This window comes from Ciconia boyciana, chromosome 1, assembly GCF_034638445.1.
Source record: "Ciconia boyciana chromosome 1, ASM3463844v1, whole genome shotgun sequence".
NCBI lineage: Eukaryota > Metazoa > Chordata > Aves > Ciconiiformes > Ciconiidae > Ciconia > Ciconia boyciana.
Window position 1 is genome coordinate 166,883,519 of NC_132934.1, and position 72,089 is coordinate 166,955,607.

Genomic DNA, 72,089 nt, shown 5'->3' on the forward strand with positions numbered 1-72,089 from the left:
ATCACTCACTGTAACCCTCCTTTTGGGTCTTTCCCTTTACAAAACTTGAACAGTGTTAAAGTACCCTGCAAGCAGGATATACACAATTTAAAAGCACAAAGGACTAGGAATCAGACCACCTAGGACTAACCAGATGCTATGCAAAGCTTTACTATGTTCACCATGCAGATGATGCTTCTAATACGTCTTTACTGACCAAAGTTTTCAATCAGCGGTGTGAGCATCAGCCTCCATTACTGCTTGAATTGGTCTGATCCTCATTGTTCCTTAGTTGCTACCTTCTGATTTTCTGTTCTAATGTAATTTTTTCTCCTTAGGGTTTTACACCTTTCTATGGCAGTGATTTTTATCTTGAATACTGGAGCTGCTATTACTACCCGAAAAGTTTTACTTCTGTTTGTGTTTTTACTTATCCTGAAATGCTTTAGTTCATTTATGCTCCCACATATTAACAACTAATTTTCTTATTAAAATTAGCCATGGTCAGACAGCTGTGCTGCATCAGATGAGCCTATGAATCACAGGTGGATGAAACTCCTTGGCTGAGAGTTAAATGATGGAGCTCATTGTAGTTGCCAAAATATAGCTATCTAGTGTCATTTGAAGATGTGTAAATTTAGATGCATGCCTGGCCTCTGTCTGCTACTCCAGAAATTAGAGGTGTCTCATAAATCATGTGTCACATCTGGTAGTGACATGTGGATGTCTAGGATGCCTTAGACTGTTTTAAGTGGCCCTAGGCACCTGTGTTTAAACAACTGATTTGTGTCCACGGTGTCAGATGTTTGCTGTAGGATTTGACCAATCCAATGTTAGGAGGTCACAGTGAGCTGGCTCTTGTAAGTAGAGGTAGCTACTCATGGAATGTAAATTTTGCTTTATAGAAAGTTTTATAAACACATACTTAGTGTTGTAGCCACCTAGTTTAGGGCCCTGGATTGCATGCCTTTCACAGAAAACAGATTACAGGCCAAGGAAACTTAACTCCGAAAACATTTTTGTCTCATGTTCCTCCAGGAATTTTAGCATATGATGGCCCATATTTGAAGCCCTCTATTGGAAGCTCAGTAAGCTTACCGTGTCTTAGGAATGCATTCTTTTAGCAAGAGTATCTGTGGCAGTCTTGTGGCAATTTTGGACTCCTACTAGGCAGTAGGAAATCGTTGGGTGTGGGGAAGTCCACTAGAGGCATACTGGATCTGGAGGGTAATTCCTCAGTTCTGGGAGGACATTTATTTGGTTGGCACTGAATGTAGCAACTTCCATGGGTTTATGGTTTCGTTGCTTGGAAGGGACTCAATCTTTTATAATGTTAGACTTTGTAAAATTATTGGGACAGAAGCAACTGAGGTTATTATGGCCTAAATTTCAGTTTGCTCTCTCCCATGAGACTAGGCTGATACTGGGAACAAAATGGGAGATTGTCCTTCTGTCAGAATCTTCAAGACATCAGCATCCAGAATCTCCAGGATGAGAGTGTCTGTATGTACCCTATGTTTCTCTTACATACACACTTAAGTGGGTGAGTATCACACGTGTTTTTCAAATAGACCCTAAACTTTTGCAAGGTTAAAGTTGAGTGCTAATTTCAGCCAGCCTGTTGAACAGAATGAACTCCAAAACTAAGATGATGGCAACAGTTACCATGTTTCACTTAACAGGAACAGTTTGTTTGATGAAGCTAACTTGCTATTCTACCCAAACCAGTTTCAGCAAAGCAGGATTATTCAGCTCCTAAACACCAGGTCCCAGCCTCCTACCATTGTGATTAACAGCTCCAGAGAGGGACCTAAGTGCATAAGTGTTAGCAGTCATTTAGTTCAAGGCGAGCAATAACAGAGCATGACACACAACATCTGGGTCCTCATGGTCAGAGAATGAGGTCTCTGAATGACAAGAAGCATACCTAGATATTGATAAACCCCCTTTTTACACTCTCCACCACGTAAACAAAGCAGAAATACTAACCAAGCCCTTTCTAAGTTCTGCTAACAGAAATTAACCCCTTCCATACACAATAAAGCAAGTACACTCAATCCCTTCTCCACATACATATAAATTAGACATTTGGCTTTGTTTCTGCAGTTCCATTAACCTTTGTGAGTGTATTTTCCTTCACCAATTAATTCAAGAATGTAGTGGTTTGACCCTGGCTGGCAGCTAAGCCCTACACAGCCACTCACTAACTCCCCCTGCTCCCAGCAGGATGGGGGGAGAGAATAGGAAGAGCGAAAGATCCCAAAACTTGTGGGTCAAGATAAAAATAGTTTACCAAGTGAAGGAAAGAGGAAGAGGAAAGAAAGGAGAAAACCAAACAAGTGATGCAAAGGCAATCGCCACTTCCCATGGTAGACCGATGCCCAGCCAGTCCCTGAGCAATGGCTAGCTATGCAAAGCCCCCCTCCCCTCCTTTTTTTATAGCTGAGATTACTCTATATGGCATGGAATATCCCTTTGGTGATTTTGGGTCAGTTGTCCTGGTTATGTCCCCTCCCCACTTCTTGTGCACCCCCAGCCTACTTGCTGGAGGCGCAGCATGAGAAGCAGAGAAGGCCTTGACTCTGTGTAAGCACTTCTCAGCAATAGCTAAAACATCCCTGTGTTATCAACACTGTTGTGATCACATATCCAAAACATTGCACCATAACAGGCTACTATGAAGAAAATTAACTCCAGCCAGACCCAGCACAAAGAAGAAAAGGTAGATGTGGCCTTCTTTGTACAACTGGCAGAAGCCTCATGTTCACACGTCCTGGTCCTCATGGATGATGATCCCAGTGTCTGCTGGAAGGTGAACACAGCAGGCTGTAAGTAAAGCAGGGTGTTTGTGGAGCACGTTGTTGACAACTTGTTCTTGACACAAGGGATAAAGGAGCTGACAAAGGGAGATGCTCTGCTGGAATTGGTTCTTACAAACAAATAATTGGTCAGGAAAGTGAAGATTGGAGGCAGCTTTGGCTAAAGCGACCATGGAATGGTGGAGTTCAGGATCCTGAGAGGAGGAAACAGAGCAAATAGCAGAATTGCAACCCTGGACTTCAGGAGAGTAGATTTTGGCCTGTTTAGGGGCCTGTTTGGAAGAATCCTAGGGTAGAGGGTCCTGGAGAGAAGAGGGGTCCAGGAGGGCTGGTTGATTTTCAAGGATCACCTTCTCCAAGCCCAAGAACAGTCCATCCCAATGAGCAGGAAAGCAAGCATCTGTTCAACATTTTCATTAATGATCTGGATGAACAGGCAGTATGCACCCTCAGCAGGTCTGCAGATGATACAAAACTAGGTGGAGTGACTGATAGACCAAATGATTGTTCTGCCCTTCAAAAGGACATCAACAAGCTTGAGAAATGGGCCAAGAGGAACCCCAGGAAATTCAACAATTGCAAGTGTGAAGTCTTGGCCCTGGAAAAGAATAAAACCATCCACCAGTACAAGTTGAGGGCTGACTGTCTGGAAAGCAGCTTTGAGAAAAGGACCTGGGGTTATGGTGGACAGCAAGTTGAACATGAGCCAGCAATGGGCCTTTGCAGCAAAGAAGAGCAACAGCCCATCTTCCTTGGCTGCACCAGAAGGAGTGCAGCAGGTTGAGGAAGGTGATTCTTCCTCTCTGCTCAGCCCTGATGAGACACATTTGGAGTACTGTGTCCAGTTCTGGGCTCCCCAGTACATGACAGACATGGAAATGCTTGAGCAAGTTCAGCAAAGGACAACAAAGATGATAAAAAGATTGGAGCATCTGTCATATGAGGCTGAGAGAAGTGGGACTGTTCAGCCTGGAGAAGAGAAGAATCAGGGGGAACTAAATCACTGTGTATAAATGCCTGATGGGGTGGAGTAAAGAAGACAAAGTCAGACACTTCTCAGAGGTATCCAATGACAGGACAAGAGGCAAGAGACACAAACTGGTCTACAGGAAAGTCTATTTAAATGTAAAAGGAAAAAAATCACAACTAGGTTAGTCAAACCCCGGAACAGGTTGCTCAGAGAGGTGATGGAATCTCCATCCCTGGAGCCAGTCGAAACCTGTCTGGACATGGATGGTGTCCAGCAACCTGAGCAACCTGCCCTAGCTAACCCTTCTCTGACCAGGGTAGTTGGACTAGATGATCTCCAGAGGTCCGTTCCAACCTCAGTAATTTTATGACTCTAAGTAGTTTACCACAGAGTCAGGTATGTACAGTGGAAGGCTACTCTTAAGCCTAAGAACCAACTTTCCCTGAAATAAATTATAATTTTCTTGCATCTGCTGTCTTCCTACACCTTCTTCAGATTTCTGCTTCTTTAGACTTGAGCGCTTTCAGGCAGCTTTTAGTCTTTGGCCATCTAACCTGAGAAGATGACTCATACTTCTCCCCAGGGGATGGAAAAGAGTGCAAAGGGACCCATGAATACCTACAGAGAAAAGGAAGTATACTACTTAAAATATAAATATAAATATTTCTTTATACAAAACACACACAAAAATACAGGCCAGTATTGCTTCCCTCTCCCTAAAAGACTTGGTCTAAAGGATAAAAACACACTGAGACAAAGTGAGTGGGATTTATCCATAGATTCTAACAGCCAAATTTAGGCAAGTTTAGGGTATCTGCCAAAGTAAGAGTCCACACGTTGAGTCAGGTGCCTAAACTTCTAGAAGCCAGCACAGCTCAGATAAGTATGTGAATGTATGCTGAGATGCATCAGAACAACACATTTCATTGTGAGCCTTCATATGCCCCACTTAGGGACTTTTTAAAGTTAAATAAGCATTTTTTTGCCACTGGCTTCTGTCTGTGATCCAAGAACATAAAAGTGATCCACCTTCTTTTCTCAGAGTCCTAGTCATGTCTCTGGGCCTTTCAGTTATTATCACAGTTTCATAGATGTTAACAACAGGCCAACAAACTAACCAACTAGCTGAATAATAAGTAGGATGCTCTGCAGCCTGCAGGAATAGCATTTTTACAGAATGCATACAGACACATTCACAGATACGGTGTATGAGGTGTGTTCATGGGGGTGTTGTATGAAAGAAGTGTCCTGTGATGCCTTATACTGTTGGAAGTGAAATAGTTTGGAAGATTGGGTGGGAAGTGTGAAACTAGCTCTTTCACTGTCCATATTGTTTGTAGGGAGAAAACAATTTTCATAATTGCTTTTTGATTTTCTCCTGAAGGAAGCTTTCTGTTTTACTAAAAATGAACGTACAAGAACAAACTAGCACAAGCCCAGCGCAAAGGGCCTAGGGACCAGAGCTCCAGGGTGAAACACAAAATGACCAGATTAACAGTATAAACACACCTAAAATCTGTTGTCAGTCATTTCATTACTCTCTTTTAATGAATAAAGTCCATTGAAAAGAATGCATGACTACAGTAGTAGCTTTTGTATCTCTCCTCATACTATCCGCTGACTGAACATACTGGAAAGCAAAGACATTATTACAAAGAAAAAATATATTGCACAGATGTCATGGCAACAACCGAAGGAAACTAGAGAATAGGCCCCTCAGGGCAATTTTCACTTACACAGATGAGCAAACAAGGGAACAGGGATGAGGGAAAAACAATACACGAATATACATGAAAGAAAAGCTACTTGCTACCTGTTTAGGAGATGGATAATTCTTGTTAGTTCCTTTTCTTGTAAAACACTGTCTTACTTTTACTATATGCGCAAGCATTTTCAAGCTAAGTGTAACTGTCACCCAAGTCCTGCTGGCCCCCATCAAACCTCTCCTGACTGCGAGGAGGAAAAGGGCTGTTGTGGAGGTACCCACGTACTGCACCATTGTGGAATGGTCCACATAGCAGCAGCTGTCAAACATGTGAGTATAACCAGGGGGGTGTGCACGCATGGGACACACAAAACTGTCTGAGAGGGTTTGTGCCTGCAACGATCATGTTAGAGAGGAAGACGACCATCAGCAGGATTAGACAGCAACCAGGAAATCACAGACACTTCTGAAGAGGTCAGTCTTAAAAGAAGTATGAAGGAAACACGGACATTTGTGACATAGGGAGAGACAGTGGAGAGGAAGCAGCAGCTGTCACAGAGGGTCTGTCCCTGCCGGCAGTGTCCCCAGGGTACTTTGACCCCTGCCCGGGCTGGGCAGCACAGCCCCCTCGTGGGGTGCTGGGAGCAGCCAGCACCCACCAGTGGGCAGGCAGTGTGAGGGCAGCACACAGGGACCCCACCTCAGGGCACAGGGACATCTCCCAAGATGCCTCTTCACCATCAGGTGCATCAGGAGTGGCAGAGGGCATGCAAAAGTAGGGAAGGGATGATGGCAACCCCTACATCCAGGGGGGGTATGTGTGTATGTGTGCACACACCAGGGCTAGACCTTCATAGGATTAACTCTACAGGGGTGTTTATAAATTTGTAGGTGTTTATTAGCATCTCCTAATTTATCTATAATTGTGATTTATCTGTTGTATTAAGGATGTTGATTCTGAATATATGGTTCATGGATTGCCAGTTAGTTACATGTCATTAATAAATCAATAAACTACTTCAATCCTGATTTCATTTAAACCACATGAGTTGAGCAGTTTTTCCTTGTGACAGGATAGTAAAAATAATTATCCACAGTCTCAAAAGGACATGCATGTTTAGATGCCCTCTGATAAAAAGAGCAACTTGCTGGTGCCACTTGCAAACTGCATCAATAAAATGTGTGGTAGAACGCTTTGCTTTTAAAGCCTCTCAATGAAGCTTTATAGCCTTATTGTCTTCAAATCCTTAACTCAGAATTCACCAAAGACTTAAAGTAATTTAATTTTTATCAGGTTTCCTTGCAGTTTTTGGAGCTTGGTGAGCATCTAGAAATTATGAGTTCTCAGAAATAATCTCTGCTCAGTTTAACACTGCTTAAAAAAAAAAAATCTGCTTTGGTTTTAGCTTCCTAGCTTTCCACCCTTCATCCCAGAATATGGAACTACAGTAGAAGGTACATGTCTACCTTCCACCTGTTCCCTTGTTTTCCCTGTCCTCCCCAAGCAAATCACTGTGATATACTCCTTTTGGACATACTTTGTATAGAGCAATATGTGCATTATAGCAAATTATATGCACCCCAAATACAGTTGCAGGCTCAAAGGTTGTTTTCCACCTTGAGCTCTGTAAGCTCTGCAAGCTCTGCAACACTTCCAACACCAGAAAAATCATTGTTTGCTGGGAAGGAAAGTATTCAAAAGAGGCAATAAAAGTGGAGATGACATTCAGAATAACAAGATTTGGGACAACAGTATCTGGCTCCTGAAATTCTCAGGCTGTTAAAAAATACACTTTTCCCTATACACAATCTTTGTATTGTGATTGCCCATATTCTAGTATACAGGGTTCTTTTTACAGTGTGATTGGATAAATGACAGTACAATAATTGATTTACAGCATGACACAGTCTTTGTGTAATGCAAATTGGTACTTGAATTATGGTATCTATGTTTGTATCTCGTGCAGTGACTTTTAGGTGTATCATACTTACTATCTTTATACAGTATTTCCACTGTATTCACCTGCTATATAACACTTTCAATTACACAGGGAAAAAAATAGCAAGGTGTCTTGTCCCACTTGGTGGGTTGCGAGATGGGTGAATCTTTTTGATTCCCTGACGGTTTGTGTACCGACAAGGGCCGATCTCTGCTCGGTAGAGCCGTGTGGTCAGTAGAGTCACAACAGTGACTCAGAGGAACAGTCTGGCCAGCAACTTTATTAACTGGCGAATTCCACAAACGGACAAATTTAACGAACTGGCAAGCTCAACGAACGAACAGAGGCGATTTGGCAATGGAGCTATTTTCCGGGCAACCCATCCCAATTTATCCAAAACTTGCATATATTGGAAGAGTAGAGGAAGAGAGAAGCGAGAAAAGGAAACAAGAGAGAGGAAGATAGAGAAAGAAAAAGTATCACCACCCTTGGATCCCGCAATGACGATGACAGACGTGGCAATCCTCCGGTGATGGGCGCGCACGTGGTTCCCTGGGGGGGCATATCTTTTATTGGCTAATCCCCGCCTCTGGTTACGCCCCTTCAGGACTTACATGGTTCTTGTTCTAGAAAGTTCTCAATCTTCTGCGCAGACACTGGGGGAGGGGTTGGTTGCAAGCCCCTTCCTCAGGTCAACCCTGTGTGACCTCTGGCCATACGTGGTAAGGTCCGTCGGAACCCAGAACCACGCATCCTCTGACACGCTCTCCGCATCCTGCTCCCGCTCTCCCCCAGCCCATGCTCGCTGACCTGCCATCGCCATGCAAATAGTGCCTCACCTCGCCACGATGTTTGAGACATTAACTCCTTCAGTCTCTCACACAAGGTGTCATATAAAGAGATAAAAATATCCCTACATTGAGGTCCCAGATATGCCTCTCAGAATGCTTTATTTATTTTTCTGACCCTGAAATGAACACCCCATACCACGATTGTTTGTAGATGGAATTCATATCAAATATCTTTAAAAACAGTGGAAAAAACATGTGCTATCTCCCAGTTTGATGTTTGCCAAACCTTTCATCTTTAAGGGGTAGGTTACCTCATCCATATTTTGAATTGCCCTCTGGAGGTGCCAGTCATTTTATTTTTATTGAAATGGAGCTTTGACTAATAAACACCTGCCTTGATTGCCTCTCTTAAGTAGCTATAGTGAGATGGAATCTAGGCTAAGGATTTGAGTAATATAAATTTATTAATGTGTAATCCATACACTGGACAAATGGATAATTCAATTCAGTTTTTGCTTTCATGTTTTAATTCCACCTTATGTACTTTTATTTAATGCTTTCATTACAAATTATTTACATATTTATGTAATGTATGTATATGTAATGTATGCATATGTAAATTATGTAATGTATAAACATATTTATGTAATGTAATTTATTTACATTACATTATTAAACAATAGACCATCAAAAAAGTTGTCATTAGAATTTGTTTCCAAATGCACAACGTTGTCCCTATTCCTAGCATTTACAATAACCTACATTCTTCTGAGCCACTTAGCATGGTTGTATGTAGCTTTAAATCTTGACACGTGGCAATCTGTGTCACTGAAGTGGTAGGATAATAATGAAATAAGTCATATTATACTTTTATGTCATTATCTTTGAAAGATACTGTCAGGCAATTAGGGGGAAGATTTCTAAGCCAACTGGACTTTCAGCTTCTTGCTGTTTTTCTAAGAATGTCATTCATGAGACTAGCAATAATAATGATAAATATCTACTATTTCCCCATATGGAGGCTATGGCGAAAATACACGTCAGAGGATTAGGGATGATTTTTACACCATTAAAGAGACATCAGTTAGTTAATTTCCACAGTACTTAAGTTGTACCACATGTAAAGTGATAATGACTCTCCTCAAACCCTTGACTAATTTAATATCCTGGTCTGGTTTATATTTTTATATTGCTCCTGATCCAGAATGATAAGACATTTATCTACTGCTCTCATTTAGTTACTCTGACCCTGTTTTGTTTTTTTTTGTTTGGTTGGGTGTTTTTATTACCTCTATGAATGGCATCCATAAAGTGGTTTCAAATGTTAAAGCCCAGAGCAACCAAGACCATGCATTACATAGCTAAATACAAACTAAATCCAACTTGGTACCAAGTCAGAGAATTATGATATGTTCCATACACCCAGACTTCATCATATGCAAAACTGTGTCAGCTGGTAGGGATATATTCACAGTCATTCATTCTTCCCTTGAACTGCTGAGTCATGGGCTGATTACTAGTAACATCCCTCAAGGATCAATACTGGGGCTGTTTAATGGCTTTATTAGAGACCTGGATGGTGGGACAGAATGGACCCTCAGCCACTTTTCAGATGATAACAAGCGGGGGAGAGCACTCAGTATGCTGGAGGGACTGCTATTCAGGAGCTGGACAGGTTGTAGAAATGGTCTGACAGGAACCTTGTGAAGTTCTACAAGAACAAAGGCAAACACCTAAACCAAGGTCAGAATAGCCCCCTGCAACAGTGCTGGCTGGGAGCTAAGTGGCTAGAAATCAGCTTTGAGGAACTGGACCTGGGGTCTTTGTTGACAGGAAGTCAAACATGAGCCAGCAATGTGCCCTTATAACAAAGAAGGCCAATGGCATTCTGGGTTGTAAGAGAAAGAGGGTAGCAAGTCAAGGGAGGTAATCATTCCCGGCATCTAGAGTGAGGGCATCTAGAGTGAGTGCATCTAGAGTGCAGTGTCCAGTCTTGGTCTTCTCAATACAAGAAGACAAGGACATATTGGAGTGAGGCCAGTGGAGGGCTACTGAGATGATCCAAGAGCTGAAGCACATGAAATACAAGGAGAGGCTGAGAGAACTGAGTTTGTTCAGCCTGCAGAAAAGAAGGCTCCAGGGAGACCCTTTTGCTGTCTACAACTAATTAGTGTTTGCAGTAGTTACAGAGAAAAAGGAATCAAGACTCTTCCAGAGAAAAAGAGATCAAGACTCTTCCAGAGATGCACAGTGGACAGACAAGAGGCAAATGACCCAAGTTGGAACATGGGAGATTTTTACTCTCTAAGGAAACAGTTTTTCTACATGTGGGTAGTCAAATGCTGGTGCAGGTTTCCCAGAGACGCTGTGGAGGATCCATCCCTGTAGATATTCAAAACTCAACTGTTCAGGGTCCCGAGCAATCTCAGTGGCTGATGCTGCTTTGAGCAGGAGGTTGGCCTAAGGACCTAGAGAGGACCTTTCCAACCTGGATTATCTTATGATTCTGTGATTAGCATTAATGTAAACTCTGCTTACCTGAGTATATGCTATGCCTTACTCACATGCAGCTTCCACAATGCTTTGACAAAGTCGTATATAGGTTATTATGATTACTTCATTAGAAAAAAAATAAAGAAATGAGCAGCAGTGCAACAGTAGTTAGGTTTCATTTTCAGACTGAAACTGAAGACCTCCTTTTGACTCTCGAGTTCATGATCGCACACTTGAGCTGTGTCATTTCCATGGGAATCTCTATGGTCAGGATTTTGTGCCTACTTTACTAGTATCTTCTCTGCACAGAGACAAAATGAAGGTGAACTGGTTAGTCCTTACAGATATTCAACAAGCTTTTTTTTTCCCTCTGTTTTTTTTTTTTTAATAATATTTCAAAACACTCTCCTGACAGAGTTTTCCAAGGAGATATAATCTCCATTTCAAAAATCATTCAATTAATAGTCTGACTGGTATTAAAATAAGTATTTAAAGTTTGGAGTGAAGAAATCTAGCAAAGAAGGAGAAAAATCAGGGTGGTCTGGAATTTGTAACATCTTTTATAAACATCTTATTTCAAGTGCAAATATATTTCACTTGGCATGTGCATTTGTGATATTTAAGCATTTTTTCCCTTAATGAATAAAATAATTCTATGTGTTTAAAATCTGTTTCTCAACTTCTCTGAATCTTAATTAGACATATTCTCCAGATATAAAAGGCAAAACGAGTTTTAGCTAGGACTTCTTGTTGACATTTTGCTTTTGTGTTGGTTGGTTGTTTTTTTTTTTCCCCCTTTCTTTCAGAAATAAGCCAGTATCTAAAGAAAAAATTTCAAGGCCTTAGGTTTTAGTAAGCAACTTTCTTCATTGTCTCAAAATATAAAAATAGAAAAGCTCCTTATTGCTTTTAGCCAAGGGCAATTCATTGTTTAATGGTTCAGATTTTTATTCCTCAACCATTTTGAAGCCATTTATGATTTTTTTTTTTTACAGGAATATTGTTTGTATTTTATTTCTCATTTTCTCTGAGAAACTCCTAAATGTCTCTGAAAATGACTTACATAAACCATTACCACTATTGTGTATGTCTAAAATATATAATCATGTTGGTTTTGTAGCTCAAAATATTCTAGATACACTTGTGTAATGACTTCATAAAGTCATTATGTACAGTACTCATTCTAGCAGATATTATGTGGGAGCATATATACTTTGAGTGGCTCTTAATTTCATTATGAAGTAGCATAAAAATAATAAAGACTGGCCATACAGGTTCATAGCAAGGATCTGTCTCTGCTGTACCTGACTCCAATATGGGCAGCAGTGAGAGGCTGACCATTCCCACTCATTTCCTTCAGCTTTGCCAGCAGAAACCACTGACTGTCACACAAGCAGCATCTCTCATTCCTTGTAGCTCTACCTCTATTTTCTCCTGGTGAGTGCCTGTGAAAGGGGCAGGACCAGCAATGCTGGACTGTGTCAGCTTGCCTGGTGTGCTGAAACCTGCATCATCACTGCTGACATTTTCACCAAAACTACCACCTGAGCTCTCTGGACTGTGACTCTTCACTTTCTCATACCATAGAAGCCAAGGACTACATCTAACACCACTCTAGATTGCAAAAGAGGTGGCTCCTGCGGCGTCCAGACTCCATTACACCTCATCACCTGCCCCACAAAGGAGACTACCTGCAGACTAGGATGCATGGCAATCAGTACTTCCTCAGCATCCCTTCACCACCCTCCACAATCTACATGCTGACACTGATGTGTGGTGGGGCCGTAGCTAGGTGATGTCCTACTGTTAGCCTTTGTCTCATTCTTTCACATTTCAGTGATACCAGGGAGTCTGATCTCCCCCTTCCTCCAACCCATTGCTGCTTTGCAAGACCCAATCCTCTGCCATCTGAGACCATGCAAACTTGTCAGCTTTTCTGGACCCTGTGTAAGTTGGCTATCTGCATCACCAGCAGGAGAAAGCTTGATGGAGTGGATCCTGGGCATTGTGGGGACAATTTCTGACAAAACCAGATTTCAGCGGGGTGCGTCTTCAGACGCAGAGCAAATCAGACCCTTTTTAGTCAGTGGTAGGTAGATTTAGGTATTTCACATCAGATGTATTCAGCGTTTTTCATAAATATATTGCTTATTTAATGAAGAGCACCTCCTTTTCTTCAATATGAAAACCTAATTTAATCAGATTTATTTGATGCTACGCCAATTCTTGTATTAGAAGGAATAGTATTCATCTATCCCTATTCATCCTTTCAAACCACTGGTTGTTTTTCCAATCTCAATCTTATTTATATTTTCTAGATTTCAGAGTTACAGCTTACTTAGTCATACCTCACAAGGCAGACACTTCATACTTTGTTTAATAAAAATACCTAATAATTTTTCCGTTTTAAATGTCTACTGAACACTGAGGTGATATTTCCTTAGAACTGTCTGTCATAACTATCACAGACTTTTTCAGAATGAAAACGATCAGTTTAGATGTGTCCTGGTTTCAGCTGGGATAGAGTTAATTTTCTTCCCAGTAGCTGGTATAGTGCTGTGTTTTGGATTTAGGATGAGGTATCAATGTTGATACCACACTGATGTTTCAGTCGTTGCTAAGTAGTGCTTACACTAGTCAAGGACTTTTCAGCTTCCCATGCTCTGCCAGGTGCACAAGAAGCTGGGAGGGGGCTCAGCCAGGATAGTTGATCCAAACTGACCAAAGGGCTATTCCATACCATATGACGTCATGCTCAGTATATAAACTGGAGGGAGTTGGCCAGGGGGTAGCGATCGCTGCTCGGGGACTGGCTGGGCATCATTTGGGGGGTGGTGAGTGATTTTATCACTTGGGGTTTTTTCTGGGTTTTGTTCCTCTCTGGCTCTCTTGTTGTTTTCCTTTTCTTTTTTTTTTTTTTTTTCCAAATTTTTAATCTGTTCTTATATCAACCCATGAGTTTTCTTTTGCTCTTTCGATTCTCTCCCCATCCCACTGGGCGGGGAGGGTGAACAAGCATCTGTGTGGTGCTTTGTTGCCAACCGAAGCTAAACCACAACAAGATCCCATAACTTTATGTGCAAAAGGTGGATTTTTCCCCTATTTACATAGTTTTACACTTTCCTGTAGTTAATTTCATTTTCTTTGTTGTTACTTGATCGATCTCACAAGATCTTTCTTCAGTTCCCCACACTGGTTTATTTTTACTGTCCTGAAAAACTCATCTCTCACTTGTTTACTAATATGTTGAAAACCTCAGGTCTTATCACAGATCCTCATGGAACTCCACTGGTCGCTTCCCCACACAATAAGAAATTTTTGTTTATTTCTATAATCTACTTCCTATCTTTTCATTCTCTGTGCAAGAACTTTCTTTCTAATACCAAAGCTGCTTAGTTTCCTCTAAAGTCTTTTATGAGTGACATTGTTAAAAGCCTTTTGGAAATCCAAGTACACTATAGAGAACATATCATTTACAAGTACCTAATCAGTTATGCTTGGTAGTTTATAAAGGCAGCATGGAATCATCTAATGTACAATGTTTTGTTATAAGCCTTTCAGTCTGGGTTGACTAATCTCTGATTTTCTTTTTTTTCTTTTTTTTCCCCCCTGGGACTTCTCTTGGTTTATAGTATCTCCTTCTAGGACCAATGCATTTTTTTAAGACACATAGACTGTAATTCTTAGGGCCTTGTATCAGGTGTAGGTGGCAAGGTTTTGGTAGCTGGGAGGCTGCAGGGGTGGCCTCTGCGAGAAGAAGCCAGGGGCTGCCCTGTGCCAGACGCAGCAGCTCTGCAATGGACACACCGCCAGACACAGCTGAGCCCATCAGCAAAGCTGGTCGTGCTTCTGTGTAAACATATTTAAGAAAGGGCAAAATGCCACACAGCAGCATGTGAGGAGTGAGGAAAAAACCTTTCTCACACTTCAGTGAGAAACTGTCTTGTGAACACCAAGGTCAGAGAAGAGGGAGGGGGAGACAGTGCTTAAGCAGACATCCCCCTACAGCCTGTGGAAGTTTTGGAAGAGACCAGGGTGGAGCAGGTATTTCCCTGCAGCCTATGGAGAGGACACATCTGAGCAGATATCCACACTGCAGCCTGCGGAGAGCCCATGCTGGAGTGGGTTTTCCCTGAAGGACTGCAGCCCATGGGAAGGCCCTTCATCAGAGCAGGGGTGTGGTCTGAACAGTAATGGAGTCTCACATCCCATTATAAACCAAATTTTATTGAGGCAGTAAGAAAGATGAGCAACAACACGCCCACACAGCAACTCACCCAATCACCAATAGCAAACACAAGATTGTAAGCAATGTCATGGCATCTGGCAGACTATCAGGGCCACTTCTTGTCCGGATAATCTGACCAGAACAGCCAAATGTGCAAATGCCTTCTGAATGCAGGTGAGAGTCGCACCACCCCTTCACTCCACCAATGGTAGTGTGATTTGAGAGAATTATGCCTACGTGGCAGTAGCATGGCCTACACATCATGATGTGGGAGGCATCCTGCCTACACAGCAACGCTGGCCAAGGGGCAGGATGTCAAGGGGAAAAGTGTAACAAGGAAGGAATGGTGGAGAGGAACTGTTATGGACTGACAGTAACCCCCACTTCCTATTCCCCCATGCCACTTGGGGTGGATGGGCAAGGAGGAGATTGGAGATGGGAATGAAGGAGTGAAGTTGAACATGGGAAAAAAGAGGTGGGGGAAAGGTGTTTTAGGTTTTTGTCTTTATTTATCCCCATTCTACTCTATTTTTACTTAGCAATAAATTAAATTAATTTTCCCCAAGCCAAGTTTATTTTGTTTGTGATGGTAACTGGTAAGTGATCTTCCTGTCTCTATGTCAAGCCACAAGGTTTTTTTCAGCTTAACTTCTCCCCTGTCCTGTTGAGGAGAGGGAATGAGAGAGCAGTCGGGTGGGGGTCTGGCAGCCAGCCAAGGTCAACCCACTACAGGCCTTTAGCATTCTTTGATCATATTTTGTATTCAAAAGACATCTAAAATAATCTTCAGGTGCTCTTTTAAGTATTCAGCAGTATTGCAACATAAAACCTCTATCTGTATCGACTGTAAGAGAATCCTGTCTCTTCCTTCATGCCATATTAAGTACAAACTTTCCAGTTTCTAGAATAAGTATTCTGCAATTTGAAACCTGATTTCTTACATAGATCTAAAAGATATTAAGCCTTGGACCTTTCCACTGTGAAAAAAATCTGGAGTTTATGTGGAGAACAATATGTGATCATGCAATTGCTGGAGAAATGGGCTGACAGGAACCTCATGAAGTTGAACAAAGGAAGGGCCAAGTCCTGCACCTGGGGAACAACAACCCCATGCACCAGTACATTCTGGGGGCCTTAATTTTTCCAAACCAGCTGGAAAGCAGCTTGTCAGAAAAGGACCTGGAGATTCTGGTGGACACCAAGTTGAACACAAGCCAATAATGTGCCCTTGCAGCAAAGAAGGCTAATGGTATCCTGGGCTGCATTAGGAGGACTGTTGCCAGCAGGTTGAGAGAGGAGATCCTTCCCCTCTACTCAGCACTGGTGAGGCCACTCCCAGAGTACTGTGTCCAGTTCTGGTCTCCCCAGTACAAGGGAGACATGGACATACGAGAGAGAGTCCAAAAGAGGGTCAATAAAGTGACTAAGAGTCTGGAGCATCTCTCCTATTAGGAAAGGCCTGGGACTGTTTGGCCTAAAGATCTCAATCAATGTATGCATATACCCGACGGGAGAGTGCAAAGAAGATGGAGCCAGGCTCTTCCAGTGATGGGACCAGAAGCAGTGGGAACAAACTGAACACAGGAGGTTCCACCTGAATGTAAGGAAACACTTTTTTTACTGTGAGGGTGACCCAGCACTGGCACAGGTAGCCCAGAGAGGTTGTAGAGTCTCCCTTCTTGGAGATACTCAAAAGTCATCTGGACATAGTCCTGGGCAGCCTGCTGTATGGGGCCCTAAGGGGAGGGGCTGCCTTTAAGCAGGAGGGATTGGACCAGGTGACCTCCAGAAGTACCTTCCAGCATCAGCCATTCTGATTCTGTAATTAATGCTGCTTTCAAGGGACTTCTAAACATAAGGCAAGACAGAAGCAATTACTTTTGACAGACAAAACTTAATTCTGAAATTGTATGCTCTTTGAGGTCACGATCTGAAACTGTAGACTTTTTCCTGTGGTCTTTTCAGCATTATTTAAGTTAAGTGCAAAATGAAAAACAGACAAAGATTTTATCATCCTGCCTTCCAAGTTGTATCGTCTCAGAATTTTAGACATTTGAATTTACAATATAGATTCATACTACTGCTTAAGCTAATTGCATAGGTGATAAAAGGTGTAGGCTGCATCTTTTGTGTGGAACAAATGCAAAGAGAGGTGAGTAAAATACCGTACAAATTGTTAAATCTAGCTCCAGGTTCTGGAAGACAATGCTATTGAATAATTGTACATGATTTTCTCCCAGTCTAGCCATTCCAACCATCTCCAACATTATTCATCAGCTTCTAGCCTCCAACTTGCAGTTGGACTGATGATCATTGTAGGTCCCTTCCAACTGATCTGATCTATTCTATTCTATTCTATTCTATTCTATTCTATTCTATTCTATTCTATTCTATTCTATTCTATCCTGTTCTGTTCTGTTCTGTTCTGTTCTGTTCTGTTTTATTCCATTCCATTCCATTCCATTCCATTCCATTCCATTCCATTCCATTCCATCCTATTCTAACTTTTCTTCTCTCTCCATCCCCAGGTTTTGCCTTAATTTCTTCTGTTTTGGAGATTCTGTAATTTAGTAAACCCTGATTGTTGAAAAACACCCTTCCAGGTCTTCATGTCTATGCCAAGCTAATTTTCCTTGTCCCTTAGTGCTCTTAGCTATAAGCAAATCAATCTGCTTTCCCCTTCCTGTTTCTTGCATGTGAGTGATGAGACCACTGAGAAGAGCTAATTTCACCTTCTTACTCTCAGTTCCTGCATTTACCTGGAAAGATGTCCCTTTTATCAGTATTTCAAGTCTATAATCTAAGTATTGCTCCACAAAATGGTTGCAAAAATGTTTTGCCATACTAAAAGGAAAACAATTCTTAAAACTATTTGAGCTGAACACTGTCAAATGAAACTTACTAGAAAAGAATCAGTATAAGGCAGATGATTAAATGTAAATGTTCAAAGATTTGGCAAATCAAAAGCGATTGTTCCCTTTTTTGAAGAAGTTTTGAAGAAGTCTGGGAAAACTCCATTATACATAGCTACACCAGACCTGTCCTATGTTGTGTATAATACAGATATAAATATATAGAATTTTTACAAGAAGGAAAATCGTGGCATTGATTTTTCTTCTTTCAAGATATTATTGTTCTTAGTTGTAAATATTGCTGTACCAAGAGTTCTATGGCTGGCTGGGGCCAAGCACTGAATAAAACTTAACCAGACTATGAAAATACTCGGTAATGAAATTATTTACTTAATATAACCACATTATCTTACTGTTGTTTTTTCTGCTACTACACAACTTGTTTTCGTAGAAGAAGAAACACAATAGTCTGTGCCCAGGATATTATCTAATGTTAAAAGACAATGATTATTAATATAATTTGTCCAATGGAACTGATTTTCTATTTTGTAGGAATAAATGAGGCATTATAAGTGAGGAATTATTAAAATTTTGGAATAAAAAAAGAACACTGTGGAGTTCTCTTTTTAATGTTGTTCTTAATTGGCTTAATTTTGTTTTCAAAATAGTCAAATAAATTAGCATAGCAAGTAAAGCATTTATTCCTTAATATCTAAGAGCAGCTGTCTTCATGTTTTCTATCATATGTTTCACTCCCAAAAGGAAGAAGAATATTGTCTACTTGCTCATTGGTGTTTTTTACAAAGACTCAGAGAAAACAGCATTTGTTCTGATCTCAACTAAATGCACCCAGGCTTTCTCCCCTCTTTCTCTCCTTTCCTCCTCTTCTTGGCTGTGGCCTTTCACTATCGGTTCTGGAATTCCTCCACCTTGAAGCACAAAGTCACTAATTCATTATTCTTGCAACAGTGAACATGAAGAATATATTTCTGTGAAATATATTCAGTTATCAGTTCTAGGAAGATAAGGAAGTTAAATGTGTTTTTCTTTATATTAGAAATGCCATGCCCAAAGTATGGTTGGTTTTGTCTGTGTGTTTGTTTTTATCTGGGAGAAATCTTTCTCATCTTTGAGGTCATGACTGAAAACCTGAGAATACAATTAACAGCTTAATCAAGTTGTTCATCATCTAAAGTTGCACCAGGGTAGGTTTAGATTGGATATTAGGAAAAATTTCTTCACCAAAAGGGTTGTGAAGCATTGGAACAGGCTGCCCACGGAAGTGGTTGAGTCGCCATCCCTGGAGGTATTTAAAAGACCTGTAGATGTGGTGTTTAGAGGCATGGTTTAGTGGTGGACTTGGCAGTGCTAGGTTTACGGTTGGACTTGATGATCTTAAAGGTCTTTTCCAACCTAAACAATTCTGTGATTCTATGATTCTAGAATCAAAAAAGATTTGTAGGCAAATGGCAGCAGAGCATTTAACACAAAGCTGGAAAAGAAAAAGACAGGGAGGTTTATTTGTTTTGGGGATTTTTTTGGATATACTTTTAAAAGGCTGTTAGAGCCTTAAAGCTGGCTCAAACTCTTGCAAATGCAAAAAAAAAATCTATGGACAGAACAGGACAGAGACAAAACAGTGTATCAAGTCAGAATGAATATAAATGGTACACATAATCCATTTACCCTTTTTGAAAAAAAATTAATAATAAGTTCAAAATATTACACAGCCTACAGATTAACAGTTTCAAAATAAAATCCTTACTACTAATTCTCAAATCTATCTATTACCAGTATGTAATACTAATGTTGCAATTACACTAGGTCCTTTACACTACATAAGTTGGTGCCTACCTTTTTAACACATAGCTCACTTCGTAGAACAGGGAAGAGAAACGGTCACTTTCTTCCTTTTATGTTTTGGTGACTCAAAATCTTCAAAAAACAAAAGAAACACTTTCTCAGTGTCAAACTGTAAAATGCTGGTATTGGTAATGGGATGCTCCTTAGAGATAATAAGTACCATTAATGGCTTTTAAGTCCATTAAAACAAATATCTGGAGCTGCTTGGCTTTTTGGCATATTAATGCTATGATAATACCTATATCAACACTTCTTGTCAATTGAACATGCACATTATCGCATAGTTAATAAGGCTATGGAAGCCATTTGAGTTTATTTTACTTTCCTTTATGCTGATAAGACCACATTTACCCCTGTTCAACTTATTTTTTCTTCAGACTATTTGCTTGCTTGTTTATACTAGAATATTTAATAAAGTAGTCATTAATTTTATATTCCATTGGATTCACTATGACAAAATTAAGTAGCATAACGTCAAAAAATCCAAAGGAGACTTTCCTGACAATCAAAATCCTCAGAAAGCTCAACAATTTTCTTCTAACATATGGTTCCCATTCTCATTCACATTCTAATCCAAGTTGGAGAGTAGTAGGCTGTTCCATTTAGAAAATGCTACCTGGGCAGAGGCAGGATCTGACAAATAGAGTATTAAACTTTTATCAACCATGTTTCACTGCTGGTTCAGACTAAATAGTTCTCTCATGATCTCAGGATTCTTCAGGATCCTCCACCTAAAATGACTCCATCCCACATGCACTGTAGCTAAAACAATACTCACCAAAAACCTAAATTCTTTTTAAGTGCTTCATCAAAGCATGTGTATTAACGAGTTCATCCAATGGTGACAGCAAAGTACCTGTAGATGATGATTTGGTCAATATAAGGATTCCTTGCTGAGGGTGCCCATATCTCTCTATTGAACATAGAGGGAACTTTGGTCCACAAAATTCAAAACTTAGCCAATTTAGTTTAGTGCCTGGAATTAGGTGGGATAAATGTGAATTTAAGTGTTTATCATTTTGTCTTCTCAGCAAATTTTTCTTTGTTTCAAATTGATTTTCTTCCCAGCTACCTCAAATGGAGGGCAGCAATGATAATTATCCACTGTTTCAACCAAAGAAAAACACCAAAGATCTCACAAGCTCTCATCCTGCTGGAGGACTTCAACCACCCTGACATCTGCTGGAAAAGTAACACAGCAAGCTATAGGCAATCCAGGAGACTACTGGAGTGCATTGAGGATAACTTCTTAGGCCAGGTAATAGACAGCCCTACCAGATGGGATGCGATACTGGACCTGATGGTCACCAATGCAAGTGAGCTAATCGGTGACGTTGAGATCGGAGGCAGCCTGGGCTGCAGTGATCATGCACTGGTGGAGTTCGCAGTCTTGAGGGATATGGATCAGGTGAAGAGTAAAGTCAGGACCCTGAATTTTAGGAAAGTAAACTTCCAGCTCTTCAAGGAGCTAGTCAATAGGATGCCCTGGGAAACTGCCCTCAGGGACAAGAGCAGAGCTGGCAGATCTTTAAGGACACTTTCCATAGGGTGCAAGATCTCTCGATCCCCAGGGGTAAGAAATCAGGAAAGGAAGGCAAGAGACGGGCATGGATGAGTCAAGACCTGCTGGTCAACTAAAGGGCAAGAAGGAAATGCACAGGCAGTGGAAGCAGGGACAGGTATCCTGGGAAGACTACAGGGACGCTGCCTGGTTGTGTAGGGATGGGGTCAGGAAGGCCAAGGCGCAGCTGGAGGTGAACTTGGCAAGGGATGCAAAGAATAATAGGAAGGACTTCTACAGGTATGTCAGACAGAAAAGGAAGGTCAAAGAAAGTGTACCCCCCTTGATGAGCAAGACTGGCAAACTGATAACAACAGATGAGGAGAAGGCTGAGGTACTGAACAACTTCTTTGCCTCAGTCTTCTCTGGCAACCTCTCTGCCCACACCTCTCGAGTGGATGGACCGCAAGACAGGGACTGGGGGAGCAAAGTCCCTCCCACTGTAAGAGAAGATCAGGTTCGTGACCACCTGAGGAACCTGAACATATCTAAGTCTATGGGACCTGAGGAGATACATCCCAGAGTCCTGTGGAAATTGTGTGATGTAGTTGCCAAACCACTCTCTGTGATATTTGAAAAGTGATGACCCTGGGAACTACTGATCTGTCAGCCTCACCTCTGTGCCTGGGAAGATCATGGAACAGATCCTCCTAGAAACTATGCTAAGGTATGTGGAGGTCAGGGAGGTGATTCAAGACAGCCAGCATGGCTTCACCAAGGGCAAGTCCTGCCTGACCAACCTAATGGCCTTCTATGATGGAGTGACTACATCAGTGGACAAGGGAAGAGCTATGGATGTCGTCTATCTGGACTTCTGTAAGGCCTTTGACAGAGTCCCCCACAACATCCTTCTCTCTAAATTGGAGAGATACGGATTTGATGGGTGGACTGTTCGGTGGATGAGGAATTGGTTGGATGGTCACCTCCAGAGGGTAGCGGTCAATGGCTCAATGCCTGGATGGAGATCAGTGATGCGTATTGTCCCTCAGGGGTCCGTATTGTGACCAGTACTGTTTAATATCTTCATCAATGACATAGACAGTGGGATCGAGTGCATCCTCAACAAGTTTGCAGATGACACCAAGCTGAGTGGTGCAGTTGACTACGCCTGAGGGATGAGAGGCCATCCAGAGGGACCTGGACAAGCTTGAGAAGTGGGCCTGTGTGAACCTCATGAGGTTCAACAAGGCCAAGTGCAAGCTCCTGCACCTGAGCTGGGGCAACCCCTGGTATCAATACAGGCTGGGGGATGAAGGGATTGAGAGCAGCCCTGCAGAGAAGAACTTGGGGGTACTGGTGGATGAAATGCTGGACATGAGCCAACAATGTGCACTCGCAGCCCAGAAAGCCAACCGTATCTTGGGCTGCATCAAAAGAAGCGTGGCCAGCAGGTCAAGGGAGGTGATTCTGCCCCTCTACTCTGCTCTGGTGAGACCTCACCTGGAGTACTGCATCCAGCTCTGGAGTCTTCAGCATAGGAAAGACATGGACCTGCTCGAGCGTATCCAGAGGAGGGCCACAAAAATGATCAGAAGAATGGAACACCTCTCCTATGAAGGAAGGCTGAGAGAGTTGGAGTTGTTCAGCCTGGAGAAGAGAAGGCTGCAGGGAGACCTTATTGTGTCCTTTCAGTACTTAAAGGGGGCTTATAAGAAAGATGGGGACAAACTTTTTAGCAGGGTCTGTTGCGATAGGACAAGGGGTAATGATTTTAAACTAAAAGAGGGTAGATTTAGACTAGATATAAGGAAGAAATTTTTTATGATGATGGTGGTGAAACACTGGAACAGGTTGCCCAGAGAGGTGGGAGATGACCCATCCCTGGAAACATTCAAGGTCAGGTTGGACTGAGCTCTGAGCAACCTGATCTAGTTGAAGAGGTCCCTGCTCATTGCAGGGGGGTTGGACTAGATGACTGTTAAAGGTCGCTTCCAACCCAAACTATTCTATGGTTCTATAATTCTATGATTCTATGATTCTATGATTCTATGATCTTTAATGCAAAAGCACAATTCTTTCAACAAAGCTGAAAAGTTAACCATTTATGATATGCAGTAATTTCTTGTATATTATTCCTAGACATAAGAAAGAAGCAAAAGAAGGAAAAAAACCCAAACACAAAAAGCCAACACACACACACACACAAGACTGAATTGCTTCATATTTCTCTATAAGAGATCAGTGGCAGAGGAGCGAGCAGACTTCTGTCCTCTACAGCAACAATCATCTTCCACAGTCACAAGATGAAATTGTTTGCTCCTGCTCCTTTTATTCAACTTCTGATATCTACAACTATTCTACTGACAATAACTGATTTAAAATATAGTTGATCTTTTTCTAGAAACCTGATTACACACATTTACTCATTGAATTACTGGTATGGGATAAAGATGCTATGGTAAAAATAATATAACTAAAGGCTGTATTGTAACAGCATTTGTACAAAGGAGCTGAAGTAATACTATTGAGAAGATCAAATATGGGCATTTTCTACCTTTTGATTTTGCAACCATAACACATTTTTAATATAAATTTAGACTAATTATTACATACTTAATTTGAATTATGCAAGCATTTATTGCACTAATAGAATATATTAATGTCCTCTCTTGTATGTTTTGCTAATCTACTGAAGAGGAAAATAACTGTAAGTTTTATTTATTGTTATTATTAGAGCATTATTAATACAAGAAAATGTTTTGCTTTGAATTTAAGATACATTGCAAAGTCTGAAGTTTAATCTTTGCATATCAGTACAATAAGAAGCTTCCAAAGATACCCATTTGAAATTGATCATATGAAGTTCTCCTAGCTTTGCTGTCTGTCACTTTGCAAATTGAAACACTATACTGTTAGTTCAGTGTAACATTATAAAGTGGTAGGGGGGGTGGTGTGGTGTTGTAAATTATTTCTCATATTTTACTAATTTCTACTTCTTTGTTTTGTTTTGTTTGCAATTTTTATACTATGAGAAGAGCATGAGTTTCTGAATCTCTCTTGTTGCCCACTGAAGTGGGGATGGGGCCAAGCCAAGGCCAGGCTGGGATGTCAGCCCACAGGTGGGGGTCAGGTTCAGAATGGATGAGGGGAAACAGGGTCAGACACAGCCCCAGGACAGCAGGGCCATGGAGATGGGGATGGGATGGGGCTGGGCTGGGACATCAGCCTGTGGGGCAGACCCTGCTCTGGTCAGACCCCTCCGTGCCTGGGCGGGGCAGGGCTGTGGTGGAGCTGGAGAGCAGCACTGTTGCTGTGTCGCTGGTGTGGGAACTGACAGCCCTGTGCTGGAGTGAAATGGGGTCCTGGGCCCATGGGCATTTTCAGCTGTAAAGAGCCACTAAGAAAAGTAAGAAATAAAACTGCAGTTATTGATTTGTATTTAACAGATCCTTTCTTTGATGCCTTGGTGTCTTAGCACAGGATGTGAGCCTCTTAGCCAAGCTATCTCCCCCTGTAATTGATATTGATCTCACCACTGGACTAGTCCCTGAACTTGTAACCCTCCTGTTTTTATTTTCTAATAGAACAAGTGGGTACACCCAGGGCAGCTTCTCCTGGGTAAAGCTTTTCTTTAGTTTTGTTTCTCCTTAGGCTTGCAACCAGTTTGTTTCTCAACTTGTTTGGTTTGATCTATTTCTGTTTATTGATTCTTCAACAGTGCACGCTTTCTTGCTCTCCAGAACTGGGCCAGAAGGACATTCATGCTGAGGCAGGAGAATGAGGTGCTTCCTCTTTGTCCTTTTTAATGTTTTTCAATTTACATGACCACTTTATTCCTTAATTTGCGTGCCTTTTCCTGGCAGGCTGTTACTGCTAATTGTTTTCTTGTAACACTGATAGACTTCAGTAATCATATATCATGATTTGTACACAGAAATCACTAGATTAATAGCTTGTATTTCATACTGTATAGGGCCCATGACTATGAGTTAATAGCATAGATGATAGCTTCAAAATTCACTCTCTAGTAATCAATTCTCAGGGTTATGTCAATATGTATTCCAATGCACAAAATAAAATATCTGTAAAATACAAAAAAATGAAAAGAAAAAATAATGGTAGATGTCTGCTTCTACTGAATAAATGCAATGTGTAATCATTGGTTAAAATGGAAGTGTCTAATAAGACTTCCAAGATTCGGAGAATTTCTTTACAAGGAAGTTCCCTCAATTAGGTAACTAAAGTATAACAAGAATAATATGGAAAATGGTGATAAGGGGGTGGGGAGGAGGGAGAGAGAGAGGAGAGAGGAGGGAAAAGAGGAAAAAAATATAAAAAGAGAGAAAAGGAGAGAAAAGAGAAAAAAAGAGAACATATCTTCATTTGAGCCTGGATCAAAGATCATTAAAAAACAAAACTTGCCCAATAAAACTCTTAAGTTCAGAGTTCATGCATCCAGTTTTCACCATCTGGATTAGTTATTATCAGCAAAATGAATTATTATTAAAAGTACTTTTTTATTTCCACTGGCTATCGGGGAGGTGATGGAGTGTGGTATGTGAAGCTTGAGGTAGACATCCTTTTTTTTAAGATTAATTTCTTAGCTGAGATTAAATCCTAATTTGGGAGGTAAAATTAGCATGAGTACTGCCAGGACAGTTTAAAGGAGACTGAGCATGAGAAGGGGATGTGCTGAGAGGTGTGTCATGACTCTGCAAGCACCACTGGAGTCTGAAGATCCAAATATGGTAAAATGACATACATACTTAATGTGATAAAACGTTATGATCCATATCAAATATTGTCTTCATTTTCCTGTACATCATACCATAAATATATAAGAGAATTTACAGGCAGCTTTAATTTTTCAGAATGTTTTTGACATCTATAACTTGTTTAACTCATTCCCTTAGCAGGAAACACGTTTTCCGTTAATTTTATTCAGTTTAAGATTTCATAGTTGATGGCAACTGTGATACTCACTTTCCTGTGAAGTATCACACTCTGCATCTAATTGTACTTTTCTCAATGTGGAAGAAGTATTCCACATTTACTTTGGACATTAAAATTGATGATTCACTCAGCAGACACACCATACCAAGTAAAATGAATACGTAAAAAACCTTTTTGAATGACAAACAAATCAAAACCAACCAAAAAAAAAAAAACCCAAACAACATCTAGCCTATCATTATGTGAGAAAATCTAGGAAAGTACAAAGTTTTAGAGCAATGAAACCTATATAAAGGAAAGAATTTTTCTGAAAACGAAGTAGCAACTGCTAGGGAAGAACTTTCTGCTTATTGACTGTGCTGGTTTTGGCTGGGATAGAGTTATTTTTCTCCATAGTAGCTAGGCTATGTTTTGGATTTGTGCTGAAAACAGTGTTGATGATACAGAGATATTTTTGTTATTGCTGAGCAGTGCTTACACAGAGCCAAGGCCTTTTCTGCTCCTCACACCACCTCACCAGCGAGTAAGCTGGGAGTGCACAAGAAGTTGCGAGGGGACACAGCTGGGACAGCTGACCCCAGCTGACCAAAGGGATATTCCATACCATATGATGTCATGCTCAGCGTATAAAGCTGGGGGAAGACGAAGGAAGCAGGGGACGTTCGGAGTTACAACATTTTGTCTTCCCAAGTGACGATGATGCATGATGGAGCCTTGCTTTCCTGGAGATGGCTGAACACCTGCCTGCTGATGGGAAGTAGTGAATGAATTTCTTGGTTTGTTTTGCTTGTGTGCGCAGCTTTTGCTTTCGCTATTAAACTGTTTTTATCTCAACCCATGAGTTTTCTCACTTTTACTCTTCCGATTCTCTCCCCCATCCCACCAGGGGGGGAGTGAGTGAGCAGCTGTGTGGTGCTTAGTTGCCAGCTGGAGTTAAACCACTACAGTCCTTTTTGGCGCCCAATGTGGGGCTTGAAGGGTTTGAGGTAACAACAAACAGGTTTGATTGGAATGTGCTAGATCAAATTTATAGCTATTATTGCTGTTTAGCTATTAATCGGCAGGTTCCTGTGTTTGCCACAGGGCTTTCTTGCCTTACTGTATATTAGAATCTAGTGCTCGTTAGTGGCTGCTTTTTGCTTTATCTGCTTGCTGTAGTAGTGCTGTACTGCTTGTCATCTTACTCTGCTGTGCCTGGGAACAGTTTGATAACAGCAATACTGATGTGCCTGGGCTGGCAGGTGGCCAGGGCATCGCTGCTGTTTCTGTGCTGCTGTGCTGGACAGACTGAAACTCCAGTGTGAACTCAAGTCGAAGGTACTGTGACCTGCGGATGAGTCCACATTGGAGCAGGACACCCCAAAGCATCTATGGCTGTGAGCAAGTCCACAGCAGAGCAGGTACATCTCGAAGTGTCTGTAGCTGTGGTTACATCGGTGCCACAGCACGTATACCTTTGAAGGTATTGTGGCCCAAGGATATGTCCATGCTGGAGAAGGTACACCTTGAAGCATCTGTGGCTGTGCATGAAGTCATGCTGGAGCACCTGAAAGCGTGTGGCCATGGATAAGCCCACGACAGACCAGGTACACCCCTGAAGGGACTGCAGCCATGGGTAAGGCCATGTTGGAGTAGGTTTACTTCTGAAGAGACTGTGGCTGTGGGTAAGGCCATGCTGGGACAGGTAAATATCTGAAGGCATTGTGGCCCATGGGTAATGCTATGCTGGAACAGGTGCACCTCAAAGCGACTGTGGCTATGGATAAGTCTATGCCACAGCAGGTATACCCCTGGAGAGACTGTGGCTCATAAATGAGGCTCCACTTGGAGCAGGTACACCCCTAAGGGACTGCAGTCTGTGGATAAGTACAAGCCAGAGCAGGGACATGGGGAGGAGTTCATTGCAATGGTAAACCCGATGGTCTGGTCCAAAGGCACTAGGGGTGGAGATTGTAATGGATATACCTTTAAATTGTTGTAACCGATGGTCTGAGTTGCATGTTATAGGGATTACTGTAGCCGGACCCACCTGAACCAGTGGACGACAAGCCTTACGAGAAGCAGTGCAAGTGCAGCAGTGACCCGACCTGAGCTGGCTTTGGTGCCCAGTAACTCCATGCAACACACCACCTCTCCTGTCCTGAGTGACCAGCATAACAGATGGAGCCCAAAGTCATGGGCTAAATGAACCCAATGGACATTTTGTGGACATTTGTGGACATTTTAAAGATGTTTTATAGGGGTGGTCCATAGACTAAGGGAATGATGTCTGTGTATTTTATCAAAGGATGGGAAGGGGGCTGGTGGTTAATGAGGATGTATTGAATAGTGTGGGACCTGAGCATGATATAAATGGAATGGAATATGGGGTGGAGACTGTGCTGGTTTTGGCTGGCATAGAGTTAATTTTCTTCATAGTAGCTAGTATGGGGCTATGTTTTGGATTTGTGCTGAAAACTAGCTACTATGAAGAAAATTAACTCTATCCCAGCCAAAACCAGCACACTGATAGAGTGAAATCATACAGACTTTATAAACACAATATTACTTCTACACTAGCAAATTAAACACGACAACAACCAAGCAGTAAGGCTCGAATGCTCTGAAAAAGATCAGTGAAATATCTTTGACCAGTGCCAACTAACAGTCTCACAGACAATAGCTGAGCATGATGCAAAGAATACCACAGACCAGACCTAATAGACAACAGAGCCAAGGTCACCATATTAGGGAAGGACAGGGAAGGAGAATTTAGTTTTACAGACAAAACCTTAGACATATCAGCTGTCTGCGGTGCCAAAGGATCAGCCTATTTTATTTAAGAATACAGACCCAGTCACAGGGACCCATTAATTGAGTTTCTGTTCTTCATTAGGTTCTCATACAAAACATTCAGGATTTAATTCATACTTGTGAACCCCTTCAGGATGCGAAAGCCTTGCACTGTGGTACTCCTAGGAGTGGGAGCTTCAAAATGCAGAAAAGTGTGTGCTTTGAGACTCTGTCAGCAGGAGCACTCAAGAGCTTTCCTTAGTGGAGGGGAAGGGATTAACTCAGGGAAGGACATTTACACAATCAGCTGATCCACTCAACTGATAAAGAGACAGATGATCCATTTGTCTAAAGCAATGGTCTTATGGCCACCCTTTCATCCCCTTTGTATTGAGATAAATTCGTCTTTCTTTACAGCAGCTGTGATCACTCCCCATACTCTACCCTGAGCTTCATAAGTGCATCGCCTGTGCTCATCTCCTCTGAGCCTTCTTCCACTGTAGGGGTTTTTTGATCAGTCACATATGCATATATCTGTGTGTGAATAGCTTTATTACTTTCTTGGGAATGATGTTGATACTGCTGTTTTGCAGCCATGATACTTAGGCTTGATGTACACAGGAAGAACTTTTATCTCAATATTCATACTTCAGAGTTTCCCATTCATACAATTTTTACAGGTACTCATAAAGTAAACATAATTTTGACAGGATTTTGAGAATATGAATACCAGACACTTATGTAATTAATTGGTGCTATTGAAGAGTGTGAATACTATAGTGTAAGACTAACATACTGAATTGGGCATTACCGTTATTCAGATGAGGAAAAAAATGTTGAGGTTTTTTTAACTGGCTATAGGAAGTTTCTCATTCATTTATCTGGCAGATGGATGAATCTAAAATAGGAACTATACTGTTTTAATTATGTTAGATGTTGAAGTCTATGAACTGTATGAATTAATAGGATTGTAAGGTATTCTGCTCTTCATCACCCTTTGCATAAGCCTTTTCTTCCTTCTCTCTACACTATATGAAGTCACAAAAAAGATGCTTAAAATTTAATTAGATTATTAACATGAGCTCCTGATTTAAGTACCTTATGTTATGCACCACAAATACCTTACTAAGTTTTATGTCATTTGAAACATGCTGTCATTAGCTTCTTAACACAAAAACAAATACATCTTTTTTGTGTTTCTTGTAGTAAAAATTTTCTGCAGTTTTATACATTTGCCTCCATAAAAGCTATCCTATTTAGTGCTGTCAAGCAAAGGATTTTTCCATTGTACTCCTGGTAAGATATTAAATGCAAAAGTAGTTCCCTCTCATAGAATCAAGGAAGTTACACATTTTACTGCACTGTTGTAGTTATCTCTGGGTTATAAATTCATTTAAATAAGACATAAAGAGACTAGTCCTCTGGACAGTGATGATAAGTCTTGCCGGATAGTAACAGGCGAAGGAAATGAAATAAGAGGGTATGATGGGTTGACCTTGGCTGGCCGCCAGGTGCCCACTAAACCACTCTATCACTCTCCCTCCTCAACATCCTCAACAGGACAGGGGGAGAAAATATGAGTAAAAAGCTCATGGGTCACGATAAGGACACAGACATTACTCACCAATTACCATCACAGGCAAAACAGACTTGACTTGGGGAAATTAATTTAATTTACTGCCAATTAATAACAGAGTAAGCTAGGGAGAAATAAAAACAAAACTAAACCCACGTTCCCCCTACCCTTCCCTTCTTCCCAGGCTCAGCTCCTGACTATTCTATCTCCTCCCCGCTGAGCGGCACAGGGGGATGGAGAATGGGGGTTACGGTCAGTCCATAACGCTTTGTCTCTGCTGCTCCTTCCTCCTCATGCTATTCCCCTGCTCCAGTGCAAAATCACTCCTGTGGGATACAGTTCTTCACAAAATGCTCCAGTGTGGGTCCTTCCCATGGGCTGCAGTCCTTCAAGAACTGCTCCAGCATGGGTCATCTCCATGGGTACAGTGCTTCAGGAATGGACTGCTCCAGCATGGGTCCCTCACGGGTCATGGTTCTTGCCAGAAAACCTGCTCCTGCATGGGCTTCTCTCCACAGGCTGTGGTTCCTGCCAGGAGCCTGCTCCTGTGTGGGCTTTTCCTGGGCTGCAGCTTCCTTCAGGGCATATCCACCTGTTCCAGTGTGGGGTCCCCCACAGGCTGCAGTGTGTATATCTTTACCAGTGTGGTCCTCTATGTGCTGCAGCGGAAAAACCTGTTTCACCATGGTCTTCACCACAAGCTGCAGGGGAATCTCTGCTCCAGTTCCTGCAGCACCTCCTCCCCTTCCTTCTTCACTGGTCTTGGTTGTCTGCATATATGTTTTCTCACATTTTCTCACTCCTCTCTCACAGCTGCTCTGCAGTGGTTTTTTACATTTCTGAAATGTCGTCATAGAAGCACTACCAACATCACTGATAGGCTCAGGTTTGGCCAGTGGTGGGTCCCTCTTGGAGCTACTGGAACTGGCTTTGTCTGACATGGAGGCAGCTCCTGGTGTCTTTTCACAGAAGCCACCCCTGCAGCCCCCGCTGCTACCAAAACCTTGCCACATAAACCCAGTACAGAGGGCACGTTGAAGGCAAAAGTTTAGGAACAGTAGTAATAACACAAAGAATTAATTATCACTATCATATAGATTTTTTTTACTTTAATAACTTCAATAAGGTTAGGGGTTTTTTGTTGTTTTGGGGTTTTTTGTTTTGTTGTGATTTTGGTTTGTTGGTGGGTTGTTTTTTTTAAAAAAAGGATTTTATTTCTGAGAATGCAGTATTTTGTATGATAATCTGAATGGCTAATTCTACAGGTGTCCCTGCTTAGACATTTCAATTATTTATATTTGGTTTTATAAGCCCGAACAAACATAAACCATTAAGAAAGTTAAGACATCTTTTAACTGCTCAAAACTACATGAGGGGAAGATGTGTCTACTAAGTCAAAATTCATAAGTTCAAATTGCATCAGATATGAACTTACACCAGTTAAAACATGTCTTGACTGAGGTCATGTAAGGTTGCTCATTTCTTATATCTACAGGAACATTAAAAAACACTGTGAAAATTCCTGACTGTAGAAAATACATTGAAATGCACACTTTTTCATATAAAGTAGTAAAGTGTTCTATTACATTAAAGTTTAATTTTAGTGGAAGTAAAAGATTATGGTATTTCAGTGCCTGTATTCATTCACTGCATTTTCAAATGAAGAGTTATTTTAAATAGTTAGGATATTTTAGTGCTAAAGTATGTATTTTCTTGGTAGTTTTGAGAACAAATGAAGAGCTAATGAAAGGCTAAAAGCTTTTTGCATCAGTTAAAGAATAGCTATAAATTTTATAAAATACTGTTAAGATTAACTTATATCAATGATTCCTGATGCCAAGGGGCTGTTTGGACAACTAGAGATTAAGAGCCTACAAAAATGTGTATATGCTTTCAATTCTATTGGGATTTATCAGCCCAACTGCTTAAAAACATGATATTTTGTCTAAATTATGCACTGTCTGTTTATAGACATAAAATATTTTATTGGACCAGCAAATACAGTTTGAAATAATACACGAACTTTTAGTTACTTGAAAAAGTTACCGTGTTTTTGAAGGCTGACAGGCACAGACAGTTCAGGATAGATATCTAAGGGCAATTGAATTGTTCTGTAGGTATGTTCCATGATTAGTTTTGAAAAAATTGTTTTGACTGATCATGAGCTCAGAATTTCTGAGCAGAAATTTCTTTAGAGAACATCTGTTGGATTTTCTGCTGCTTTTGTGCAGGTGAAGTCATATAGCAGATTCCACAGTCTGGTGCAGGAAACCTCCCTCACTACTATTGCTTTGTCAGAAGAATCCAGTTTTATGTGTGAACCTGATACAGTATTATTCATGTTAGCATACCACAAAGCATACTGTAATTTTTTAACTCATTATTGGAAAATTCTGAGCATTCAGACTCATCAAAATTTTACTAATATTAGTAAATTAAAACAGTTATTTCATTAAGTGTTTATTGCTATAAGTGCATATGTGGATGACAGCTTTATGATTTTGATCATTGTAATAATCCTAGTGCAACATGCTTGGGGAAATTACTAAAAGACTTCACTGACACAGAAATTACCTGTGTTTTGGTTATTCACCAACTTTTGGTTTTTGCTGCAATAAACATATCTGCCATCCTGACCCTCACTTTATATTTCTTCTTTGGATGAACAAGAGGACTTTCTTTCTGCAGCTGCACTAGTGAGCTAGCCAATAATGTCAACTCTGTTCTATCTTCTTCAATGTCTGTGTTTCACCTTCTACATAGCACAACCTGGCCCTGCTACAGATAGGTAGTCAAACTGGTACATAATGGCATTCTTCGCAAAGCCCAGGGACTGAAGAAATCTTTTTCATTCATCATAGAATTTTTATAAAGAAGAAAGTTAAACAGGTTACAGGTGTCCTTCATGGTTCAACTGGGTGCCTTCAGTAACAGTCACTGTGAATCATTTATCATATGTTTTGGTCCATATTCAAATACTCTTTCTAATTGTAGCATAGTGCTAAAAGCCACAAGTGTTTCAATAAGTCTTCCAACTATCCATGGAATGAAATACTATTCAGTTTGGATAAAGAGGTAAGTCTTGTATACAGTCTCCTTCCATTCAGTTATATAAAGAAAATGTGTTTCACATGCTGCAGGTTTCACATAGATTTCCCCAGAGTGGTTGTTCTCTTGCTTTAGTTATTAAGATAAACATTGATTACAGATAAGAATTGGGTACATTAACCTTTTGTTTTATATAATCGTATCTTCTATTATACTTATTATAAAAATTTAAGAGTTGCTTTTTTTTGTCCTCCTTTTTCCCAGTCTACTCCATTGTATTGGATGTAGGTGTCAAGGTTGTGGTAGCGTGGGAGTTGCAGGGGTGGCCTTTGTGAGAAGAGGTCAGGGGCTGCCCCGTGCCAGACACACACAGTTCCAGACGGCTCCAAAATGGACCCACTGCAGGGCACAGCTGAGCCCCTCAGCCAAGATGGTGGCATGTCTGGGGAACTGTATTTAGGAAAGGCCAGAAAGCAACAGACAGGCAGAGGAGGAGGGGGAAAAAAGAGAGTGAAAACAGCAGAGGGAACACCAAGTTCAGAAGAGGAGGAAGGGGTGCTCCATGATGCCAGAGCAGATATTTCCCATGCAGCCCATGGAAGAGACCAGGTTGGAGCAGATATCCACACTGCAGTCTGTGGAAGACCACATGCTGGAGCAGCTGTGTATTCCTGAAGGAAATGCGGCCCATGGAGAGCACACACTGGAGCAGAGGAAAGATCTTGGAAGAAAGAAGCAGCAGAGAGAAACTTCTATGTGCTGACCATACCCACTCCCCTCCCAGCCTCCGTGCACTATTCGGGAGGGAGGTAGAGGGGTGTGGAGTGAAGGAACAAAGTTGACCCTGGGAAAGAGTGGAGGAAAGGTGTTTTAATGTTTGTCTTTCTGTTTCTCACTACCTGAATCTATTTTAACTGGTAATAAATTAATTTTCCCAAACTTGAGTCTTTTTTGCCTGTGACAGTAATTGGTAAGCAATCTCCCTGTTGTTCTCTCAACCCACAAGATTTCTCATTCTATTTTCTCTCCCTCTCCTGTTGAGGGGGGGTAGTGAGTGTGCATGTTGCTGGGAGTTTGACTGTTAGCCAAGCCTATCCCACCACATCCATAGACCATGATATTAAAAAGACGGTTAATCAGTGATGGAGAATGTCATGTGGGAATTGGAATGCTCATAAAATGTCATGTTTAAAAATAAGGAAATTTGAAAAAAAAATCTATTTCTCCAAATTTTCCACCATAGATGTCTGTAATGTTCCATGCTATTGTAAGAGGTTAATCTATACCTGATCATAGATTACAAATGCTTGCATATTCTTACCAATGTATTAGTTTTGAGTAATAAACTTCACTGTGACCACTAGGCTCACTCATGGATTTTGTAGAAAGAAGATTACTTTCTAATAGTGAAGAAAGTCTCTATGTTTCACTTAAGTTTTTTTTTTTTCCCCGAGGGGATGGATGTCAGGGAGTAAAGGCAAAGGAGATATTAATATTCTATAGTCAGCATCTACAAAACATTTAGTCTATCGCTGTCAACCTTGTTCTTTAAGTAGATTGCGTAAGTAGCTTTCCAAATGTTTAGTATTTCTTTATTACCCACTCTTTTATGTTTTTCACAGGTTTTAACGACCTCATGAGTCTGCCATTGACTAGCATGTAAGTTGGAAAGTTTCACTTTGGAATTTTAAGGTGATATATCCCTTTCATGTGTTCAGAGGAAAGTACACTTGAAAACAACACATTAACAAATTAGGAATACTTGTTTCAGATGATTGTTTTTTTTAGTTAATAATTTTTTACTATATCTCCATTACCACAGAGTGAGCAAACATGCTGGCTTATGTGCCTCCCTGCTTCCCTCTCCCTCTCTTTTACTCAGTCCTTTCCTCCCACCCTTCTTCCCTTTCTTCCTTCCTTCCATGTAATTAAAGATGAATCTATGTTAGTTTATTCAGAATGCGTATAATGTATAGGAGAGCCAAAGGTAGCTTCTCTACCTTGGGTTAATTCAGAATATTGGAAGGTTGTCTAACTGTAAGAAGAGGTCATTTATAGTTCATATTTTAATTTACATTATAATTTTGAACAGAATCAGATTGGGAAATATTGTTAACTTTTGCAAAATGTAGTTTTAATTTGCTGAACAGTTTTAATAAATCCCAGGTGGTGTTTATCTTATCTGCAGTCAATGAAATACTTCTGTCAGTATGATCTCAAAGCTGAGTTAACCTAAGTTCTCTCTGTAGTTACAGAGGGAGGGAAAGAAAGAGGAAGGGAACAAAACTCCAGGATTCCCACCGTAATTATCATTCCATCCTGAAATGCAGCCTAGAATACCATCCTAAACTTTTAAGATCCTAATGCTAGGTGAGATTATAATAAAAGGCAGGTAATTTAATAGACATATTTTCTTTGGGGACTCAATCTGTTCTGAATATAGAATTCAGATCTTTTTAATGTTACCCATATTCTATAGCTATCTGAAGAAATATTTGGAAAAAAAACAACAACTGCATGCAACAATATATTATCCAGGATGGAATAAGAGAATGTAATGCAAAATAATATCCTGACATTTATAAAAGTAATATTTAAGCTGAGTATAAAGAATAATTACCTGGCCAAGACAATTATTTGTAGGAGAAGCAATCACCTAAGGTGAAAGCCTCAATACTTAGTTAAATTAAAATTATATTTTAAATGTGATATTAAATGAAATAATTTCTACTAAATGGTTACTAAACCATAAATACCTGAAAGCTCTATCATTCACAATCACTGTAAAATAAGTATAATTTTTTTTTATTATAATAGATGTTGTGATTTTTATCATAACCCCCTGAAATAATGGTTGTTAATATCCCAAAAAAGAATGAGAGACAATACCCAAGGAAACTATTAACCTTACATATAAATTATCTTTCTTACAAATAAAACAAAATAAGTTATATCAGATGGAAGGAAATATAGGAATTTTTTAGGGCATCTTCCAGAGTACATATTTTTACAATTTCTGTCATATAATTCTGTTTTCAAGGTTTGAAAAGTATCAATAAGTAGGAGTAAGACATTAATCTGCTTTCTGAAAAAATAATTGCTCTTAACAGTTCTTCTCGAGATTTTTATAAATAACATTACTGTCCTCGACTGTAATGCAAACAGATTGAAACATTGAAAGACTATTACTGTATACTACAATTACCATGCATTAAAATAATGTTACTATGCCAGTTAACATATTAATTATCATTCAGTAATTTATATTCTAATAGGATTAAACCCAAATCTCTGTCTTAGTAACTGCCCTTCAGGTAGTTGTGGGCTGTTGTTAGATCATGCCTTACCCTCCTCTGCACAAGATTGAAGACCAGACCTCTCAATCTCTGTTGTATTTCTGTCCTCTAGGCTGCAGGCCAGCTTGGTAGCCTTCTTCAGTTTCTCCACATTCCTTTTGATCAGGGGTACCTAAAACTGGATATAGTATTCCAGGTGCAGCCTCACCAGGGATAAGGAGAGAGTAATAATAACTTTGTTTTGCTGATCATACTTCCCCTAATGTAGCATAGCAGGGCAAGATTTGCTTTATTTGAGATAAGAGCATGCTGTTAGCTCATATTCAGGCTAGTGTCCACTGTGTCTCCCGTGTCCTTTCCATCAGAACTGTTGTTCAGCCAGGCACTTCCCGGATTCCCATGTTGGTATGTGGCCCTATTCCCTCTCAGGTGCAAATCTTTGCATTTTTGCTTGTTGAATTTTGTGAGGTTTCTACTGGTCCAATGCTCAAATTTATCACAGGCTCTCTGGGATGAGGGTCTACTATATGGAATATCAGGCCTTTTGCTTCCCTCACATTTCTTATTGTTCTCACATTTGCTGTGAGTGCATTGTCTCATGTTGATGAAGATGAGGTAGTCTGCTATCTACTGCCTGTCTATGAGGAGCTAAGCCATTGACTATTAGTATTTGATGCTCCAAACTCAAGTTCTTCACCTAAAATTCCTAATGTTAGGGTGGATTCAGGGCCAAGCTCACTGTGTAGAGAAATCATAAATTCCTAATCCGAAATAAATTTCTTGATAGTTTTAGCACAATGGGTAATAAATGTCTCTAGCCTACACCCAGTACTTGTTCTTCCCTTATACAGTCATCAGGAAGGGTGTTTATATAGACATCAAAGGAGATTGAAGAAGACCTACCAGAAGTACTGAGGAAGGACTACAGAACTGAAAGGAAGTATGACCTACAAACTCTTGTTGACCAGAAGTCTGTGAGGTAATCAGAAGACAAGGCCCTGGATCATGCTTGTCTGCAGACAAGATCACTGATTTTAAGATTCAGTCTGATCTTACGTTCCTTATTATCATTCTCTTTCATCGTTGCCACAATGTTTATGCTGTTTCATTGGCCTTTTTGATTTTTGTCCAATTGTAGGCTATGGAAAGAGTAGCTACTGCTTCTTATATCCATGACAACAAAAACTGATGCAATAAATGCTCTTTATTTTCCCCAGGTATGCCTGTAAAATGAAAATCCTCCTCTTATAGTTCCCTGCTTAGCTATCCATTTAAAGCCATGAAGCTACAAGAGATGAGAGAAGTTGTAGAGCAGCTGGGTGTTAACTTTTCTCATACATTCCACACACTAATGTCTCCTCGGAACTTAAGATTAATTTTCTTCACAGCACTTTGAAATATCTTTTTAGAAACTGTTGAAAAATAGGCCAATTTATCTGAAAGACAGAAGCGAGGAACAGAGGGTTCTTTGGAAATTTAAACTTCAGTACATCGTGAAAACTACAATAAACTCTTTGGAAAAATAGATTCATCTGCTTTAATACTTACATGCTCAAATAATAGAAATACTGACTAGTATTTGACATATATTCTGGACACTGGCCAGGAAGTTATTAATGAGCACAAAAAAAGTCATTAATTATTTCTTAATTAAAACTTTCTCCTTAAACTCACAGTAGGTGTACGGGGTTAGTCTGGGATGGGGTCAACTTTCTTCTTTCTTCACAACAGCCAGTGTGCTGTTGTGTTTTGGATTTGTAACAAAAATAGTGTTGACGGTACACCAATGTTTTAGCTATTGCTAAAGCCCTGCTTTCCAGGTAGTGGCTGGACATCTATAAGCTGAAGCCCTGCTTTCCAGGAAGTGGCTGGACATCTACCTGCTGATAGGAAGTAGTGAATGAATTCCTTCTTTGATGTGCTTGTGTGTGCAACTTTGTTTCACTTATTAAACTGTTTTTATCTCTACCCATGAGTTTTCAGCTTTTGCTCTTCCAGTTCTTTACCCCATCCCACTGATGGGGGAGTGAGTGAACAGCTGGGTGAAGGCTTAGCTTCTGGCCAGTAGGACAGGAAGATATTTTATTTAAAATGTGCTATATTTAAATTCATTTAAGTAAGCATATTATAACAATGCAACAAAAAAAAAATCTGATACTATAGAGTAGGATAGATGAAATACCTAGTTCTATAAACTTTTGTTTGATGTAGAATTCAGTGGAAGCAATGCTGAAGAAGTTTTCTAATAATTCTTGAAAACAGACTTTAATATAACCAATATAAAATGTAAGTGCTTTAGGGTATATATTTTAGGGTTAAAATTAAGGAGTATATAAAGTGATACCTGGTTTTACGAGGTATTTAGATTAACTTTTTATGAATTTTTTGTTTTACTGAAAGTTGGCTGTTTTCTTCTTTATAATCTCACTTTATTCATTACAATTCCTTAACTGATGTGCATGCTTTCTGTCTGTAATTTCTTTTTCATATGATTTAACATATTTTCATTTTGTTTTGTTTCTTCTATCCATTCGTTTTCCTATCCCTATTCTTCTTTAAAACATAAATGTTTCCCACCATTACATTTTACCTTTTTGTGTCATTACCTTTGTATTTAAGTCCTAATCACTAGTTAACAAAAACAAGAGTTCAAAATAAGCATCGAATCATCAATGATGAGCTTCAGGCATTGAAAATTACATCAATGCAGGATCAAAAGCAAAATATGTAATCCCTTAAGGCAATGTCACAAGAACAAATTAGCCCTAATGATTTCATTGAATATTGTTTCCAGGTAAATATTATAACAGTAGTAAGGAAAGATATAATAAAGAGCAACATGTGCAATTACAGTATCTACATGCTGGATTATGAAATGGATTACATGATGGATAATGAGACATCATGGGGATAACCAAATGTCTTTATTTAAGCAGGAAGCATGATTAGTTGTAGAGTGCCATTGTATGTCCAGTTGTTCTTCCCATGTACAGTACAGTCAGGGCTGAAGGACTAATATCCTGATGTCTCTATGCTGAAACCAGGAACCATTGCCTCAGAGAAGCAGTAAACACTTGCCAAATTCTTCAAAAAGTCATCAACAGTATCCTTCTGTCCCTCCAACTGATAAGGCTTTATTTATGTATTTAATAATTTCATTTGGAAATTACCTGTTTTGGTTTGGATGGTTGGAATTATTTATGTTAAGATGTAGCAGGGACAAATTTTCTATCTTTTCTCATTGAACTCCGGAACTATTAGTTTCTATTTCCAATAAAGCTGACATTCTCATAAACTGAGTCCATTATTTAGTTTCACCCCATGCTTGTCCAGACATAATTAAATCACAAATTAATGAGATGCATTAATATTGTAGTCATCCAGTGTGCCCAAAGGTACTTCTAAATATCTCAGTTTTCTCTGTTACCCCCCTTCCTCTCCCCCTCCTCCCCCCTTATGCCTCACTGTTGATGCGTTTCCACACCATTTGGAAGAATGAGACACATAGGTCTTAGCTTCAGTTGGCCATGTTGATTTACAGGATTTGGCATGATTTGGCAAGTCTATCCCCAGCCCCAGTTTTTGTCTCAGGCTACTGCTTCTCATCTATGAGAATTTTGCTTCTATACATGTGTAAATATGAGCGTGCATGTGTGTGCCCATGTACAAACATACATACATACGTAAATATGACCATATTTCCACTTCTGTCTTGATACAGAAATGTCTAGGAAGCCACAATAACATTTAAGATAGTATTTATCTATTTTATCTTTCTGTATTCTCAGATTTCCACATCTGAGATAATTACTTGAGGCTTCTTAATTGGCAACAGAGAGAAAATAACACTTTAGAGAGGTTGTTCACATATTATATCACGTTACATTATATTATATTATATTATATTATATTATATTATATTATATTATATTATATTATATATTTTGGAGTGTGATTATTCTCTCTCTTAGCCTGCCTGCTTCCTCCATTGACTAAAAAGAGTGTTTGAATCTGATACATGTATCTACATTTGGTGAACTGAACCTAACCCTGGAACAAGAATCCTGTGTGCAGGCTGGATGTACCTTTTAATTAGCTAAGCTTCCCTCTAACCCTGTCCCCTGACCTGCAGATTAAATATTTTGCACTCAGATGTCCTGGAAAGAGCAACACAATAATATCCATTGTAACTTTTTTAATGTAAGATGCAGGTGCTCCGCAGGATACAGCCAGTTTTAAGTCATTTCTTATGGTTAGATATGACAGCTCCACTATATACTGTCTCAAATAATCCTCTTTTATTCCTCAGGAGTATTGTGGCATATTTTGATCTTCCTCCAAGATTTAAGAATATGGCTAACAAGATGACACATAGCTATCATTGCAGGAGAGAGCAGTTAGCAGAAAGTTCTGCCATGACAAAGCTGAGGAGTTAAATAGTACTATGAAACTGAGCTTCAGGAGGGATTCACCTCAAGATTAAGACAGTTCAAATTAGACTTCTATTGCAGGAGTCTACAAAGGAGCAAGATATCCAAGCTTCCATTGTAGCCAATAGGGGACACAGTATATTTGCCAAGATGTAGGTGATTTTTAGTATCATTTGGGACTCCTTAGGTCATTCTGCCTGGCCTCCAGCTGCCTCTCCAGAGGGGCAGGTTTCCCATACATCATATTTCTTAAGTGCTTATGCCCTGCAGTTTCTTGAATATTTTGCAGCATCTCAAATGGTGCCAGATGGCCATGTTTAAGCAACTGAACTGAGGCCTAAGTCTACTTAAGTGTGTTGTATCACTCTCTAAACTCCTTTGTATGAACATAATCTTAAAGGCTCTTTCTGTCTTTGAATCTGAGCTGTTTTGTTGTTCTGTTTGAAGCAGTTAAAAATCAGTGCAATTAACAACATTGGTAATTCTTCTGATTTTACCTGTATCAGTGAATGGTCTCGGAAAACTAGATTTCCTAATGGCCATTTTCAGTATACATGGACAAACCAACAGTTACCTTTCTGTTTTCCTGTTGGCCTTAAAGCTACTTACCTTAAATTCTGAAAAATTACATAACTGTACCAACTATAACAAAGTAGGAGGGAAGCAGCTGCCCTGACATCGCTTCAAAGGCAGAAGAATCATATCTCTCTGGAGGAAAATTTGCAAATGGGCAAGTTCCTTTTTCAATTGAGAGATTACTAAACTAGTTTAGGTGTTTTGCTTCATGGCATGGTTGGAAAATTATCAACTATGTAGAATATAGGATAAATAAATAACCTTATAAGGTGCAATTTTCACTAATAGCAGTTATAAGTATTTTAAAAGAAAAATGGGAAACAAAACCAAATTAAAGTAGTTGATTTTATAGCATTAATATGTTATTTCAAAACACATCATATAACCAAAGAAACAAGACTGTGGTTTATGAATATTACTCTCTGCTGGCAAACCAACAGGCCATTTTTGCTATAAATCACTCTAAACCAATTTAATATTAGTGCAGATACAATATGAAAGGCTCTTATAAATGCTTTTCATGTCATCAGGTATCTTTGCCACCAGCAGGCTTACAAGGCTTGTTTACTAATTTGAATGTAGAGACTGTCAGGGCAATGATAAATGAAGCAGCCCATTACAGTGAAGGACATTATTAAACCAACTAAAATTATTACTTTAAAAGTTAGTGGAAATATTTCAAATATACTTATGAACATGCATAATTAGAAATAATGGAAAATACATTGGTAAAATATTTTATCTTAGAGTTGTAACTTAGAAATAATGTGCATTCAATAAGCAATGGAGAAACCACATAAAATGAATTAGTATAAATATAGCATATTAAAAATCACTGTTGAAGCAGTCTGTGGTATATGGTTCTAATGTGGAAATTGAGGAAAAATATGCAGAAGTAGTGTGTGCAAAAATGTTTTTTTTATTAAAGATTTATCTCAATAGTGAAGTGGGTGTGGGTGTGACTGTGGCTATGGGTGGGTGTGAAAGTGGGAGAGGTCTACACAGTGACTTAAATTCATGGAAAGTTAAGGTAGCAAATCATGTCTCTGAGAAGTGAATAATCAAACAGCAGCCTTAACAAATACACATTTTGTTACTATTACTGAGATATGTTTTAACAGTCAATTTAGAAATTATTTTCTAGGTATAATTTTTTATTGTTTTAATACAAGAACTTTTAAATTTTTTAATCACTGTTTTGGGACTTTTTTGTTAGTTGGTTTGGTTTGGCTTTTTTGAACATGGTCCAGACACTTGCTGTAGCTCACCTAATGAGAACATCCTTTGGCAACTCTATGGCTTTAAGCAGGTTATTTTTTCCTTTTATCTCTCAATAACAATATGGACATTCAAATACCAATATTAAGTGCACAATCATTAAAAAAAATAAACTTAATTAGTATTATTCTAATAAATTAGCAAGTTGGGAAGAAAAATAATAATTTCAAAAACATTGGTTTTATGAAGACTTAATTTTCCAGAAATATAACAGATCACTGTGTATTCGAATAGATCAGTATTAATTTTGCATATAAGGAAATACACTTATTTCACATATGTATTGAAATGCTCTTTATTTTATAAGAGTTTCAAACTAAGATTTATGCTACTATTGCCAAAACAAATACATTTCACAACTTTGTTCTATGTAGCATTCTAACTACCAATATATTTAGTCAATAATGATATTAAACTATCAACAATTCCTAGTAATTAATGGTTTGCATAGCATGAAACAGTTTACATACGTTTTGAAAATAGCTGAATATGCTCAAATTTTCTTACTCAAAATTTTCACTTCCAAAGTATAGGTAATGTTCTATAAAACTCTGCCAATAACATGTTACCAATTATTCAAAATAATCACAACACATTATATTTTGAATTACAACTATTATTTTTAGTATATATTTTTTGTAAATTCTATCAGTATATTCTTGTTCACAGTCATAAAGATTATTATGCAGACATAAGAATACATGAGCTTCTCACACAGTTAGCTAGTATACGCCTTTCTGGAGATACTATGTCCAGGTTTAAGCACAAAGAAGATTAAGGACAATGTAAGAGACAGCAATAAAAATTTAAAAAAATATGTAGTATGAAGAATTATCTGTTTGCCTTTTTTAATTCATAGGTAAGAAAAATTAATGAGGTGACATACATAAAGTGAAAATTTTAGATATTTTCAAAGTCCAGAGACAGCACTATCAGACTCCATTGATCCAGCTATACTAATCTCATTAAATTTAATTGACACTTTTTTTTTTATTTTGCTTGTGCCAAAATGGCCACACAGTTGTGTTTCTTATATGTTTACCTTGACTATTGCAATAATCAAATTGATATATGTAACAATTGCTATCCCAGATCCACATCTGCATTTCAATAAGTTGCTCGTAACATATTCTTCTGCAACATGTACTTAATAGAATAAACACTGTAATTCTTACTGCATACCACTAAGTATTAAGTTTGGATATTCTACAGAGAGGTTTAAAGGGAGGTCAAGGTTTGCAACATCTCTGAAGTGCTTTGTATAACTGAGTATCTATCAGATTTGGTGGAAGGTAAGAGCATTTTATAGGAAATAAGTAAAAATGAAATTACACAGATATAATTTTTAATCTGCATCACTAGTATAAATCTGCTGCAATTAAATTTATTTTTTATTTGTAATACAAAATAATTCAGAATCATGAAGATCTGGTAGTTTATGAATGATTAGTGGGGCATTCATCTCATTTAATTCATTTAAGTCACCTAAAAAAGTCACTAAAGGTAGGAGCCTTACTGCTTTATATTCCTTCTATAGTCAATGGAGATCCAGAATACAGGTGTGGGATATCTCAGCAAGGTATGTACTCTCAGGTAGACTCATTTTCCTTAAAGGGGCTTTTGCAGTCAGTAATTAGATTCATCTCACACATGATTGGAAAAATAGTATAAATGGAAATCAGGCATTCACAATTATGACCTTGTTGTGAATATTATTTTATATCGTAAATAACTCCTGTAATTAGAAGCAATATGAATGTATTTAGCCTGATATTAATTTTGCAGTTCGTCTTCCTTCTTGGATGCCTAAAGGAGAATTTGGGGTTTGAAGACACAAAAAGTGAACCCAACTGATCTTACTTGGCAATAAGCTTGTGAAGCCTCACATATTAGTGCTTTAATTTAAAGCTCTGAAGCAGCTTGCTCCAGGACCAAATATGAAGTACAAACATTTACAGATAAAACAATTCAAGGTGTACAAGCTTAGTTTTCTTTTCCTTGACTGAGGTAATGGGGGAGAAAAAAAGTCCTCATAAAATGAATTGGGTTCACTGACCACTTTTCCTGAGAAATATTTTGTATGATAGCAGTATGCAATACATTTCAAGTGGTGAAGTTAAAACATCAACAACAAAACCCGTCAGTTACTAGTATTTTGTGACGTTATTGGTGTTACCTTCCTTAAAATTAATAAAATATAAAACAGTTATATACTTACTATTTGTATGTATTTTTTGTTTATTTAAAGTTATAATGAGAAAAATTAAAAAGTATAAAGAACATAGCCACTCAGCTGTACAAAGGGAACTCCTGCAGACATCATTATGTTTGCAGTATTACACTGCCTGCACTGAACACGATCAAAGACACACATGAATGCTAGTCTGCTTTTATTATACTCGCAAAGAGCAATCCGGGCTCATAAAAAGTGTAGTTGGCAATTTTGTAAAAATATAACAGTTTGTTTGTAGTGGTTCCTTCATAGCTACCTACCAAAACAGTGCTTTCCAAAAAATAGCTAGCAGCTATTTATGTTACAACTGCCTTACTTGTCCCTGTGCAATGAGTATTCTCACTGTATTCTACTTCATAAAGAGGGAAACTCTCCTCTCCTACCTACTGCACAATATCAAATGCAAAAAAATAATATGTTCAATGTATTCTAAACATCAAGGATTAGAACTGTCTGAATAATACAGAAGTCACCTTTAGATGGATGCATTCAAATTCCACTTAGACATTTTTGTACATTTTATTGTTCATTTTCTGAATAATTCTATATAAACATGCTGTTCTCACAAATATTTAGGGAATTAATATTCTCATTAAAAATATTCATTTTTCATGTGGACTGCATTCTTTGTTCATTTTTTATTTGTCACTGATTTGTGTATTTTTCCATTTTAAGAGTTTCAGTTATGCAATCACAAAAAAGATTATGTGTCACCTAGCTAAGCAGTCCTGCACTGAAATGAAAAATGGCAATAGGGAATAACCACAGAAGTCTAAGAACACTCATAGACTGCATTTCATTTCATTTTTCCAAGGGAACCATTCACAGCTAAATAATACATTTGTAGAAACCTGTACTGGTTCACAAATAATCTGTTATCATAAAAATGGCTTACTTTGTAAAAATTCACAAAATAGCTTGACAGTTTCTTGCTTTATTATGCCTTCAATCATGAAAAAGCTCTGAAGGTTGACTATCAGGATTTACTCTATTTTTACTATATAAAATCTTATGTATTTCAAATAGCTGGCATTGGGGGGGGGGGGGAGAGAGAGAAAAAAAATGCAAACCCCAACTTTCATCTACTAGTTTTAATTTCTCTGTGACCTGGAATGAATTCTGATAGAATTATTTACAGTCAGATTCTGTTAAGATTAAAGCTGGGTCACCAGCTTCTGTCATCATTTGCAAAAGTATTCTTTTGCTAGCATGGAATTCTTATTCCCCATCACCATTAAGAAACTCAACAGGGAAGTAGATGATGCAAATGACACAGGTAAATTTTATCCTTCCATTTCAGATATAAAAGTAATGCCCTGATTTAAGCATTAGTACAGCACGAAGAAAGAAAAAAAAAGAAAATATTTTGAGGGCTTTCTGTACCTTGCCATACTGGGAAATTTTGGAAACAACTCCTGGTTATGTATGTCAAATAATTTTGATTTCCAAAGGACTGAACTCAGTTAATGGAATTTCTGTCACAGATGGTGGTATGGATTAGGTATGGTTGTTGAAGAGATGAATCATCTCGCCTGATTATCTTTTATCCAGAGACTGAAAAGGCCTGAGGAAATTTTTAGCACACACAACCCAACTACACATGGCCATTTCAAGTGTTATCCTTCTTCAACAATTCTCCACTAAAGTGCTACCTTCAAAACTCTCAAGAGGCAAATAATCATTAGCTTTAGCATCCCGATGGATTTATGGAGCAGTTCTTTTCAAAGCAAAGAGAAAATATTCAAAACTTGCACCTGTTCAGAAATGTAAGTGGAGTAAAGCAGTAATGGTTGCTGACATTATTTAGATCTTGCCTACACTAAAGAACCTCTGGCATCATAAGTATGAACCCCTCAGTAGAGACATAGCATTTGCTGTCTGAATGAGTTTATCTGCTGGTTTAGTTGTATTACTTCACTAAAACATGCAAAATGAATTTACCAAAAACTTTTTTTGACAAAGCGACCTTCAGCCCAGGAGATTTGCCAGTAATTGCTGCCCTTTAATTCAGCCAATTCAGCTGCCTTCACAGTTTGCTCTTCCAGGCCATACTTCCTCAGCTTCATGACACTATATTGGGAGTCCATCTTAAAAACTTTCATAAAGTCAAGGTATATATTAAAATCATAGAATCATAGAATCATTTAAGCTGGAAAAGACCTTTAAGATCATTGAGTCCAACTGCAAACCCAACACTGCCAAGTCCACCACTAAACTGTGCCCCTAAGTGCCACATCTACAAGTCTTTTTAATACCTCCAGGAATGGTGACTGAACCACTTCCCTGGGCAGCCTGTTCCAATGCTTGATACCCTTTCAGTGAAGAAATTTTTCCTAATATCTAATCTAAACCTCCCCTGGTGCAACTTGAGGCCATTTCCTCTTGTCCTATCACTTGTTACCTGGCAGAAGAGACTGACACCCACCTTGCTACAACCTCCTTTCAGGTAGTTGTAGAGAGTGATAAGGTGTCCCCTCAGCCTCCTTTTCTCCAGGCTAAACAATACCAATTCCCTCAGCTGCTCCTCATAGGACTTGTTCTCTAGACCCTTCACCAGCTTCGTTGCCCTTCTCTGGACATGCTCCAGCAACTCAATGTCTTTCTTGTGGTGAGGGGCCCAAAACTGAACACAGTATTCAAGGTGAGGCCTCACCAGTGCCGAGTACAGGGGGACGATCAACTCCTTAGTCCTGCTAGCCACACTATTTTTGATACAAGCCAGGATGCCATTGGCTTTCTTGGCTACCTGGGCATACTGATGGCTCATATTCACCCGGCTGTTGACTAATACCCCCGGGTCCTTCTCTGCTAGGCAGCTTTCCAGCCACTCTTCCCCAAGCCTGTAGCGTTGCATGGGGTTGTTGTGACCCAAGTGCAGGACCCGGCACTTAGCCTTGTTGAATCTCATACTGTTGGCCTCAACCCATCGATCCAGCCTGTCCAGGTCCGTCTGTAGAGCCTTTCTACCCTCAAACAGATCAACACTTCTGCCCAACTTGGTGTTGTCTGTACACTTACTGAGGGTACACTAGATTGACTTGTCCAAATCATTGATAAAGATATTAAACAGAACTGGCCCCAGTGCTGAGCCCTGGGGAACACCACTTGTGACCAGCAACTGGATTTAACTATTGCACCTACTGCTCTCAGCTCATCTACAGGGGCCATCAGTTCATCATCAAAGGCATTGAGCTTGGTCAAGCATGATTTTGCATTGGTAAATTCCTGCTGATTGCTCCTGATGACCACCTTCTTCTTTCTATTTTTGAAAGCATATTCCAAGGGGACATGTTCAACACTCTTTCCAGGGACTAAGGAGAGTTTGCATAGCTTATAGCATCCTGGGTCCTCCTTCTTGCTTTTCTGAAAGATGTGCTTGATATATCTTTTTTTCAGTCTCCAAGGATCTCTCCAAGATTTTTCTTATAAGGTGAGGGAAAAGAAGGGGATACAGTTGTTAAAAACTGATGGAGAATGGATGGGATACCTACACAACAGATGTTTAGTCAGAAGAGAAAAAAATATATAATGATGGCTACGAGAATTGTTACAGGGATTTAGTATCATTCATATATGAAAACAAATATGTTTGTTCTACAAGATTTGCAAAGTGAGAAGGGAGAAATTATTTGGATGGACAGATACAGATTTGTGTATAGATCATGAGTTGAAACAAATCGAATAGTCCTAATCATGCAGAATCAAGCATGGGAATGCAAAACTGGAGAAACTGCACACTGAGGTGAAATGGAATTTGAAATATATGCTTATCTGTCTAGAGACTGGTAAAATTCAGTGAGAAATTAAAGGAAATATTAAAAAAATATTTTGATAGTCTATTCTGAAAGAAAACACATTAATATAGATATACCAACTGTGTAAATGAGGAGACTGAAGGGAAGACTTGGACAAAAAATCAGAAGAAGGGCAAGTGAAACTAGCAAAATCGGACAGAGAACAATGGACTGGAAGTTTTAAGAGGTCTATGATTAAGTGCATAGATGGAGAAAAAAAGATTTGTGGAGATAGTGGCTGAAGAGAACAAAAGGGTCAGTAGACAGGGAAACACTTTGTGAAAATAATCTGCATATATATTTAAATTTTGCATCAAAATGCATAGACACTATCAGCTCAAAAATTTCTCAGGAATTTTAAGACCAGCATTTCCTCTCCTTTGAATATGGATACCCTAAATCTTTTTTTTTTTTTTTTTTTACTTTTCTTCACACACATATATCTATATATAGTAGTCATATATATGTGTGATTATTCACTGTTCTTCAAGGTACCATGAGATCTAGTTTATTACATGATACCACTTTTTCTAAAAAATAGAAAAAACAGAATTCAGGAATGTGAACAAGAGGATATAATATAACTGATGAGTGGAAGAACAGTAAAACCCCTCTTGTCCTTTCCTGCTATCACACTATATAAACAGAACTGATATTACTTCACTGAATTTGTCTACATAAACATACCTTATCTTATTGACATGCCATTGACAGCCTAAAATCTTGTGAAATAGGAATCTTGATGGTACTCTAAAATGTGAGGTATGACATGATGCACAGCTTCTAAGCGTGAACCTAAGCAGATCTAAACTTCCTTTCTATAACACAGACTCTCGGTAAAGTGTACCTCCACTGATGAACAAGAATGGTGACCTAGTATCAACAGATGAGGAGAAGGCTGAGGTACTCAATAACTTTTTTGCTTCAGTCTTCTCTGGCAACTGCTCTCCTCACCCCTCCCGAGTCAATGGACAACATGTTGGGGACCAGGGGGGTAAAGACCCTCCCACTGTAAGGGAAGATCAGGTTCGTGACCGCCTGAAGAACCTGAACATAATCTAAGTCTATGGGACCTGAGGAAATGCATCCCAGAGTCCTGAGGGAATTGGCTGATGTAGTTGTCAAGCCACTCTCCATGATATTTGAAAAGTCATGGCAATCAGGTGAAGTCCCTGGTGACTGGAAGAAGGGAAACATTGTGCCCATCTTTAAAAAGGGTAGAAAGGATGACCCTGGGAACTACTGACCTGTCAGCCTCCCCTCTGTGCCTGGGAAGATCATGGAACAGATCCTCCTAGAAGCTATCCTAGAAGCTAAGCACATGGAGGACAGGGAAGTGATTCAAGACAGTCAGCATGGCTTCACCAAGGGCAAGTCCTGCCTGACCAACCTAGTGGCTTTCTACGAGGGAGTTACCACATCAGTGGACAAGGGAAGCGCTACGGATGTCATCTATCTGGACTTCTGTAAGGCCTTTGACAGAGTCCCCCACTACATCCTTCTCTCTAAATTGGAGAGATATGGATTTGATGGGTGAACTGTTCAGTGGATAAGGAATTGGTTGGATGGTCGCATCCAGAGGGCAGCGGTCAATGGCTCAATGTCCAGATGGAGATCTGACAAGTGGTGTCCCTCACGGGTCCATACTGGCACCAGTGCTGTTCAATATTTTCATCAATGACATTGACAGTGAGATCGAGTGCACCCTCAGCAATTTTGCAGATGACACCAAGCTGAGTGGTGCAGCTGACATGCCAGGACGGGATGTTGCCCAGAGGGACCTGGACAAGCTTGAGAAGTGGGCCTGTGTGAACCTCATGAGGTTAAACAAGTCCAAGTGCAAGGTCCTACACGTGGGTCAGGGCAATCCTTGGTTTCGATACAGGCTGGGGGATGATGTGATTGAGAGCAGCCCTGTGGAAAAGGACTTGGGGGTACTGATGGATGAAAAGCTGGACATGAGCTTGCAGCCCAGAAGGCCAGCCGTATCCTGGGCTGCATCAAAAGAAGCGTGGCCAGCAGGTCGAGGGAGGTGATTCTGCCCCTCTACTCTGCTCTGGTGAAACCTCACCTGGAGTACTGCGTCCAGCTCTGGAGCCCTCATCACAAGAAGGATATGGAGCTGTTGGAGTGGGTCCAGAGGAGGGCCACGAAAATGATCCGAGGGCTGGAACACCTGTCCTATGAAGGAAGGCTGAGAGAGTTGGGGTTGTTCAGCCTGGAGAAGAGAAGGCTGCGGGGAGACCTTATAGCAGCCTTCCAGTACTTAAAGGGGGCCTACAGGAAAGACGGGGACAGAATTTTTAGCAAGGCCTGTTGTGTCAGGACAAGGAGCAATAGTTTTAAACTAAGGGAGTGCAGATTTAGACTGGATTTAAGAAAGAAGTTTTTTACAATGAGGGTGGTGAGGCACTGGAACAGGTTGCCCAGAGAGGTAGTGGAGGCCCCATTGCTGGAAACATTCAAGGTCAGGTTGGATGGGGCTCTAAGCAACCTGATCTAGTTGAAGATGTCCCTGCTCCTTGCAGGGGGGTTGGACTAGATGACCTGTAAAGAACCCTTCCAATCCAAAGCATTCTATGATTCTATGGTTCTATAAAGCCTTTGAAAAATTGTAATCAGTTTAGGACAGTAGGTCTCACTGTGGTTTGCTTCACTGATGGTGCTGTAACAAGCCAGTCCACAGACTCTCACTGGGAAGGTTTTACCTACTTGTGGAGCTTTCTGAGTTTGTTTTTCAAAAGATACAAGACAATGTCTTTAAATAGGCCATTCAGTTCAAATGTTTATGCCCATTTAATAAGCCATTGGCATACAAGGAAGCACAGGGCTGTATTTTTTCCTTTTTATTTTTGGTGGCAGCAAGACAGAGATCTTTTTAACAGGACACTCTATGTTGGGTAAGGAGGACCTAAGAGGATTAATACAGTGGATTGCTTGCATAGTTATTTTGCAGTAGTTTATACACACAGTAACTATAGAGATAATTAATTAAAAACAGATTCTACTGTGATTTTATATAATCTAAAATCTATGCAAGTTCATGTTCAGTGCTTCAGGTCTCCCAGAATTTAAGGTAACCATGCTTTAGGAAGCAGCCATAAAGGAGGAAGTCAATGGCAGGAAAAACAGAAACTTGAACTCTGGCTAGTGATCCTCCTACTCACAATCACAGTTCATTCATTGCCTTGAACTATGACATCTATTCAGCAGTCAGAAAATCTGTGCAGAACTTTTTGCATTCTTTCCAGGAACTTGCTACTAATGATCCAGTCTCCCCACACTATAGATACACTATAGATGTCTCTATTACTATAAAACTCAGCATCATCATTTGTCCCTAAATTACTGTAAAATTCTAAGAATAACTTTGCAAAGGGGTAGAAGAAGGAATATAATCAAATTAATTTTTGAATAACAGCTGAGAAAGACCTATCTGAATAAATTTCCTCTTTTCTATGAAGGTCTTGAAGGAGAAGTTGAAGAGCTAGTTTCACTGGATAAGCGAAACAGTTTATAATCTCTGAATAGATGGCAACAGTCAGTTGCTATTACAAAATAAAAAATATCTTCCTCTTCAGAAATATTGCTTTCTTTTGGGCTTGATTTTTTATTCTTCAGACTGAGGGAATGATCCAAAACCTATTTTAGCAAATGACCAGACTTCCAATTTCCTTCAGTGTGATTTGAATCATGTCTTCAGTGAAAAATTTCACTGTCCAAAGAAATCCACATCTGAAATTTATAATTTTGTAGATTCAATGCATTATATGGCATTGAGATGGGATGTTTCAATGTACTTCTTGGAGTTACGATATACATTAAATGGCTCTGTATTGGACTTTGATATGAAGATCTCAAGTAATGTTGGATTCAGGTTATTAACTTGAAAAAAAACACATGAAGGGAATGTTTTCCCGTTAAATGTTGCAATTTGTCATTCCTAAAATAGGTTAGAAGTCATGTCTCTCTCATTCCTCCTGACATGGTTACAAATGTGTGAACAATCTAAAGGTCACTTGGAAAAAAGGTTTTCTGATAAAGTGCAGCACAGGATTTAAGATTGTGATGTTGCTATTTTGTGATCTGATTTATAGCTGTAGAAATACAGAAATACTGTTAGGTAGTAAAAAATGTATTTTTATGATGTTTAGGGAGTGCAATAGAAAAAGACATCACATACCCACTTCTTAAATTAAAATTTAAAAATAGAATGGAGTCACCCAGAAAACCCCCAAACAACAATTTTTATTTGCATTTTCTTACATTTTGCTTCATTCAGATTTTCCACATAATGCAGTTAAAAACAAAAACAAAAAAACAACCAGCCCCACTCCCTCAATATAGCTGTAGCTGTCATATCGAAAAAATACTGGGGTTTTTTTCTGGCCTATGTATACTTCAGAATGAGACATACTATGACCTAGTGATTCCACTGATTACAACAGGAGCACAGGGGACTAACTCCATTGCACCATAGGTGTCCACACGCAGTCAGGTCAGCCTTACTTAAAGGTTCTGACAAGGACAGGTATTGCATAAAAGGAAGGAAGAACCATTGAGAAAGACTTTGTGATTCTGAAGGCATGTGGAGACTATCCTAAATACAAAGAAAACCAGAGAGTACTGTGTCATGGATGAATTCAGGATGTGAGAGCACCCTGAACAGAAACACACCACGTGGTGAGATAAAATCTAGAATTTGTTTCTTAAGTGGGACTAGTATAGTGGGCAGACAATGATTTCTATTCTAAGGCTCCCTTTCTATGACATACACACTCTTCGCACTCACAACAATTTGAGCCCTAGGACCTATGGTTCAATTTAAACCAACCTGTAGACCCAGGGGATCCAGACACTGACTTCTGACTAGTCACTGTATCCAAGTCTTGGCTGGAAGCATAACTTCCATTCATAGCAGTTCCTCCTTGGGTTCAGTTTTCTTCACAGTGCTGGGACCTCCATGTGTGTTTTCCCATCAAGGAACTATTGTCTTCACTACTTATTGTTTTCTAACTTAGGTGGCCTTGTTGGTCATGCCCCCCCAGGCCAACCTGTTTGACTTTCTTCATATCTAAAGCCACTTAGCTGTTGCTGTCTGGGCTTCTATCACTTTCTAATTTCCCAATCCAAATGTGTTATACAGATGTAAAATTTTCAACAGTTCATCTGTGCTTCTTTTTTCTTTCCCACACATACCTAAATTGTTAAAAGAGGTCAGATGTAGTCCAGAGCTTTTGGCAAGCTTTCCCCATAACAATTATCTATCCTCCTTCATTTTCCCACCACCTACTGGAATCGTCTACTAAGTTAAAGCTGTGCAGATGCAGTCAAGGTTTCAGTTATCTGAGCAGTGCTTTTGGGTAGGCTTCAGACTGTGACACAGTAAGTAAAGAGAGACTATGCAATATGGGTGGTAAAGTACAAAACTTTAAAATATTTTACTAGTTTTCCTATATATGATTATTTTATTTATTAATTAAATGAATTTAAACCTCATTACAGCAACCTGATGTCCTTCAGGAATTTACTACTCCAGCATGGGTTCCCTGCAAGCCACATTTCCTGCCAGAAAACCTGCTCCAGTGTGAGCTCCTCTCCACAGGCTGCAGCTCCTGCCAGAAGCCTGCTCCAGTATGGGCTCTCCACGGGCTGCATCTTCCTTCAGGGCACATCCACCTTCTGCGGTGTGGGGTCCTCCACGGCTGCAGTGTGGATATCTGCTCCACTGTGGTCCTTCATGGGCTGCACGAGGGGCAACCTGCATCACCATGATCTTCACCATGGGCTGCAGGGGAATCTCTGCTCCAGCACCTGAAGCACCTCCTGCCCCTCCTTGTTCACTGACCGGTGGCTGGGCTGTTTCTCTGACATTTTCTCACTCTTTTCTCTCATCAGCTGCTCAGCAATTCTTACCCTTTCTTAAATATGTTATCACAGAGACACCAACAGCATCACTGGTTGGCTCAATTTTGACCAGGGGCATGTCCATCTAGGAGACAGCTGGAACTGGCTCTGTCTGACATGGGGATAGCTCCTCACAGAAGCCACCTCTGCAGCCTCCCTCCCCAGTACCAAAACCTTGCTATGTAAACACAATGCAGGCATTTGCTATGTAGGCTTACAATGAAAAATTATATATGCAGTCTAATGGCTTATGGTTTCTCATGAATACCACTGATATTAACAATCACAGAAATGTTATTAAGTAACCATGTTAAGTCACAGACCATAACTACTTCCTGGGCAAAACCTGACCACTCATGAAGATGTGCAAACATATTCAAAGTCTCTACCAACAACATGATGTGTGGTTTTGGTTGTTGTTTTTTTTTTTTTTTTTAATTGACAAAGCTCAACTGCGTCTAAACATTCAGTACCTAAACTAGTGGATGAATAGTGACTGGAACCCATAAGCAAATAAACAAACAAACAAATAATCTTTAGAGTGCAAAGTAAGCTTTTGGTTGAAACAAGGTGTTTGAATCTAAAGTCATGAAGTGATGCAACTCCTGTTTATCTGTTGTTTACCCCAGAGTTGCATGAACTTTGTGTATGTAAAGTTCATATTTCCCAGGTCCTAGAACTGCACAGAAGTAAGCATCCCACATTATACAGAATGAAATACATCACGTCCCAGAACAGGATTCAGTTGACTAAATATAAGCATCTAGTACTTGCTGAGATGCCTAAGGTGATGCCATCTGGCCTCTGGCTATTCTGCAGAAGGACATGGCTTGCTTATTGGTCCAGTGTCCCATCTGTGAGGTTCATGTGGATGTCCTGAATGCTTTAAGGCATCTCAGATAGCATTGCATTCCTTCATCTGGACAAAAGAATAAAGTCCCAGAAGGCTGGCACTTAAAAGTTAGATTTTCAGCTGCCTAAATATTTCACTAAATGTATACCAGTGTGTGTAAATATATTAAAATGACAGAAGATACAACATAGGTGTAAACCAGCTGTTTAAAAAGTCATTACTTTTTATAAAACAGAAAAGATATTAAGGTCGTTAAGTGTTTTTCATTCTTCAGTAGTACTTTGTTTTGAAAAATATATAACTCCTGTGGTAATTTTTATGATTCCTTTTATGTTCTTTTCCAGACCATCATAAAATTCAGAAAAAAAAAAGATATTTTACACGTCATCTGTCATGCAGTCTTGTAACTCCAGATAAAATTGCTTTTTCATTGAGGTGTTTTCTTATGGTTTCATTTTTTACACAGGCTCCCATATACCAACTATCCATTGTCTCTGGTTCATAGGATTTACACAGTCCGCTGCTCTGTGAAGATTGTGTTGTTGAAGGTAAAGTAAGTATCCAGCAAAGATGTAAGTTTCAAATTCAAGTCAAAACTCCTTTAAAAAAGTAAACTGTCTCTGCTTAGCTCTGGTGAGGCCACATCTGGAGTACTGTTTCCAGTTCTGGACTCCCTGGAGAGACATGCACATCCAGTGAGTCCAGCAAAGGTTCAAGAAGATGCTCATGTGAGCATTTGTCCTATGAAGAGAGACTGAGGCAGCTGTGACTGTTCAGCCTGGAGAAGAGAAGGCTCTGGGCAGGATCTCATCAATGTATTTAAATACCTGAAGGGAAAGTGCAAAGAAGATGGAGCCAAGCTCTTTTCAGTGGTGCCCAGTGACAGAACTAGAGGCAATGGGCACAAACTGAAACAGAGGAGGTGCCATCTGAACATCAGGAAACACTTTTTTACTATGAGAGTGACCAAGCACTGGCACAGGTTGCCCAGAGAGCTTGTGGAGTCTCCGTCCTTGGAGATATTCAAAACCTGAATGGACACAATCCAGAGTAACTTGCTATAGTTGACTCTGCTCTAAACAGGACATTTGGCTGAGATTATCTCCCGAGATGCCTTCCCACCTCATCTGTTCTGTAATTCTGTGAGAAAATTATACTGTTGCACAGCAAAGAATGAAATGAAAATGGCTAAGTAATCCTAGTAGCCTAAACTTTGCCCTCTCCTGCCTTTGAATGTATTCACATATATATACTTATAAAATTATTACTGTGCAGAACAATATTCACACTTTTATCTTTTTTATAATATGTTTGTGAACATAAAATTTAAAAAATATAACTTTTAAAGATGCTTAGACAGTGACTAGTGAATTTACAAGTTAATGCACCTATAATCTCAAGTTTTCCAAATGTTCCGTTTCAGTTATTGCATGTCTTTTCATTTTGTATTTTATCTATTTATTTTTTTTTAAATCATATTTACCCATATTTAAGACATAACTACACAGAAGACTGTGTATATAGAATCATAGAATCATTTAGGCTGGAAAAGATCTTTAAGATCATTGAGTCCAACCGCAAACCCAGCACTGCCAAGTCCACCACTAAAACCGTGTCTCTAAACACCACATCTACATGTCTTTTAAATACCTCCAGGAATGGTGACTGAACCACTTCCCTGAGCAGCTTGTTCCAATGCTTGATAGCCCTTTCAGTGAATAAATATTTCCTAATATCCAATCTAAACCTCCCCTGGCACAACTTGAGGCTATTTCCTCTTGTCCTATCACTAGTTATTTGGGAGAAGAGATCAACACCCACCTCTTTTCAGGTAGTTGTAGAGAGTGATAAGGTCTCCCCTCAGCCTCCTTTTCTCCAGGCTAGACAACCCCAGTTCCGTCAGCTGCCCCTTGTAAGATATATATACACACACATATATATAAGTATGTGAAAACCTGAATGAATAAAAAGTAGTGTTAGTGAATATTAATGGAAAGAAAGTGAACATCAGGTAAACTAACGGATATTGTAACCTCAAAAGACAACTAGGTAAAATATAGTATTAGGACAAAACAAAATCTTTAACTAAAACTTAATTTTTATTAAACATAATGTCACTGGTGAAAAAGTTACAAAATGCTATCTAGAGTGAGTGAATTTTTTTGTCAGCCTCAATTGTGAATGCTCTATGATGGTATAAAATACAAAGAAACATCATTTGGGAGCTTACTAAGAAAGTTCACAAGTTAGTGCTAGTGTCAGAAGATGGCTATAAAATCTTAGCGATTTTTCTAATGGCAGCTTTATATCACTCCTGACACAGTTTTAAGTAGGTTTGTAGATCTATATGACCAGAAGGAAACTACTTCATCTACTAGTGCAATATATTTCTAATTTAGTCTGAAAAAGTGTCTCCAAGGGTGATTTAGACAGATCGTAAAACAAATTTTATCTACAGTTCATTTTAATGAAATGAAAATGATAATAGAGTTTTAAACTGACAACGTACTAAACTTAATACAATAATGTGATGACAGTGATTAAGATGACAGGTAGATTTATAGGACAGTTTACACATGGAATGAAGTTTTCTAAAGAGTAAGCATTAAAGTGAAAACTTAAAAAGCACATTGTGGATAAAAAAACCTGCACAGCAGTAACACTTCTAGTCTTCAAAGAGATTTAAAATTAGGTATAAAAAGGTAGTGTACTTTTTCTAACGTTTATGTTAATTGAAAAAGAAAAGTCAGTACTAAAACTACTTAAAAAGCACTCGGAGTTTTAATGAATAACTTTGCAGCTGCGCTTAGACAAAGCTTGTACCTTGAAATGGGAATTCAGCAATGATTACAAAGCTATCCCCACCCTCCCTTTTCTTTTCTTTTCTTTTCTTTTTTTTTTTTCTTTTTTTTTTTTTTTTTAGAATTAATTACTTGGAGGCAAATTCCAGTTCAGTAGGATTTTTAAAAGCTCTTTGATGGCCTAATTCACAAAAGTCATTGTGAACAAAGATAGGTTAAGACTGAAGGTTTTGAAAAGGTTAATTACTTAATGAGTTGTTAGAAGACACACAATGAGACAGTGAAATAAAACATCAATATGCCTCTATTTTTCAGGGGCAGCTGAGAGCTGCTATAAGGTCACTGTCAGATCTATATTAAAAATCGAATGGCATTCATGTTTCAGTTAACAGAATTACACCTTACTGTTGATTTTCATATTCTGTTCATTTTCCAATGTGCAAGAGAATAGCAGCTGTGAAAAACAGATCCAAAGAACTTCTGAAGCTAGGCACAGTTTCTGCCATTATAGAAATTAGGCAAAATTTTACCTGTGATATTATGAAATTTCAGGAAGAAAATATTCCTTCAGCTTTCTAGTTTTATATTGAGGAGAAATTTCAGTGGTTGTTAATCATCTATTAAAGAGAATGAGTCATAACCTGTACTCCAGACAATTATTATTGGAAGTATAAATGACTGATTTAATTATATAATTTTAGTTAATAGGATGATTCCTTCCAGCTTGTATTGATAATAGTAATATTGAAATAATGCATAAATATCTCAGTGTAAAATTAGTTCAGTGTTTTTAGTACAATGCATATGTGTAGAAGAAAGAGAGAGAGACCATCCCCATGATTTAAACATATGAGAAACTGAGAGGAGATACTCTAAGGGCAAAAGTTATATAGGACCTGACATTCAAAAGCAATTGGAAACGTACTTGGTGGCAGATATTATCCAGTGCAGATTGTTAGTGTCAGCTGAAGTCTTTTCAGCACTGCAGAGAAATATGAAATTTGCTGCCCTCAAGGGTTAGGGGGCTGTGGTTGGGCTGCTTCTTTTCTACAGAAAAGAGATGGAAAAGGGAGTCAAACTTGAAGAGCTGGTACTTGCTGTTCCAGCTGCTCTGCAGTGTAGGTTGGGTGTTTCTTCAGAGCTGACTGGCATGGTTTTTTGCAGTTACCACTTCATACGTTTTCATTGGTGGAAGCAGCAGTGACCTATAGACCATGCAGAAGTCAACCACGTACTTCATCAATATTACACGCTTGTGCCTCATCATACATCCACCAACCCCATGAAACAGAATGACAGCTCTAGATAACAGCTGTATAGTCTTCATGACAGCATGTGAGAGCTGAATATCTCTCCCTTCAAATTTAACCTGGACAAAGCAGGAAGTAATTTACGCATTTGTGGAATAATAGCTGAAGTGACCTTTGTTTTTTGGTTCTCTCATGACAGAATTTTATTTGTCTGGTTTTGAAATAACAGTAATCATTAAATTTTATTCTTAAGCAATTCTCCATTTGTTTATGTGTCCAAATTGCCAATTTTTAAAAATGTAGTACTAAATCACAGGTTTAACATACTGGTGCAAAACTAGAAGTAATAAGAATGTACCATTAAATATTTGAGGCAGAATTTGGTTGCATAATGCCAAAAATCTCAGTGTTTGTGTCTGATAGCATAATCCTCCATTTCCCAAATTCCAAGTGGGAATAATAAGTGGGAATAAATTATAATAAAAGAATCAAAAGTAGGTAGAAGAGAAAAGAAAGTCTTTGAAATGCTTTGAAATGTTTGCAGACACTACCTAGAACTTCCAAATACTACACTGATGAAACACAGTTACTAAAAACCCAATAAAATATAAATAAATAAAAATTTGTGTTAACTTCTATTGAAAAACAGATCATTGCTATTTTGCAAAAGGAATTACGCTGAAATGGAGACAAGGTTGGAAAGAAAATTAATGCAAAGCAAACTGATTTTCTGTAGTTAAAGAACCACATACACTGGGAAAATTCCAGCAGCTGCTTTGATGCAGGGGATGTTATAGCTCTCTAGTTCTCAAAGTGACAAAATCCCAGTGATCCTTATAATCCTTAAAATATACTGCAGATATTTTTGGCAAAAAGTTCCTAGTTTTGAAGGAGTAGATTATTATGAGTGGTGAAAAATTTTTGTGTTGGCTGGTTAGTTAGATGCTTAAGACCAGAAAATAGAGAGCAGATATTTTGAAACAGTCTTCCAATAAAAAATTTTTTTAAAAAACCAAACAAACCAACCAAAACAAAAACAGATTAAAAAATCCCCTAACAAAATCTCAGCAGGAGCTTATGTGAACCGCTGTAGTGTTTACCTTCTTTAGTCTGAGAACATGATCAGTACTAAGAGAAAGATGTTTCTAAACTATCTGATGTGAGCTGATTTGATTAATAATTAAATAAATCGTACCAGAAAAAAACTCATTCTAATATTCTTCCACAAGGTAAAGGCCCCTGTTTAATACAGATATTTTTCAATGACAAGTCAGTCTGAACTGTGGATATTCAACTTTACAGTCTTGAAATATATACTCAGAGCCCACCTGCAGCCTCTCAGGGCTGCAGCTGCCAAATTGGATGAAAAAATAGTTGTATCTGAAACCAAATATATAGAACATTGTTGAAAAACATAAACATGCATTCAGATATTTTTATATCAATTTTAAGAAAATTGCTTTCACATTGGGAGGAGAGCAAAGTTGTTTATTTGAAAGGTATTTAAAAAAAAAAAAGAAAAAGGAAAATGTTCTTTACTTCTCTACTGTATTCTCCGCACCAGAAGAGTTACTCTGACAAAAATAGCTGTAGTGATTAGATATAATAAGATGGAATAGATAGATCTAATAATTAGAAGTTATTAATATTAACTGTGGTAGTTATGGTGAAAAACTATTGAATTACTTATTTACTTGATTTGAAAATGACAGAGGCTAAAAACTGCCTGGAATTTCTAGAGCAGAGTCTTGCTCTTAGAAAGATTGATGACATTAATACTGCTTGAGTGCTATGGGTTGCAAAGCTCTCCTAAGATGAGGAATCAGGTGCTTCTTAGTGCTTTTGCAGAGATCACTGGAAGTCATCTCAGAGAATTATTTTGGCTATCTGCTCTTTCTATAAGTCATGAAAGATCTGGTGTAGGAAGGGTACGGGAGCTCAGTGAAAAGGCAGTGGAAGAGCTCCCTAGAGCTTGCATTCCAGCAACAACTAAATACAGCAAGTGTTTTAGCCTAGAGGGTACTCTACAACACACTTCATTCTGTGTACATGCATTTGCAAGTAGCAGTGATATAGAGAAGATGGGACCCACAAACAAAATGGAAAATGTTCTAAAACCAGTATCAATGGTTTGTATATCTTGTGTTTTATTTCTGCTCAATTTCCTGTTTTGGTTTTGTTGTTATTGTAGTTGTTTTGACCTATTTTATTTCTATTGCTAATATACTGTACATGACACTAATAATTATTGGTGAAATCAGCATTGACTCCAAATGAAAGAGTAAGATCTGTATGAAGCATCTGGCACCACAGGAAGTCAGGAAAATGGTACTTATAATTTTCTTTTAAAGTGGAGAACATACAAATAACTTGGTAAGAAAGAAGTTTATCTATATGTAAATAAGTAACTATCAAAATTATTTTCCATTTTTCCTTTCCTTTCCTTTCCTTTCCTTTCCTTTCCTTTCCTTTCCTTTCCTTTCCTTTCCTTTCCTTTCCTTTCCTTTCCTTTCCTTTCCTTTCCTTTCCTTTCCTTTCCTTTCCTTTCCTTTCCTTTCCTTTCCTTTCCTTTCCTTTCCTTTCCTTTCCTTTCCTTTCCTTTCCTTTCCTTTCCTTTCCTTCCCTTCCCTTCCCTTCCCTTCCCTTCCCTTCCCTTCCCTTCCCTTCCTTCCCTTCCCTTCCCTTCCCTTCCCTTCCCTTCCCTTCCCTTCCCTTCCCTTCCCTTCCCCCTGTCCCTCTCCCTTTCCCTCTCCCTTTCCCTTTCCCTTTCCCTTTCCCTTTCCCTTTCCCTTTCCCTTTCCCTTTCTCTTTCCCTTTCTCTTTCCCTTTCCCTTTCCCTTTCCCTTTCCCTTTCCCCTTTGTTTTAAGGAGAGTTTATCCTTCTTCTCTAGACAGATGTACTCTCTTAACTATGCCAGAATCTGTGGATGAACAATATTTGCCATGTATTTACTCAAGATGAATAGAGTCTTGGAACAGAACAAAATAAAGGTGGAGTTGGCTATTGTCTACATATGCTCTCTTTCTATGTACTTTATTTATATAAAGTGTATATACACACACACTACATTTAAATACATATATACACAGTACATATGTATATATGTGTATATAGTATACCTACTACATAATGTATACATGCAGTATATATACGTATTATGTGTATAATACATAATGTCCATATATACTATAGTATAGGAATAATAAAAATTGTTTTGTCCTTATATTAAATTGTCTGCTCTTTAAAAGCATTGAACTGATTTTGCATTACTTCAGTGAATTTATTCTAATTCAGTGAGATTCAGTGAAGTTACATGAATTTTACATCAGCATGAAATTAGAAAGATCTCTTTATAATGAAATATAGTAATAAAAAAAGATTCTGTGTGAATTCATCTCCCCCTTCATTCTTTCAGTTCCACACCTGCTGTTCCTACTACCTCTGACTTTTTTTCTTTTCATCACTGTTTGTTTCAAGCAACTTATTTTTTATCATTTTACAGTGCTGCATGATACATTTTTCATTGCTTCATCAGCTTCCTTCAAAGTAGTAATTTTATTCAAATTCTTTCTCATCTCAGTAGAAGCACACAAGACTAACATCCTTTCTAACAGAATCCCTCTTGAATGGCATCTTTTCAGCCCATCTCTCTTTGTTGATCTCAGCCAGCAGCTAAGCACCTAAGCTGCTTGCTCAGCCCCTGCCCCCAGAGGGATGGGGGAAAGAATTGTAAGAGCAAAAGCAAGAAAAACCGGTGGGTTGAGATTAAGACAGTTTAACAAATGAAGGAAAGAGAAGAAAAAAACCTCAAGTGATGCAGAGGCAGCACTTACAACCTCCCACCAGCAGACCAATGCCCAGCCAGTCTCTGAACAATGGGTATTTTGGAAAGACTACTCCCCAGTTTTATTGCTGAGCATGATGTTGCATGGTATGGGATATCCCTTTGGTCAGCTGGGGTCAGCTGCCCTGGCTGTGGCTGCTTCCAAACTCTTGCCCACCCCCAGCCTTCTCGCTGAAGGGGCAGAGTAAGAAACAGAGAAAGCCTTGATGCTGTGCAAGCACTATTCAGCAATAGTTAAAACATTGGTGTGTTATCAATCAACACTGTTTTAGTCACAAATGTAAAACACAGCACAATATGGGCTGCTATTAAGAAAACTAATCATATCCCAGCCAGACCCAGTACAACTTTTTACCTCTAAACTTGGTGAAAGGATTGTACCTTACAGTTGCTATAAATTCATTTGTGACATGCCTCCTTGGTACTTTCCAGTACGAATTCTGTTTTACTGAAATCTGATCCTACTCAAAGAATGGCCTCCCTTGGTACCTTCTATCTATTTTGTTCCACTGCTTTTGATGGTATTCTTTATGCTCCCAAATTTTTCTCCTTGGTTGTATTTCATTATTGTATCCTCCCTTGCTTCTCCACTGACTCTTGATTCCTCCCCCAGAGAAAGCTGGGGCTGTTGAAAGATACTGCTCTCCCCTTTGAAAATGACTATAACATGGAGTTCTGCCTCTCACGCAGAAACAATGCCTTTCTCTGTTGTATACCCCACTTCTCATATGCCATAGCAACCATTAAAATCTCATCCAGTTTGTACTAGATGTCAGAAGTAAGACTGAGACTGATGAACTTAGTTTTGTAATTGCATTGAGCAGTTTAGATGTTGCACAAGAATACTAGCAGGAAGAAGCCAGGACTCCTTGTTCCCAGATGAGTGGCTCTACCAAATATTACCTCACTTGTGCGCACATGCATCTTTCATCTCATCCTGTGACTTTGGCATTTTTGAAGCTGTGTCACTGAGTAGCAAAAAAGTGCCTGGAAAAGATTCTCCATGCTTTATTTGAGAAAGGCTATACCCTGATGAATTAGGAAATTCTCGGGGAAATTGGGAGCTATATGTTTTAACTCATGAGGAGGAAACTGAAATGAACTGGTATACTTCTTTGGTGAGTGTTTAAATTCCTAGACATTACTGTTGCATTATTAAAAATGTGCAATGCATGAAGTTACAGAGTTCTTCCCCTCACTTGAATAATGGCAGCCTAAGAGAGGGCTGTAGGAGTGCTAGTCCTCTGCATAAAAGTGAATTTAATCTAAAGCCATCTGACTGACATCTGTTCTTAAATTCAGAACAGATACTATAAGGTGTAGTTATGTTATTTTCAAGACTTTTCAGTACTCAGCAGTAGAGCTATCAAAAATGAACTATCTGGGAACATTATCATGCCCTAATCTTGAATGAACAAAGCTTCAACAAATTAATGTATTAATCCATTGAACTGAGGAGAGGCACTGTACTATGAAAGACTTTCAAATTTGTAATGCAGATTAGACAAAGGCAAACCAGACTTAAACATGCCTCTGAAACAGACGACAAGCTATGCTTTCCCAAATATTCAATGTATTTCAGGGTATTCTCACTGTTTTCATGATGAGAAACAAAAATCCTACATAGTCATGGGTGACAGCTTGTAACATCTTCTATCCTCTTTTCTTTTCAGAAATTGAAGGCTTTTCTTTTGTTTTGTTTGTTTTTGCTTTGCTTTGCTTTGTTTTGTTTAGCAGTCTTTACCACAAAAGTGCCACTCCTCCTTTCAATAGCAGGAGCCCTTTTACCTCCACCTCTCTAAAATCTTAATATAGTTTATCTCTCAGCCTGGGTTTCAGGCACTGATGGTCTATAAAAGTCATCTGCTTCTGCCTTCCACACTTTTTAGTAGAAATTTAGTAGAAATTATTTCCTTGGGCAAGAAAAGCATAAGACGAAATTTGCTTAATATCTTTATGCCTAAATCCTGGTATAACTGATCTATAATCACACAGACCTGTAATACAATAGTGTTGTTGCTAGTAACAGGCCATAAGCTTTTTAGTGAATTTGCAAGGGCTCAGGACTGAGGCTTGTCAGGCTTGCTCAGTCTTAGCTTTTCTTGACATGCCTGCAGCTTGTTTTACATAGTTTAGCTGTGAAGCAATTTGTCTAACTGACCAGGTGTCTAAGTTTAATTTGTTTTACTGTTGTCTGTGTGTGGTGCAACTATAGTTTTATACAGACAGCAGTAATAAGCAGTTGTCCTATGCAGACTGAGATATTTACAACTCTGGCACAATGATGTAGTGTAGAGAAAGACAGGCCAGGTATGATAACAGAGGCCTTGAGTAGTAGAGACACAGGATGTGGTATAGATGGCACAGGCACAAGATGATAAGAGATGAGGCACGGGCTTGGCCCTGGAGATACCACAGCTATGAACAACTAACCCATGGTTAGTTAAAGATAAGCAGACTGTGACCTGGACAAGACTGGTTTTAGGGGAAAAAAGACAACAAATAAATACTATCCGACATATGCATAAGGCACTGTGTACAGTAAACTCGAATATAACATGGAGCTCAGACCAATGAAGGAAGAGAAAGTTGTAAAACTGTGTTAGTAAACTTGTGAAAATTACCCTAGCGGATCCTAGAGTGACAAAAAAGAAACATGAACAGCACATTCTACAGGACTCAGATGCTGACGACTTGATGTAATACCTACCACACCACCAAAATAAAACCACCAGCCCCCAGGGATTCTGGGAAGCAGTGGAAGGGTAAGCATAACACAAGGAAAAGGGTAGGAAAAAAGTGTGCGTATAACAATTTTAAGTGCATTATTGTGCTTCCTTTTCTGTAAAAATTAGAACTAGATTTATATTGATTCTTGAAGTGGACTATCAAGATTTGTATTATACTAACAATGAATTCTTCTCTCTCTATATATATATGTGTAAGGTTTGCTTCCTATTTGTTCATAATTTGAGCATAATACTTATACCCTTTCCAAGATTCCTTAAGAAAACATTTAAATACTAAACTTCTTATTCCAAACTATTTGTTCCTTTGCTTTACTTGGGTTTTTTTCTGGCTTCTTTCTTACTCTCAACAATCACACTTTCTACCATCTTCTCTTTCCAGTCCTTTCCCATAGAAATACCTTTTTCTTAGGATTACTTTCTGAAAGACCCTTAAAGGCCATTGAAAGAGAGAGCATAGATCTCCTTCTTTCCAGGTCTCTTCTTCTGAGTAAAAGAAAATATTTTTCTTCAAAATTCGCAGTTTAGAACATATCCACAATTCCCTGGCTTCTAGACATTGCTCCATTTTTGTCTTTTGAAACTGGAGTCCGTTTTAAAGAGCCAGAACAGACTTTATTGGTAATGCAAATTACCATGAAATAAGCTCCCAAGCATAGTTTATTTGGGCATTCTTAGTGACAGATTCCAGTTGAGGCTGCACAAATGAGTACCAACCATGAAGCAATGGCAAGAGCACACAGCTCTACGTCAGGCAGTACACGTGGCTACAGGTGACAGGTTCTGTATCCTTTTTTTTGCTCTTGTAACATAATATTTCATTCCTTCAAAACTATTAAAGTTACAGCTTCACTTTCCTCCATCCACCATCCTTCTGTCTTTATTAAGTAGGGTCTCTGTTCTTACCCAGTCCCACCTCCCTAACGCTTGGTGACCTATTCCACTCTTCTGCATACTTCTGCTACACTGATTACACAGTCCAGGCTTCAAAGAAATATCTGCAGTGGTAGCTTTACAGAAACCTTTCTCTTCCTGTTTAGAAATAGATAGAAGTCAGTGTTATACTGTGCCTATGCACAGGCTTGTCAGATACAAGAGTTGGAGTCAGATACTGGATCACCTAGCAGGCAAGCAAAGTGCTGAAGGATCCAAAAGCTAGCCCGCATCTTTGCTTGTGGGCAGGAACTCATGAAAGCCTGACACCAGTATTTGATTCTGACTGCACATTTTGAATCACAGGAGCTCTCTTCTTGCACTGCGTTCACTGAGCTGACAGCAGAGTCAACTCTTGACTCTGCTACAGATCACTCTGAGGTTGTCTAGTACCACTGGTATTACACATATGAAATGTAGGAAAACTTGCTATAAAAAATGTGGTGACACTAATTGGCCATTGTGGCTCAGATCTAGAACAGTCAGACTTCTAAATGCCTACATACAAAACCAGGATAAACTGAGAGTAGTAGGTAGAGATCTAAATATATATGCACATGTTCTATCTTTTGAACTAAAACAAAAAATACAATGCCAGGCTCATTTTTCAATTTGAGGTAGCATAAAACAATAAAAACAGTGTTAGAATTGATATTCTCTGAAAACAGCATGAATAATTAGAATAGGGAGGAAAATATTTCTCAAGTTAAAATTTTGGAGAAGATACATTATATCAGTTTTACAGCGTACAACACTTAAAAGTCCTCTGTGAAAAATCTGTGCACAGGACTTCCAACTGTGGCCCACCAAGGTGTAAATGATCTGTATCATATTTTCATGATTATGTACTTACATGGAATGAGGTAATTGAACAGATTTATCACTTCCCCAAATCATAAGGAAAATAAAAACTAGTAAGATTAGTTGGATTTTGGGTTATAATTCATGAGCTCATGCAATTTCAAGATCAACCATGAAATTAAGAAACCTGTTAGCTTGCAGTGAATTTTGCTTTGCTAGAGGGAATATTTCAATAGCCTCACTTTTCCTTTAAAATATTTATTAATCATATGAACTCTAATTAAGACAGTAGAATAATGAATTACATGAAAACAAACAACTGTAAAACAATAGTTCTAAGTTATAGTAAAACCCACAGCAATTGCTTTAAAGATGACTGCCAAACAAACATGCACACATATGAATGGTTAAACAATAACAATCACAAATGACAACTCAAAAAAACCATCATTTAGATAGTTAAAGTGTGATTTAGAGTCTATGTTCAGAAGCATAATCCACCAAAGCCAAATAAAATCCGATTAATGGTCCAGGAAACTCAGATATCTGTCAAAAAAGCTATTGTGTCTCATGTTCTACAATATGAATTCTGACCATCACTGTCTTTAAAGAACTGAATATCAAAATATACATCCTGCTTAAGGCTACCTGGGATCCAGACACTAAGCTTGTCTAGGTTATTTAATAGAGGTTACATCATCTGGAAACACAAAGGGTGGGCCAATAATTTAAAAGCTTGTTCTGAAAAAGTGTTTTTCAGGTTCATTTGTGTCTATGAAAATATGAAACTGCCTTTCCCCATAAAGTGTCTTAAATGCCAGGAAACATCTGTTACTTCTTTATTTTAAATTGGGTCAATATAAAACATATTCCCAGGCAAGAAAAAGCCTGATTGTAACCTAGTTGGAAAGGAATTCCCTTAAAAGTTGTGATCCACAACTATAATCCCAGTTTGCCAAATTCTAGTTTCTGTTTCTGGCTTTATCTAGCTTGATATGAAATACAAAAAAAGTCCTGGAAGAAAAACCTGAATAGCAGATCCCCTGGTGCTTATAAAAATCCTCATCAATAGGCTCAGCTTTCCCATGTGTGCTGTACCCCTGCCCCTGCTTGCTCCTGCTGTACCATGGGGCTGCCAGCGGTGCCCAGCCCTGTCACCAGTGCAATGTCTCAGGATGGAGGAGGAAGGGATTGTCTAACCTTGAATGTCTCACTCTTCGCAGTAGTGGTGACTCACTGGAAACTCCCCTTTCCTGTTTCTCCTGAGGAAGCCTGAAATGGTCTCTTAGAACCCAGAGGGACTTTGAAAGGGAAAGACAACGGCAAAGAAGATGGGTAAGTATTAGAAAAGCAACAATTTAAACTTATTCATTAGGCTATTTAAAAAAAAACAAAAACAAAATATAATTTGGAATTTAAGACTGTTAAAAAGTTAGACTAACAATACATTTTTATCTGCATCTTTGGCTCATAATAACATTTCAAGTATAACAGTGCTCTCTTTCTGACCCATACATTTTGCAGTCCTAAATATACACTGGACAAGCTGCTGTAGGAAAACTGCAAACCGATCCAGGATACCCACAAGCTTACAGTTGGGATATTTTCCTGGTGGGTAAGAGACAGCGATGCAAATCTCCTCAGCGAGACCAACGCAAAGCCCAGGTCTCACCATCTGTTTTTCGGCAACTGTTGTAATTGTCATGCAAGTAGGTTGCCTCATCTGAGTTTAAATACCAAAAGCTGCTGAATGGAAGTGAGAGAATTTACACTCTGAATCCTAGTTTCACAAAGTTGTTTAGCTTTGGCTGCCAGATGAGGACTCAAAGTCATGCAAAATACAGATTTTCAGGTGTACTGAATACATCGACTTTGTGACCCCCAACTCAGATGCCTTTAAAGTATAGGATATGTCAATGCTTTACTCAGCATTTTAGGGATTCAATTTATGGAGATGGCTACCTGAGTTCACAGACCTGAGAAGACTGTGCTAATGTTCCGTAGTTTACTTAGCTGTCCAGAAGTCAAGATTAATTTTGAAAGATATTGAATGTATAACGCACACAGTTCTAAGAAAAGAAATAACAGAAATTTGAAACTCATTAGAGCTTTCTTACATATAGTAATGGACATGGCTACAATAATGCTATGGTAACTACCTGGGTGACTAGCAACATTCAGTCTAAACTAGTCAATCCCAAACTGATGTTATAATTTGCTTACATGACAGCAGTCAATTATATAAAATTATCTTGAAATGACTACATAGCATGTGTAAGAGATAGCATTTTGGAGACTTTCTGATCTATCTATATATGTTTTTTCACCAGCTAAAATGAGTGATTGCTTGTGAAAGTATTAGCACAAATAGCAATGACAAGTCTGAAACCCTTGCTTTTTTCATTACATTTTTTTCATCCCTAATTTTTATTTTTCTAGGAATAGTTGAAATAAAAGGTATTTTCTCTCTTCGTATTCTTGGTTGCTATTTTACCCACAAACCTGTACCTCTCCATAGAATTAAAAGCATCTAATCAAGAAAAGAAAAATAGTGAAATGATTGAGTCCTGAACATTCAAGGTTAAACTAACTTCAAAGGAAAGTAATTAGCTAAAATGTTGAAGTGAAAGTAAACAAAACAAATAAAACCCCTGCAAACTTTAACCTCAGGAATGAATCAAGAAATAACACAAAGTGCACTTCAGAATTCAGTGTCAAGAATCTAAATTATGGAGCTTGGTTAAAATCTGTGGTTATAAACCAATATTCCATAAATAGAAATTTTCCAAAACCATAGAAGTGTCACCAAAATTGGGAATCAAACTCCTTAACACCAATGTAGTATTAAGAAGCAGACATTCTTTATTACGGCACCGGATGCACGGGGGATCATTCCACCTAGCGTGCATACTGCAGGTTACATCAGCTGAAACTTATATTGTCCAATTACATACATATGCATCAAATTTCCCAGAATGATCATGCATATTCATTCTATTTCCCAGAACTAATTATCATATTCGCGTGGTCATTACGCATGCGTCCTTGAGCTCCAAGGGGCTTCTGTGGGGGTCTCTGGTGGTCCTTGGTGGTTGTACAGGTGTGTCCTTTAGTTGACCCCTTCTTCTGCACATGCGCAATCCCACCTTGCTTATGTAACTTGCTCCCCTTCTTCATGGTGCATGGTCCCTAACAATGATTTGGCACCCTTAACACAAACCAATTTTTCTAACCACCCTCGACTCGTTGTCAAGATGGGCTGGGGCTGTACTGGGAACATAGCAGCATGACCGTACTACTCCTCGTGCAATTGTCTTTGGGCATAGTAGCATATCCATAGCCATAGGTGTACAAACACAATATTAAAGTATTGTCTACCCCACTCCTATCTCTATGTTGCTTAGTTACAAAAGAAAGAACTAATCATTTTGGTTACATCTGGTTACATAAGTAAATTAAAAAATTAAAATTATTGATGTATTTTGTATCTCATTTCTTGTTTGGTTTTTTGTTCATTTGTATGTTTTGTTTGTTTAGTACAAAACATTGAGAAAAAAGTATAGACAGGAGAAAAAAGAAATACAAAGTCCCACTCTTTGGTAAACACTTAAACATAAAATCATTCCTAAAAATGGGTCAAAAATAACTGGAGTAATGGCATAGGTGTAAATACAAAAATGAAATGATTTCTCAAGAGAAAACAGAATTCATATTATTACAATCATGTTAAGGATAATGTTTTTAAATTATTGTCAGCCCTTGTTTGTTCACAGTTGAAATGCATAGATGTTCAGTTACTTCGTTAACCTTCATAATTTGGTCTTAAATATGTGTTTCACAGGGATAAAGGGTGGA